Genomic DNA, 55504 nt, shown 5'->3' with positions numbered 1-55504 from the left:
AATATATAAAGTAGAGAATAGGTACCTACTAATTCTGATAAAAAGTTCTTGAACAATTATAAAGCTGCGCACTAAGGAATTTAATTGAAATGTGAATTTTATATTATTCTTGTTCTAAGCAGGGATTGAACTTGCGAAACGTCGCGCAGTGGTGACCTACAACACTCGGCTATACGTCCAATCAACAACAATTCAATACATATTTTTTTTATTATTTCTATAATTACAACTTCAATACCTCGCTGTATACAACCTATACCTACGCTTTGGCTTATCAAACAATACTATAGTATATACAGACACATACTTACTAATATACCTCCTAATACCTAGAGCCTTGGACCCATAAATTTAAATTTCCTCACCCGTGTCGCTTGCCAACTAAGCTAATCCCAGTTGTAAACCACTGTTAATGTTACTATAAACTTAGTTCTTTCTCCCTCTAGTATATTAAGTAGGAAAGGGACGGGTTTACCCACAACTTCCACCAAAAAACTAGTTTCAAAACTGTTTTATTTTCTCTAGTGTTTTTTTTTTATTGTGAGATAAATTCATGCGTGTAATTTACTCACAGCCTGTTTTTGAGCGACCTATTTTATAGACTGGATTCAGATAATTTGCACACTGAAAAGCACATTGATTTTAAAGACATATTGTAACATTAAAAAACAGTGTCGTGACTCCCAATTGTGAGCCCCAACTTTCACTTTTAGTATTTAATTTTGTTGTAATAGCTGCGGCAGAAATGCACGAAAAACTAATGGTTTCTTAGATTTACGCGAATGTTAGACATTGAAATGAAACTACTTTAACGGATTTTATCGCGGTTTAATTTAACTAAAATCTTAAATTAAACCGCGATAAAATCCGTAAAAGTAGTTTCATTTCAATGCACGAAAAACTTTCTAGATATAGTAGTTTTAAGATAGAGCCTGGTGACGGACGGTAAGACGGAATACTGTACCTCAGTACCGGGCTTCCGTACGGATATGTTTCCTAAAAAAACCTTTTGCACAGCTACCTTAGAACTGTGACAGAAATTATAAGTAAATATATGATCAAATGATGTAACGGTTTACTCACGCGTATTTATCGGGGTAGCCCGACTAGTTTCGGACCCAACCGGAGTCCTTAATCATGAGCAGACGCGGCGGGATCGCGAGTCGAACTGTTCCGTCAGTTCCGTCCAGGGTCCGAAACTAGTCGGGCTACCCCGATACATACGCGTGAGTAAACCGTTACATCATTTAATAATGAATCAGTCTCACGATAGTTATTATAAAAATATAGTAAATATATGTTCTCAAGAAAGCGATAATTTGCCTACGATTATTTATTAGTCAATTAACTGTTATGTATCATTATAATTGTTTTGAAGCAAGTTATTCCGTCCTATACACATGAACGATATGGAAAGTTACATGCCGGTGTCTTGCGCACGCCTTTTTCAATCCACCCTTTAGTTAATAAAGGATTTTGCTTGTCAAGGATTATTCTTAAGTCCGAACAATAAGTCGAAATACGAGTTTATACCCTCGCTTACACAAATTATTAAGATCGGGATACACTAGAGCGTGCCCTTGTAATGTAACATTCGCGCCAATGGGGCCTTCCAAAGGTTTTAGCCCGGATATCGTTTACAGCTGCTAACACGTTACCCCCCTTTAGCCAAGTCGGATAGAATAGCCTACGTGTTACTCCAGGGTGTCTGCTACCTACATGCCAGTTTTCCTCAAAAACCGTTTAATTTCACCAGCGCTCCCTTCAGCATTAACGTGCTTCTCTAGGAAAGTGTCATTTTTACAAACTATTCTATACTTCTATACTAATATATAAAGCTGAATAGTTTGTTTGTTTGAACGCGCTAATCTCAGGAACTACTGGTTCAAATTGAAAATATCTTTTTGTGTTGAATAGACCATTCATCGAGGAAGGTTTTAGGCTATAAACCATCACGCTGCGACTAATAGGAGCGAAGATACAATGGAAAATGTGGAAAAAACAGGGCAGATATAAATCACAACTTATATCTACTAACCACGCAGACGAAGTCGCGGGCAACAGCTAGTGTCATTATAAAATACTTTAAAGTACTTAAATAGCAGTTCAAAGTGACGTGACACGTGTTACGACACTCGTTACTTATTGTTAAAGATTGTATTAATATCAATTTGCAAACAGAACAGCGCTGAAATCATAAAATGTAACAGAAATATGATCGTTGATTCGTAAAATTAGGCTTGGTTCATAAAAGGGTGCTTGGTACTCTAAAGTATTTAAGAGAGCGGTTCGTTGTTATGTTACAAGTAAACACTCTAGTGTTACATCACCTTTACGCGACATGGAAAGCGCTATTTTTAATTTTATGGCAAAGTTAACCTTTGTTGAAGGTTGTAATGCTGCATGTTCGGCGGCATTTATGTTTCAAGTTCACTGGCTTCCAGTTAAAATCGTGGTTAATATGTTAACTCGTGTTAAGTTTTTAATCGTAAAGTTTTTAGTTAAAGGGTGTGTGGTTTTTTTAATTGGTAGATATGAATAAGATTTGTGTCGCTGATTTAAGTTTTTTTTAGATTTTAATTTTATTATCGGGGCATTGCTCTATCAAAAAACAATTGAGACTGTCAATGTAATGTGAGGTGTGTTAATTATTTTTTTGTAGAGCCTGTACTGCTCACAGCTGGGCAAAAGTCACCTTTTTTCTCTTCCAAACCTCTACCACAATACGCGATTTCTGGCCACATGTGCCTCGCATATCTAACAAGATCATAACACCACCGATGTCCTTTCTCTGGCGTCCAGTGAGTGACGATCTTTGCTCATCGCTCAGGCTGTATTCGAGTTACATTGGCGTTAAAAAAAGTTGAATACATTATATATAATCTTTTCAAAAACTACGTAAATTCATCAGATACCAATTTAAACCACCAACTAACAAACCAAAAATGAATCTGTTTGTTTGTCTTCACCTCTTACTCATAAATTTATCTGAAACAATGTTTTCAAGTCGTTACACTATTTATTAAGCTAATATCATAATTGAAGTGCACTCAAACTTAAGTTAACGTTATTGAAGTTGCGCCTTAACTGAATAGTTTTGTACTTATTTGTTTTAAAGGCAGTAACAAGTTTAATTTCACATAAATGATTTATCGACGCTCAAAAGCTAGAGTTTAGTAATATTTTATAGTTCATCGCTCATTATTTTTTAATAGGTATTGGGTTCAAGAGCCGGCAAGGAGATAAATACGAAATGTTTTAACCTTTAATGTAAAAAACTTGATACAAGTTTGACCCGTTTTGTCTTTTGCGAAATGGAGTTTTATTTAGGTGTATTTCTAACAGTGCTCTTAGACGTGTTTATGTTTTTTTGTTTTAGTGATTTCAGGTTTCAACTACTTACATGTACATATTATATTGTTAGCTATTGTGGAGTTGTGTTAGAGTTGACAATTAGCATAATATCTGAGACATTTAATAAGTTTTTATTGTTCGAAGGCTGATTAGGTAAAGTTAGATTTTAACTAAAATCCGTCTCGATTGAATCTTATTTTTTTTTTATCATAAATGTGTCCCTACTGTCTGAAATATTTGTAACTTAAAGAGTACAAAAGATTTCTATTACTAAGTCACCGAGACGCTGTCAAAAATTAAAATCGCGGTTAAGCAAATTCATCACATTTTTCATAAGTTTGAAGAAAGTACCAATTGGACACCCATAATAGGTACTTTCTGACGTTTTCACGCAATTGATATTCTGGGTAACACTTGCCCGGTTTTTAATGTAATTTTCTTTTGTTTCAGGTAAAAACCTTCATAGTACGCCAAAGACAATGTAGTGAGTTATGTCAAAATGACAGTTCACTATTAAAATCAAGATGGCTGGTGATTTCGGCGGGAAAATGGCGGTGGCGTGCGCTGCTGTTTGCAGTGCTGTTAGATAATGTAATCTGTCAAGTGGGCTGGACAGAAACGAATGAAGATTTAGGTAAGTTTCTTTTGAAACATTATTAAATGTTTTATTTGCAAAATGTTTACAGTGACTTCCATAAGGATTGCCTTGATTCAAATTTAAATCATGAAACTGTTTACTCAGGGCGTATTTATCTCCAGTTGTCGTCTGAAACTAGTCGGGTGATCCCGATAAATATGCGTAAGTAAGCAGTTGCGTCATTTTAATACGTTTTTTGCTCAGCACAATTGGACATGCCATCCCACGGCTTGTGTTAAGTAATGTGACGTAGGCTGGTACTATATTCATGGAAAAACTATTTGCTTGCAAAATATTATAGTTCAAATCTTATCAAGAATTATCTAAATAGAGAATAATAACAAAATAGTAAACGAAATAAGCTCGACATTCTAACATCCAAGTTTAACCAAATTAAGTTAGAAACGTGTTATCTAATTAATTTTAATGAAACCCAGCCTAAGACAAGTGTTGTAACTCACAATATTTATTAACTAAAGGTCACTTTTATTAATATTTAGTGTATTTAATCCTTGCCTGACCTTCATTGTAGCTGCTTTTGAATAAAAGGGCTATTGTGTGAGCATTAAGCTTTTGAATATATTATATATTTATGTTAAAGTATGGGATATAGGCCATGGAATTATATTGTTACTAGCTTTTCGCCCGCGGCTTCGCCCGCGTCGAGGTCGGTTGTATCGCGTTTCCAAGAGAACTTTTCAAAAGTCCGTGATAAAAACTATCCTATGTTCTTTCTTAAGGTCAACTCTATCTATGTACCAAATTTCATTAAAATCCGTTCAGTGGTTTCGACGTGAAAGCGTAACAGACAGACAGATAGACAGAGTTACTTTCGCATTTATAATATTAGTAGGGATGTTTACAATAAAGTATGGGCTGGGATAAAGTTCATTGGAAGTTCAAATATAATTGCGAAAATTAAGAGTTTTTAGTTTAGTTGAGGTTAGCTTTTTAAACCCAGTCGCGATTCCCACTCGCGTTAGACAAGTTGTTTGTTAATAGAATATAGCTTCTTTGACTCTCATATTTAGTCCTACAATTAAATAATGTTATGTTTCAATTTGACCACAGATTTCCGTCCCAATTTCAATATAAAGTATAGCAAAATAATTTACTAACCATACTCTCGTTTGCGACCGACCACAGCTAATAGGGCTCAATTGTAAATCATTTATCATTTACAAGTCCGCAAATTTATTATTTTATATCGTAAATTTTGTTATTTCCAAATCATGATTAAATTATATTATTGAACATAGTTTGTTAATGGGATCCGATGGAAATACTAATTTATTGATGCTGGCTATGTAACGGCCGCCATATTGGGTATTGCCCGATTGTAATTAACAAAACTTGTGAATTTCATTTTCAACGTGTGAAGTCACTTTAGTAATATTTAATGGAATACTCATATTATTTGGCGCGAGTGTTAGTGGTATTGTTTTGTAAATAGATTTAATTTAATTGGTGGTTAATTAGTATTGTACTAGTGTAGTGCAAATATTTGAAGTAAGGATTGAAAAGCGAGTTCAGTAGAAATATGGTGAAGTTCCTCATTTATACTATTATGTATTACTAGCTGTTGCCCGCGACTTCGTCCACGTGGTTAGAATTTTTCCCCGTTTTTTCTACATTTTCCATTGTATCTTCGCTCCTATTAGTCGCAGCGTGATGTTATATAGCCTATAGCCTTCCGTGATAAATAGTCGATTCAACACAAAAATAATTTTTCAAATCGAACCAGTAGTTCCTGAGATTAGCGCGTTCAAACAAACCAAACTCTTCAGCTTTATATATTAGTATAGATAAAGAGGTAAGCTTTGTGACTTTTTTTGAAGGGTAGGTACATCTCTATGAGGTATCTCTGTATTTTCTAATTTTCGAAAAGCTATTATCAATAGTTAGTCATGGTATTGGGGCAGTCCGGAGCCAATAATTTTTAATTAAGGACTCCTGCACTTAGGTTTCGTAAAGAGAAAAAAAGCTTATCATCAAATCCCCACCTTTTGAGCAAAAGTCTTTTCCTTTATAAATTGAAACAGCTAAAGAAGAAAATTCTGCATAAATGCAACATAGCTATTTAAGCAAGTAACAATTCTCCTAAATATTGCTATTACTATCCTAAATGTTCTACAATTTACGAAGAATACTCGTGTTATCCTTAATAGTTTAATTAATATGCTAATCTGCAGAAACAGTTACCTGACACTGTTAGTATAATTAAAACATCATCCGATTATATTGATAACTGGAAATTGCAAAATAGTTACGGAAATTCACTTTTATGCATGCTATCAAGATACCGGCAAAAACATAACATTTACTTCGAATGTAAATGTTATTCACGAATCCAATCAAATGATGACTTAGGACTCCCGTTGGGTCCGAAACTAGTCGGAAAATCCCAATGAATACTCGTGAGTAAACCGTTGCATTGGTTTATTATAAATACAACCTTTTACGACTAGATGCAGCTTCCAATGATGCTTGTGATTACATAAAAAAATTGTCATTAACAAAAGTAAATTGATCGTGGTAAAATTTTAATAAAGATCCCTGACAGGAGCTGTCTGAATATGCTACAATTATCAACGCAAACGTTTGGCACAGCTTATAAACATCCTCATCACAAGAAAAGTAAACCCAAGACAAAAAAAACCTTCCATACAGATAAAAACAAAACAAATCATAGTGAAACAACTGTTGTTACCATAAAGCAGGATGGAACGCTCTCGAGATAAAGGTCCGAAGACTTTGTTTATTCACACATAAGGCGAGATTGAACGTGTTCCGTCATACGGCCGCCCGTAGGGTTCTGATCGACGATTGCAGATTGTGACGCCTAACCAAGGGTTCCGTAGATAAATCTTTAATAAATTCTTGTAATATAGTATTGAACTCCTCCGAAACGGTTTGACCGGTTCTCATGAAATTTGCTGCTACATCTATTTTTCATAACCCATTTGTAATTTATTCGCTAGAACTCATTATAACGCACATAAAAAAACTTTTCATACATATGTTATCCTGGCCTGGTAACTTCAACTCAACTCTTTAAATGACAGTTGAAGATCTCTAATTATAAAAAAAACGAGGTCTTGTACACAAAGAGATACATTTTCTCCTCTATTTTTCAACAAGTTTTACAAAATGAACAGCATATTATCTCATTTCCTGCAACTCCATTATTTGTCTAAGCAACAGCCTTACATTTAATTAAACTACAAACTGATCCTTTATTAAAATTAAAATATTACAGAGGTATTCTTGCTATTGAAAAGTGAGCTTAACGTACCAGCTTTAGGGTTGAGAATGTCAGGTTTGGTTTCGAGTTTCTCCGAAGGGTAAGCGATTAGGAACCTCCTTCCTTGAGCGTCTACTTGCACTACGCTTTGCGATGGCCGTTTACTGGTCGAAGTTGTTTCAGATCGCCTGTGGGAACAAAAACTTAGGTTATTCTTGAGCATCCTAATTTAAAACTTAACTTTAATCGCATAAAGTACAATTTTGAATGTATTTAGGAAAATGTTGAATTTTATTAAATACCCGGTGTTTTAAATGCCCCTTCTGTACCTATTAGAAAAAAAAATCAATAATTAACAAAATATGCATAAAAATGGTGGGACGACTTGTAGCCGTGCCAGTGTGATTGATGTACTCAAAGTCTTAAGTCTAACTAGCACTTGACAACTTTCATAACCGACTTACTAAAGCTATATTTTCAACAAAATTAAATTTTCTTCTCACACATTACCTACTCATACCGCATTTTTACATCAACCTAAGTGACGGTAAAATATCTACGAAATATATTAATTTCACTTTGTTAATTACCAAAAAGCGATTAACAATTAGTTACTCAGAAAACAGAGAGGTTACTACCGCCAATTCTTAAAGTCATATTTTAACGGCTGCGAAAGCGAGATAGAGCAATACACGGCATAGACCGGTATCTCTTTCACACATCCCCAATGACGTTATGGTACAACAAGATTCAAAACAAATAGGATTTAATTCAATTAATAAACAACGCAATTGTAAATCATTGATGTTTGGTTTATCAACGGAATGTATAATTAGTATTCATGTAAGGAAGCCATACAATGTATGAGAACCATACAAATGATCTGGAAACAAACAATAACAATATCTAATAGTGCGTACTACTGTGTTTTGTTTCCCGTTTAGATTTACAATTAACTAGCTGTTGCCCGCGACTTCGTCCCCGTGGGCAGAAGATATAAGTTATGATTTATACCTGCCCTGTTTTTTTCACATTTTCCATTGTACACATAAAATTTCACATTGTATCTTCGCTCCTATTAGTCGCGGCGTGATGGTTTATAGCCTAAAGCCTGTCTCCATGAATGGTCTATTCAACACAAAAAAAAAATCAATTTGGACCAGTAGTTCCCGAGATTAGCGCGTTCAAACAAACAAATTCTTCAGCTTTATATATTAGTATAGATATAAGTATAATTTATAATATTTAAAAACGACGTATAATCTGGCTGTTGCCCGTGACTCCGTCCGAGTGGACTTCTGTTTACAACGCGCGATTGTGCCCATTTCTGTTTAAATGCCGGGATAAAATTAAGAATTGACCCCTGTCCCCCTAAAAGCTTTGACTCCCATTACACTCCTTACGACCCTTTTTTCAGTTAAAAAAGAAGCTTATGTCCGTTCTTTGGCTACAGACTATTAACCGCATCATATTTGTACCTATCAATGACAGGACAGACAAAAGATGGCAGAGACTGGCATGAATACGCCTACGGGATGCTATAATATAGTATTCCACAACTTTCATACAAAGCAAGCTCTCAAACTAAGCAAAGCTTGAATTATGATAATCTTACTTATACATTTCTAAATACCTACATACATTAAGCTGTTAAACTAACGGTCGCCCGCGGCTAGACCCGCGTGGAATATCGCAGTAAAGCATAATATGTTTTATCTATATACTAATATATATACTAATATATATATATAAAGGTGAAGAGTTTGTTTGTTTGTTTGAACGCGCTAATCTCATTAACTACTGGTCCAAATTGAAAAAATCTTTTTGTGATGAATAGACCATTCATCGAGGAAGGCTTTAGTCTTTAAACCATCACGCTGTGACTAATAGGAACGAAGATGTGAAAAAAACAGGGCAGGTATAAATCATAACTTATATCTTTTACCCACGGGGACGAAGTCGCGGGCAACAGCTAGTGTTGAATAAAACAACAATAATTATGTTACTTTTAATCCCTCATAGATCATGCGTGCAAAGTGACATGACGATCGCTTAAGCATTTTTCACGTGAGCAAACATACATACATCGTCGACTCCAGCGTACTCAAAAAAGACATGTAAAAGTGAGGATATATCCTATTTGCAGTAAAAATAATTTAATTTCACATTTACATTTATAATAGTAGTGGGGATTACAAAAATATACAGCACAAATGATTTTGCTCACCAGACGAACTTTTCTCTATCTAAACCACGACCTCCGGTATAGCAGTCAGGGCCACTATCCACTAGACCAACAGAAAATATAGTTCGGAAACCATCACATATAAGATTTTCCAAGGATGTGTTAAGTCACGTCAACAGCCATGAGGTGATTAAAAGAAAGCAAGGAGAAAAGCAATTTAATTAAACTAACAAATATGTGCGATTCGTCTACATCATCGTCATCAGCCTCGAATACTGCTGGGCATATACTTCCCTTCGTTAATGCCATTCTCTTGCCTATTATATCTATTCTAACGTAGTATTATAATAGTAATTCCTTCTCAACGCCTACAAATCTCCTTAATAAATTACACCAAGAAACCACATTGCCTTAACATTTTACTAAATACTGATTAAGAGAATAGGTTCTGACTACAATGAGTCTAGACCACCGAGTTGCTGAAACTTAGTGCTGGCGGGATGCCAACAGGCATTAATCGAGGCTTTATCTTAAATAACAATTGAGTACGTAATAATAATACGGTCTCAACATATCTTGGGTGGGTCAGGTAATTGCTTAAAGGAAATTTATTAGGTGCCTTGACTGTAGATGCCTCTATAAACCTATATTTGTTGTACGTGATTGAACAGACCCAGTACTGGGCACATTGTGTTTTCGCCAAACCGTATGAGTGCGATTTGTCGTGGGTCCGATGTACACGAGGGACACGAGTATTAAATTCCTTAATATGGGAGTCGTTTAAAAAATAATCTATAAGAAAATACGGTCTCTGTTTTTGCTGATCAATTTGGATGGGTGATTTTTGATGTGGAATAGGCTGTGATTATTTAATGAAAAAAATACTACAGCATTAGTTTTTCAACAGAACTTGACTTTGCTAGCACCATAATCGTGATGTATTTTAAAATCTCAGAGTATATAGCAAAGCGCCTGGTATTTTACGTATAGCAATTACCCTTTAATCAAATTTAAATGTGTTGCTCTAACTTTTTCTTGAAAGGCAAGCAGTATTATTAACGAAATTTCTTGCACGAGAATGAGCTATATTGTACATTTATGGTAGTTATTTTATTTAATAACCTGAAATAATATTCTGGTAATGGATTCTGCAATTCAATACGTTCTAGGCAAAAAACAAAGTATCAGAGATGAAAGGGATATAAAATATCTTATAAAATCTTACCTAATAAATATCTAGCCAAATTCCAAGAAACAGGTTATACATACTTACCTACATTGCTAAATATTTTCCTAAGAAAAGAGCTTAAGTTCTGTTTAAATCATTGCATTCGAAGATTTACTGAGGTTTTCATCTTGTACTTAGAGTAACAAGTTTTTATTATTTATTCTTAAACGGCAACAAAAATACATCATAATACACTGTGATTTTTTAGTCGTCTTAAAAAAGCAGCCCCGTTCGTGTATCCAATGACTAGAACACGTTCATGATAAAAAAATAGGTATTTATGAGATTTGAATAAATTTAAAATGCAATTTTTATTCAATATTATGATGCAATTCGTAGTTTTTTAGAACCACAGCTCTGCTGCTAGCGCGGTCCAATGTTGTAACAATGGTGAGGGGCTTGGGCGGCGGCGTTTTGATCATTTTTAAGAGTATTTTCAAATTTCTCTTGTTTAATTTTTTTTCATACTTATTGTCTTCGTTGATGATAAAAAATAATAATCGCGCCTAGGGGTATTTTACGTAGGATACATGAACTGGGCTCCTTTTGTAAGACGACTAAAAAATCACCGTGTATATGTAAAAAAAAATATTTACGTGTCAAAGTTCATGAGTTTTGGTCTGGATACAGACGACGGACAGACGAAAAGATAGCGAAACCTTAATAATACAGTTCCGTTTATACATTTTGGGTACTGAACCCCAGAAAAACACCTCCGAAACGCTAAAACAATCCAGCCTTTATCCAGAAGCTGTGTGGTTTGCAGCTATTATCTACTTTCATGTCTTTTTCCCTTTCATGAATCATGAGCTGAGACCTAATTAGTGAGCTGCATCAATAGACTAAGCTTTCTAATCACTCGCTCCATTGTTCCCGACTAACACATGTCTACCTTTCTATAAATCTTTTGTGCAAAAGATTAATTTCAATGTATTGTCTGTTCGAGGCGAAAGAACTCTTTTATAATTTCATGTTGGAGATTCTTCTGGTGTTTTATTTAGGTACTACGGTGTGGATTCGTTGCTTAGGGATGTTTGTAGGCTAGTCTTTAAGTATCCGTGGAATTTAGGTACATACGTTGTAACAAAATAAGCTATTGATGATGTAATAAAGACTAACTTACTTACTGGTTTATAGCTTGGGAAATAGCACAGAAATGAAAAAAAATATATGGAAAAATGCAGAAATAATTGTTTGGAAAAACAATTAAAATAATACTACACAACTTATTCTTCTTAAATTTCACACAACGAGTGTTCTAGTCTCAAAATACGAGAAGTTTGTATTGTTACTAAGTTAGACAGATAATTTGCACCCAGATACAGAATAAAATAATGATCGTGAGCATCACACAAGCATTTGTTCTGGTGAAAATTAACCCACGACCTTCGGAAGATACAGCAGTCAGGGCCATTAACCACCAGACCAACAGGCTGGTCAATAAAAGTATGCCAGAAAAAAACTACTTAGTTAAAAAAATGTTAACTGTTTTGTTCTATTTAATTAACATTCTCTAATTTTGCAATTCCTAAACATTTTACTGCAACACTTCCTACTTTCACGATAATTTATAAACAGATTTTTTGCTGTAGCTTTTTTGCAGGCGTTTTTGTATACTTACTTGCGCACAGCTAACACGACGATGGCGCCTGCCGCTGTGAGAATAGCAGCGAGTGCCGCCAGCGCGGCGGCTGCAGGAAACTTGGTCTCCGCTCGAGTTGTACTCTCTGTTACAAAGAAAACTAACATAAGTACAAAAATATATAAAAAATATATTGTAAAAAAAATGGATCGAAGACTTTTTTCTTGGTTTAGAAGAGAAATTCTCATCGACGCTCACTTTGTCTGCAGTCTAGACACTATTATTACTAGCCTGGAATCTCCCACAGCTGGACAAAGGCCTCCCTACTCTTCGTAAACTTGTCTCACTCATGAGCTGCGAGTGACCTGTTCGGTAAGAACCAAGTCATCCCGCCATCTCCGTCTGTGTCTGCTTCGCTGACGTCGGTTTTGTGTCATTAACTATTGGGTGGTAATTTTTGCCCATTGGCTAATTGGTATAAGACAAACGTGTCCAATTCCACTTCAACGTAGTCCAGACACTGAACTTTTACATACATGTTCAAACCCCAATCATGTATAATTAGTATCAAGTGCTTATTAGCCCTATAGATCATTAGGTGTACTATTACGTACAGGGTTACGTATTCACAGCTCTGCGACGTCCGAATTCGTCCCGGGTAATAAGGGCCGACCCTTCCCTCTTACTGGTTAGTATTTCACTTTCCCGGATGTTATTTGATTATAATTATTTAGGGGAAATAGTTTCAAGGGAATGTGTAAAAGAAAGCTAGTGATCAAGGCATACAGATGTCAAAAGGAAAAGTTTTTTTTTTAATTTTTGACATTTGAGTGTTCTTAGAAACACTCGAACATAATTCAACTTCAATAAAAACAAACTAAAGTAAAATCGCTCAACCTGTTCGGAAGCTATGATGCCACACACAAACACACTCACAGATAGACGGACAGGCTCGCTAAACTTATAACACCTCTTTGGTCGTTGGTTAAGAAGTGGCTTTATTTAGCTTACAAAAATCGACTAAAACAAGAAGAATACACAAGCAGGGGATAAATATACTTTCCAAACACTATTCAAAACTAGTAGAAATGTAGAGACGTTTCTGTCAAAAACTTTAACAATCAGACATACGAACTGTCAACTGCCCAACGTTCTGGTAAATGAAGATATACCTGCGTCTAACGAAGGAAAAAGAAATTGCCCTAATTGGTTGTCAACTGTACAATGTCAGTTGTGTCCAACACTTGTATTTCTCAGTTTCCCGGTCCTTTTATTAGACGGAAAGACGTGAGTTGTATACGTATGAACGATGCGATTGTATAAGTTTTGTATTGTCTCACCTAATGCTAATAACAATCTACTCGAATAATGGAAGCAGTCACTTTTACTGATCTTGATGAAATATTTTCAATGAGTTCATAAAACTGGCTTTTGTTCATAAAACCAGCATTATAAAAATAATCAGGAATAGACCGGAATTCAAAAACAAAGAGCTTGTCACAAGTTGGTACTAAAAAAACCACTACTTACTCTCGATAAAGAATATAAAATGGATGCATCTACTTAGCAAAAACATTATTTTTCTGCGAAATAACAATAGTGGTATCGCAAGGATTCCCGAAACAAAAGGTCAGCCAAAAGGCAGTAAGTAAGACTTTCAGAAGCTAAGATAATTTTTTTTTTTATATTTTTGTCTGTTTTCTTATCATCGAATGTCAGGAGCTACAGTAGTTCACCAAGTCAGCTAGTATAAACATAAATTACGCGTCACGTTTTGGACAGCTCATAAACTACAAAACAGATTTTGATCAAATTTGCACAGCATGAGCAAGTGTAGTTTCAAAAAAAGACAGGTTTCACAAACATCCATGTCACATGCACAAAGACACTCACACTCAAAGCAAGCCTCTGGATGACACAAATGCTTGTCTTGGGGATCGAACCCGCGACCTACGTGGTGCGCAGTGGGTTTTGTATAGTGACCTCAACCACTCGGCTTTCCGTGAAGTCGAAACAACTTGAACGATAGGATGGTTTGATATACTTCAATCTTGTATTTTTGTCTGTATTGTTATCATCAATTCCTATAACTTGTTGTTGGTACGAAGATCTGATAATCAGCTAGTAATCCAGTACATTTAAAGCAAATTCCAACTATGCTATCTCACCTGCTCTTTTCTCAGCATCTCTGAAGACGAGGTCCCTCAGCAGCACGGGATCCGAAGCGCCCTTACTGTTGCGAGCCGTCACTGCTAAGTCTTCATCGTCTTCCAAAGACTCCACAGCTGACCAGCTTATGTTGAACCATACCACTAGGTCTGGGAAAGGAAGGTTGGTTTTAGCATGGAGGTCTTGCTAAATAGGGTGGCATATTTTTTACGATGAGAGGTAACATGCGCCTTTGAACATGACATGGATAGTTTTTTGGGACTACAAAATTTTATATTTTCCCGTGCTTATCGGGATTGCCCGACTAGTTTAGGACTCCACCGGAATCCCTTTGAGCGTTTGGAAGTCGTTTCGACTCGTGACTCTACTAGTCAGCTACCCAAAACTAGTAGGGCCATCTCGCGAAACACGAAATCGACATCCGACACCTATTTAAGACAACATCTTAATATATATAAATCTCGTGTCACAATGTTTGTCCTCAATGGACTCTTAAACCACTTAACCGATTATAATAAAATTGGCACACCATGTGCAGTTCGATCCAACTTGAGAGACAGGATAGTTTAAATCTCCGCTATTCGTCGCAATTTCCTCTAACCACGCGGGCGAAGTCGCGGGCAACAGCTAGTATATTATATATCTGTACAGATCAAATTAGTGATGTTTACACAAATCCATCGAAAATTTCCGTTGAATGCAACTCGAGTTTCAAATAACGCACAGCCAAAATTAATTAATTTCCTCATCAGTGTCTACAACCTAGGACATGCATCATACGGACATGTTTCATTAAGTCTTATTATGTAAAAGTACAGACTGACAGTTATGATACCCGTATTGAATGAAACCAATTACTGTGCGCTCACCACGAACTCAACAATAGCTACTGTTGGTAATGTGGAAGCGAGATAGAACTATACTCTGTATATCTTCGTCTCGCTTTGGCAATGATGGCGGCGTGTTTTAAGAGATCATGGTACGAGGGTTGGACATTCGGTCGTTTTAAATATTAATGCTACATTGGTTTTGTGTGAATATGATATTAATGATATTTGTTATTGGATTTGGAGTTCACAAAAGTGGTACCTCGATGTCTGTATTATTGGGATGATTGTATGAAATAAATGAAGTTTAATTGAGGGCATTATTTGCAAGCTTCTTTTACAGCATGAGGCGCGGTTGACATCTTGTCATAAATAGCATTATTTGTCTTTATTAAAACTTGAGGGTCTCATATAATATTTATTGAATGACCCAAATCTGCCAGAAATACTCACATTGCCACGATACACAATGATAAACAATGGAGATTAACTTAAGTTCGGTGTGTTCCAAAAAATAATTAACCTTTGAGAAACCGACAACTAATAGTCAAGAGAATAAGTAAGAAAGCAGTTGCCATGGTAACTTACCAACAAAGTTCGCAGTGGTATTAGCCAGGACCCTCCCGTTTTCCCCGAGGATGTCCAGGGTAAAGTGCTGGTTCAGTCCTCCGTCGTACCCTGCGACACATCTGACGGACAGGTGGGGCTCGTTGTTTCGGAGCAGGCGCTTGGCTGTGCAGTTCCGCGGTGATGAGGGTCGAGCTGGTGGTAAAATGGCTAGTTAGCTGCTTTGTAGGGTATATTTGACTTATTATAATATTGTGTGGATTGAAAAAATGATTTTTGAACTTCAATTCGGAATCTTGTTTTAAAAAAAGGAAGAGGTTCTCAATTCGAAGAGGAAGAGCGTAAAAAAGCTCCCGTGCGTATCAGGCCCCTCCGCACTTTAATTGGGTGAACCGTTTTTATTTATTTAAATATAATAGGTAGTTAGATTATTTTGAATATTTGCAAACGAATTGGAACTAACTTCTCATGAGTAGTTTTATCCTTAAAAAGGTATAAGGTATTTAATGAATCTTATCAACATCCAACAGGTAACATATTTTCTACTGTCACATATCAAATAAAATAAACCATTTCATTCCACACCAATACAAAACAGGAAAAGTATAAACCTCTCAATTATTTTCTATAAACACTTCACCAGTCGAAAGTTGCTCCTTTACCAGCTATAAACTTCCAAACTCTGTACACACTTAGGCAGTTCGTGAACTAGCTTACTAATGTACTCCAACTAAAACGAACGGGAAAAACGTATCGTACGTTCAAACCATTCGTTCAAATGAGAATTTGCAGTGCAAGTTCGGTCGTAAGCCTGTAAATAGGTCCCAAGTCGCGATTGCAAAAGTTCGGCCGTATTTTAAAACCGACTGCGAACCGAGGTCACCGATCACTTCGGGGAAACCCGGGAATGTTTTAATTAACTTGGTAAATTATTAATTTACACACCAGTTTCTAGGAGTCGAATTATCTCTACCGAAGGCTGTGTGATCAAGTTTGATTAATTGGTTCCCGAAGAGATTTCTATTAATTTTCAAAATGAAAATGATTGAGCGGTTGAGTTGGGCTTAGTTTTATTATAGCGTTCCGATATCGATCTGATGGAAGATAAATATTAGTTGCGAAGTAGGATGATTAGTTATTGTGACTTTGATTTTGTTTATGTTATCGAGTTTCAATTTTGAAAAGGTAAACATAAATTCTAATTATATTATTAATTCTGGTTTTAGTATCGGCAGTTGACGTATCTCATCGTAACTGACTCGCGTTAATTACAAAGACGATAAAAAATAAAAATAATGTTATCATATCTTCCCTACTTAGGGTTCCATTTTTATTCTTTGGGGACAGAATCTTAATACCTTCGCCAAATAACAACATGACTGCCAACATTAAATCCCCAGTCTAGCAAATACTTTTTTAAATGTTGCGTCCTTTTTAGAGATAAATATCACAGATTCCGTATTTAAAACGACAAATGTTAAAATATGTTTGCGCCTGAAGTCTCTCCAGTCATATCGTGTTGCTGAATTTTAGGGACCCGTAGAATTGTTAAAGAAAAATTTACCTTTACATAAAAAAACATGATAAGCTAACATTTCTTTTTACAAAAAGGACATAACTCTTTTGGAAAATTGGTTTAGTGCCCTAAAGCGACATTTAAATATGGCTGAAGATCTATTTAAACTAGTGCTATATATAAAGATGTGAAAATAAACAATCATACGGAACGATTGAACTCAAATGGTAATGTAAGAAAAACAGTTCTGTTTTCTCATCCATTCAATTGGAGTAAGTTTATTGACATATTCGTAAACGTTTACATTGATAACACTAGAGATATTAAATATTCTAGGTTATAAAGAAATTTAATGTTTTTTTAGATACCGTTAAAAGACTATTTTAGTAGAATAAAAGGGAAAACATTGTTATGATGAAATACAGGCTGTAATTGTAGGTATATGAATAAGTGGAAAAAGTTAATTAAAACTATTTTGTTTGTATTCCATATTATAGATATTATTATGGTAGATGGTATTTGTCACCTACCAACAAGTATATGACCGTAAAAACCGTTGCCTAAACTCGATCATTATTTATTTGTTCTTATAGAGGTAGCAGAAGTACCGAATGTGAGATTTCTACCGAAATTCAAATCAGGGTTCACTAGAACTCAGCCTGGTAGTGGTATCCATAAAATGGCACTAAATGCAAAGTTCGTTGATTAAAATATTTATATTCTTACAATAAATGCGACCGGGGTATATAGGTATACTAGCTTTTCGACCGCGGCTTCGCCCGATTGGAGGTCGGTTATATCGCGTTTCCAAGAGAACTCTTCAAAAGTCCGGGATAAAAACCTATGTTCTTTCTCAAGGTCAACTCTACCTCTGTACCAAATTTCATTAAAATCGGTTCAGTGGTTTACACGTGAAAGCGTAACAGACAGACCGTCGGATAGAGTTACTTTCGAATTTATAATATTAGTAAGGATGGTACTCTGACAAGGTGTTATCATATTTTTAACACCGTAGAATAAAAGTTTATGAGAAAACCAACAAAAAATTACCTAAGCCTCGCCGAAACCCTACAAAATATATTCTATTTAATTATTTGTCAAATAATATTTCTATCCCATTTTCAAAGATACGGAAGAATATCTAACAACTTTTCTGTACATAAATAGTCAATGAACAATAAAATCAATATCGTACTACCCTCAGTCGGATTAAATTCTTCAAGTTTATGACTTACTACGTGAGAATGCTCTGACAATAAAAATACCTTCCCGTGCAGACCTTCAAGAAATTACTGCATTTTTTAACGGAATAATTTTCTAGAATTGTAGCAATTTGCCGCCAAGGACAGGACATTAAACTAAGTGCATTCGTGCTTCTTCATTCTTGTAATTATTATCTGTGGTTCATTTTTGCTTTAGAGTCTTTTTAGAGATTTTATTCAATTATTAAGATACTATTTAATGAGGGATTTGCTGCAGGGATTTGCTGACTTTGCTAGATTGAAATCTATACTTCTATACTAGTATATAAAGCTGAAGAGTTTGTTTGTTTGTTTGAACGCGCTAATCTCAGGAAATATTGGTTAAAATTGAAAAAATATTTTTGTGTTGAACAGACACTTCATCGAGGAAGGTTTTAGGCTATATACTATAACTGCGACCAATAGGAGCGAAGATACAATGGAAAATGTGGAAAAAACAGGGCAAGTATAAATCATAACTTATATCTTCTTTTAAAAAAAATAAAAGGAAGGCATATTATAGAAAACGAGTTATTTTTAAATGGCTTATTTTGATTTTTGGAATGGATTTGATGTAACAGAATTAAATGATTGATGATAATTCAAGAAATTGGAAACTTAAATATTTCGTATGATTTTGTTAATGACACAAAAACATGTAAGTAAACAAAAGCTGAAATACCGAAATATTCGAGGGAAACACGAAAAGCTTACTCTGCATATTTATCTATGGTCAGTTTACGAAAGAAACATTGCAGATAAAAAAAACAAAGCAAATGCAATATGGTTGAATGTACAAATAAAGCATTTCTACACTTAATTTAAAATTCCTAGATTGTCGTGTTCCAGAGATCAGCTTATTAACAAGAACAACCGGTTCTCGCCAATTAAAAGGCAGTTTTCATACACCATTTAGAAGGTTGTTTTTTAATTAACTCAGACGTGGCAGCGGAGCCTTCTGCTCGATATATTGTTTTAGGATAATTCCTTTTTCCGACAAAAAACAAGGTTCTATTAACGTTCTTCTTAGAAACTGAAAAGGTTTAGAGGAATTCTGAAAGTGTAAGCGAAGTCGGGATTTTGTATTAGAGATTTTTTAAACTTGTATATTTTGATCCTAGCTTTAGTTTTGTGATGTCCTGGAAAGAAGATTTGTTACTTGTATGTTAGGTTCTATTTTATATTCTTGTTTGTTGTGTTGTGTCTTCTGGTATGAAGCAAATACATTGGATCTGCTATCCGCATGAAAATGCACCTCTAAGCTAAATTCTTCCACTCTATTTTATTTTCTCTAACTTATACTTAAAAAAGACCATTGATTGAAATCGAGTGGACATTTACACTCAATTTCCATTTTTCTTTGAACAATGCGGAATAAGTGTGAGAAGTCTCACTACATACCTGCTGGAACGATCTGGAAGACACACGGTCTCTTCTGCCGCCCGACCGCGTTTGTCGCGCGGCATAGCAACGCGCCGTAGTCCCGCTCACTCGCCGCTCGATATCGCAGCTCACTGGATGTCCCGCCCGTTGACACTGGGCGGAAATAAATCAGTGTTTTATATTTAAGCCATGTTGGATGGTCCAATTGAGCTTGGTTGTGTGTAAAATATTCTCGTAGAATTAAGCTTTTTGATGTAAATACAATATTGGAAGGAATATTATAGAAAATATACCCAGCTTTGACCTACCCAAATAGGGTAGGTTTAAAAGGGTTTAATTTAAAAAAATATTGACATAAGGACTTAAGTACTGATAAAGTCAACTATTAAAAACAAACGCAATATTTAACACTGTGCGCCAAAGCTACGAACAACAGTTCAAAAAAACATTTCTACAATATGACTTTCTCGATAATGGTAAAAAACATAAAACCATAATCAATCAGTTAGTAAATGCAAAAAAAAAAATACTTTTTTGACCGAAAAACGGACAAGGTCGGATTTCATAAGGGAACTCTGTTGTCCTTAGACATAACCCTAAACCTTACCATATCGAGCCGGTGACACCTGAAAACTTTCCCCGCTGTTATTGAACTGCCAGTAGAAGGTGACCTCCGCGGGGTCCGCGTTGACGGTGCAGCGCACGCGCAGCGGCTCGTCCAACCGCGCACCAATTAGGAGTGGGGATGGTTGCGCGCAGACTGGGGCAACTGTGGGAATGGGTACTTGTGGTATTTTGTCTAAAGTGATAAAGTTTGTGGATGATGTAGTAAAAATCTATATTTTATTCAAAATATTATTAAAGTAAAAAGTGGGATCTAAAAACTACTTCTGTAAGATCTTTTCTCCGGTGTTTTCAAGATTTAATTGTGTTTCTTATTTACTTAACAGGATAAAAAAATGTAGTAACGGAAAATATAGGATTATGGAAGTTATAAAATGAGGGCTTAGAAAACTACTTCTTTTACATTACTGATTAAAGTGAAAACTATTTTCGGAGCGCTCTATATTCAAAATTATTTTATTAAAACATTACCGGAACACTGTAAACCTATGCTTACAATCTAATTTAAAATTTAATCCAAACTACACTCCTGAAACTCAAAAGCGTTTTATGAGGGGAAACAGACAACAAATTCTTTTTCTGGTTACTCTATCTTTAAGGCTGGACTTACATTGCACCCTCAGATACACAGCTTGACTGCTAGACTCTCCCATCTGGTTGGCAGCCCTGCAGGTGTACAGACCCCCATCCCTCTTCGTCACCCGCTGAAGAACAAGGGACTTGGTGCTGATGAATACCCCCGATGACATGTTCTGACTGACTTGCTGGTCCTAGAAAGGGGTATATATTTTATTTGCTGAATAAAATTGAAATAACCTTTCATCCTGGAAATAGGTTCTATCGGAATATGTTATCCTTTTTCCTGTTTATAGCGAAAAAAGGATTCTTAAAATATACTAAAGCATAAAAAAATTACTGGAACCACCTATTTTTGTTTTAAAAATTAATTTCCGAAAACATAATCAGTACTATAATTCTAGTTAAATTTGTGGGTAAATATTTTCCGGAACACACAAACGCCCAAAAGAGTGAAGATTCCGACGTTCTGATAATAATAAAAGTTAACAGTACACTAACTCCTGACAGAATCAAGGTTTTTTTCAATACAATTAAAATGTAACATGTCCTCTGGCAACCAGTACTAGCGCCAATTCGTTATATTGGCATGAGGTCGAATTACGCTCAGTCAACATCTAACAATGATGATAACACTGGTTGGTTTGATAGTCCAAATTACGGGAACTGAATCAAAACAAAAAACAACCAAATCAGATTCGAAAGTTAGCGTGGAGGTCATTTCACGAGGCCATAAGCTTTTAGTTCCCCAAATATAATCAGCCAAAGATCAAACATCCCCTAAATAATATACCAACAGGTATGAATGAAACGCTACCTAAGCATTAGGCTCCGAAGCCTCTTAACTTTGACCAACGCACTCCACTCTGCTTGAGGGGGCTCTACCTTGAGAATTACCTTAATCGAGCCCCTCGACAATCCAAAGAACCTCCACTTTTGAAAATGAGTATATTTTGTATTTTATTTACGAAATTGAAATTTGGAATGCATGATTCAGGGTAAATAATATCATAGGGCCAGATCGCGTAGTCAAAGAGTCGATGGAGTAAGACATAAGTTTTTCCGGAAACTATGAAAGATCCTTGTATCGCGGGGGTTTCACAAAAATCTAAGTCACATGCACAAAGACACCCAGAATAAGCATTCGTAGATCAGACGTATGCTTGTCTTATGTGATCAAACTGTCGATGTCGTTACGACACTCATAGACGATTTGGCATGGTGACCAATACTTGTCTATCCGTGCCGTCAATTCCTAAACACATCTATTTAAAATATGGTAACAATTTTCAGAAAATTTAAATTTCAGTTTCATAATTTTGTTTGTCTCAAAACATAGTGTTCACGACTCACTCACGTTATGATACCAAGAGATGCGATGCTCCTTGGGGTTGGCTTTGATGTTGCACTCGAAGTAAACATCATCACCCTCTTTTATATCGTTGGGGTTAAGCGTGCTGCCCAGCGACATCGTCAGGACCGGTTTATCTGTTGGAGAAATAAAGAGATTTATTGGATCTTAAATCTATTGGGATAGAGTTGAAGATTTTGATACAAAAAAAAACCTTTGAATTCAAATCGACAGGATTTATTTGCTTGAAGAAATGAAACGGGATTGTTAAATTCATTTGAATTAAATTGTTTCACTAGCATGATGTTATGTTTTTTCAGGAATATTTTACGAGAAAAACCTCGTAAAAAATAATCCTGAAAAAAGAGTGACACCTTACAGTTACAAATCAGAGAAAAATTAGCCAAGTATGATATTAACAATAACACTATAGTTACAAACAATCTAAAGAAAATATTCATGAAAAAAAAGCACCCATCAATCGTTACCCAACCGCAATTTTTTCATCATTTATTGTTACACCGCGAAAAACCCCCTAAAATCATTTCAATTCCCCTATAATCCTCAGAAAATCACTCTAACAACATTAGAAGCATCCGTCTACCTGTGGCAACCAATCCCGGTAAACCCGAGCACAGGCACCACGTATCGCACCGTATTGTAAATGGAACACGGGTTACGTATTAGGTAACAAAAGCCGCAAGCTGTAATTAGGCCGACGCTGCTATTAGCAGATGTCAAACAGTCTCTAGAATAAAAGGTTCTGTCGGTCAGTGCTGTGTAAACAGGCATTCATGATAAAAATAGAAATTGATTTTCGCTATTCCAGTTTTATCAAGATTAACGGAATGATTTGTTTCCAATTAATAGTTGTTTTGCGAAGTGTTGGATGCCCGGTGGACCGATGACCTAATATAGGTTCGTTCAGACTGGATTTAGAAGATAGGCCGTGATTTGATTAAGTTTTTATTTGTGTTTAAAGGGTTGGATTTTTAAAACGTGTTGTTTTGATTTCAGAAAACATTGTAAGGGAACGAATCTATAATATTATTTTGTTTAACAGTTTTAACGCGTGACGTTCCTCATTTGGATGTTGTCACGTTTAAACACAAAAACTGAACCTTCTATACTTTCATTGGAACACTAAAATGCTTATAAATAGCTTTCAGTTCCTAATGAAATTTAACTTAAATAAGCAGACTGACATCTATTTTGGAACTCCAGTTAAGAGTTACAAAATAACAATGTTATCGATTAACCCAACTCATTGGTTATACTTCCAAATGACTAGGCATGTCTATTACCTAGGTCAAACTTTCTAGCCTATTTTGAATATGTTAAACATCTATATCTGTTAAAACGGGACATGGTTTTTGATGTGGCTGTTTCATGAAATATCCATTTTGCTCACAGAATTAACATTGTCATGGGCACTAGTTCCAAATAAGGAGCAAATAAACTTTTTTTTTAATGGTCACCTATAAAATTTATGCCTGTAGCAACCGTTGCTTAACCTCAAAATTTGTTATAATTTGTGAAAAAAGTATTTATTTATTTAAACTTTTACATAAAATTGCGGACTTACCAATCAACCAATGGATCTAATTCCATTGGAAACAAAGAACTAGTAATAATCCCCATGGTTGCCAATTTGCGGATTCGCAATTTGAAATTCAACCTCGGAATCAGGTTTCTCACAATTTCCCTTTACATATGTATGGTCAACCTAATCCGCTGAACCCACAGACCTCGTATTTCACACTTGCTATGTAAGTAAGTAAACCACTAATTCACCATGACATAAAAAAGTCAAGTGCGAGTTAAACTCAACATGCTAAGTGCCCCGTACACATAGCCTCAGTGAGTGTGTCAGTGCCTATGTGTTTAAAGAAAAAAATAATTGTGAAAGACGCCATCCATCACCATCATCCATTCGCGACCTTAATAACGTTGCTTAACCTCGTTATATCAATTCATGAGACACAGCCTGGTTACAGACATCAGGAATTAAGTACCAAATACGGTTAAGATTTTTGCCGTTTGTAAACGGTATCTAAAAAAAGCTTTTTCCTTGATATTTAGGTTAGTGCTAGACACAATATTATTCGAATGACATGAATAGTTTTTTGTGGATAGCTTCTCATTTGGAGCGACGGAATTATGCCGTCACAAATTAGAAGGGTCCCGTCCTTTCGTAATTAGGGGTAATTGGTTTTGGGGAAACTTTGTACGTTACATTATACTATTACTGATTGCCTTGTTAGCTTATAGTTAGCTGTTAAGTCATAGAGGTTGGAACGTCGTAAATCAAAATGTGACGTTACTGATTTTGATATTTTAATTTAGTTTATTTTTTAATACGCAAAAAGTGATGCGTAAATAATATATTATAAAAACAAACCTCAGGCAAGACTCGAAAATGTATATGCATCAGTCGTTTTAACATCCTTTTACACCCTATATCTATGATTCAAACAGTGTAAACAAACGAAACGTAATCAACGAAATAAAAACTGAAAGGAAAATAACTTTTTAAGAGCAAAGAAATTGAATTCTACAATCTAATTAACAAAATGCAATCTCGCTAACTACGAGGTTCTTAAGGCGAACACGGTCCAATATTAAGTAAGAGGTGAGTGCACTTTTTGCGACCCCCGATAAAGATTTCTTCGATGGCTGCTAAATGGCGCTAGTAGCAATGGCTTACTGGCTATTGATTTTGACATAGGTAAATTGGCACGTTGGAAACTTCTTTTGTGGGGCAAGTAGGTGACTAAATAATAAAATACTTGTATTTTCCCATCATCCGAAATATAAATAGAAAATTCGTTATTTTTTCGGAGACGCTCGATCTCTAGACATAACATTTTCATAATATATGTATGTACATGTACAATAAGTCAATTGATCACCCACCTAATTTATGACCGTATCAAGCGTTGTTTACCCCCGACAGTTTTTATAGCGGTGTCAGAAATCAGTCATGTTTTTAAAAAAACTGGCTAACTCACACAGACAGACACACTTATTCAAAAACACACACACACACACAAACATACACTCTGTGCACGCGCCTATTCACACAATATTGCTCCTGTTATACGTCTTAGTTCTCTGAAATTGTAATTAACCATAACGGACGAATGGTTCGCCCCTATAACACAGGATTTTCCTAGCATCAGGGCCAATATTCATAATATCGAGTTGAAATAATGTATGCTTTTTCTAATGTAACTTCCTATGTATTTCTTTTTGATGAATAAATTATTATTATTATTTAACTCTTACAGTTTATGAGACCCAACCCCAAATAATAGGATAAGGGTAGGACAAAGAAGGTTGTTGCAAACGCTGACGCGAGATGACACATCGAGTATTGTAGAGCGGCAACTCTTTTCCACATTATTTTGTGTTAAAGAGCCCAATGATGAAAAAAAAATCTTTGTATGTTTAGGTGAAGGCCGATTAAAAATAACGCCAATAATACAGAACAAGTTTTACTTACAGACAACGCTCATCCTGAAAGCGTCTTCCAGCGCGACCCTCAGCACCGGGTTATCAGCTCTGCACCTGATCATGGCTCCATCATCCTCAGGCTGCGGCAGCATCGTCAGCCTATTGACTGTAGTCGTCTCATTCGTGAATTCACTGTGCTGTTGGACAATAAACTCTATTTTAAAGTTCCAAGGTTGAGTTTTGAGTGTGAATGTAAAGGGTAGCAATATTAATTAATATTTTAATGTTTGGTTCAGGTTTTTGTAATTAGTTTGACTAAACTCTTTAGGTGGGATCCCTCATCCTGTATCATTTGATATACTCGGTGAAGTTTATAGCAGGCATTTGTTTTGTTTGTGGCCTTGTTTAATAGGATCTGTTTGGTTAGTGATATTGTTTTGTTACTAGGCCTATTACGGAGAATCAAATTATGAGTATGTTGCTTGAAGAGGTATAGAAAGTTCTGTATATAAGCTTTAAGTAATTTCAGTTACCTAAAAGGGCGTAGTTGATATATTGGTAAGTACCTGACGATCCGGTATAATACTAGGCTATATACATCCCAATGTCGGACACAGATACCTTCCCATATAAGAAAGTTCCTGTTAGTTCACTGCGAATTGGCGACTTGAGTTTCCAATATGTTTTCCTTCACTGTTTGCCAGTGGTAATAAGCATATACATACAACTTTCAAAAAGTAGCATAGGTAATCGATATTTATTTTGTCCAAAGCGCGATAAATGAATTCATAACAATTTGCCATCAACCAAATACAAAAAACAATCATCGATGCATTAACTTAAACTTACTATATATTCTTGTCTAAATCCAAAATCTGCACAACATTAGTAAATAGTAATAATATCTTGTCTAAAAATATAAATGTAATAAAAATAATTGCCATTATTTTCCCCATTCTAATATTCCGTTTGGTTAATTTTAGTTCACCAAAAATAATAGCATAATAAAATACACAGTTAAAGTTATCTAAACACAGAGAGACAATATCTGTAGTCTAACTGTCTGTCTATCAATAACACTACAAAATTCAAACTGATCAATTTAACTAACGGTCAAAAGTGGAATATTTGAAAAGAGAATGAAAGAAAATCGTTGACAATTACTATTCAAATGTCAGTGGAACGCTATCACGTGTAACGGCTAAAGCAATTTCATGTTTATTTTTTCATTCGTTCTAGATTTGAATGTTGACGTTTTGCTAAGTGCATAGACTGCACTTGTAGGTTTTTTTTGTATAGGTATTAGTGTATTTGTCAATTTATTTTACTTAAGTGTACTACAATAAAAATATATTCCATACAAGATTCATTTAGTTTATCGGGATTGTCCGCCTAGTTTCGGACCCAACCGAAGTCTATAATTATGAGTTAACACGGGACGAGCTATTTACCGGTAATGTAAATTGTATATTTGATTTTGTTAATATCCATTGAACTTTTATATTGATTTTAAGTCCCGTTTCATTTATAAACTGTTTTTATAGACAAAAAAGAGTTCGTCAATCTTTTAAAGTGCTGTAACAAATTTCGTATAGAAATATAAATTAAACATTTAATAGTACCCTTAAGGTTGTAAATGAGTACGAAACTCAAGAACTCAGTTACTAAGTCTGTAGGACCAACTTGGGACTTACTTTGTACTAAATCTAGCGAGTCTAGTTTGTGGCCTGTTCAATCACCAGGATCATTAATTCTCGTTGTCTTTAAGATCTCACTAATTTTCAACCTAGACTTAGCGTTGTTCAATATTGGAGGTCTTAACTAAAGTTAGCGAACTATCATGTTAACTTAAGGTTAGATGACGACATTAAAAATTACTGAATTTTAAATTGTATAACGCCATCTAGTTTCAAACTAAGTAAAGCTTGTATTATCAGTGCTAGACGACTGGTAAAAATACTTATAATATATTTATAAATATGGATAAATAATATTACACAAGACACGGAAAGACACGGAATCAATCATCTGTCCTGGGTTAGACCTCAAATGCAACAGAAATGACTCCTTCTTTTTTTAGTAGTGGAATAGATTCTATACGTATTTATTATTATTATTTTGTCTCTCGCAACCAAAAAAGCGAATCATAGTGGATGGAACTTACGCATGACGTCACGCCTGCATATAAACTTCGACATCGTTACGTCATAAGACCGCTCTTTTGAACTTTACAGCAGAAGAGTATCTCAGTGTTTTTCCAGTAGTATTTAGATTAGGCAAGAATATTTCTAATATTGTTTAATAATTTACCAGACGGGCTAAAAAAATACCCAGTCATCATCCCTATTGGACCATGAATACATACGTGATACAAAAATATAAACTGTTTTGTCAGAACTTAAAATTCAACTCTACACTGTCGTTAACTTAATGTGATATGTCTACGGTAGTAAAAGTTTTTATGATAATTCTTTTTATTCAAAGACCTACATTTTGCGAGATGTTTTAAGGTACCTTTGGGTGCTCTTAAAGTATGATCCAGTTAAGATACTAAGAGGAGTTATAAAAGAAACTTCAAGTGATTTTGCTTTTTGGGGTTCCGTAGCCAAATGGTAAAAGCGGAACCCTGTTACTGAGGCTCCGCTGTTCGTCTGTCAGTCTATCTGTGAATCCGTCCGTCACGAGGCCGCATCTGAACCTGGTAGCTAGACTGTTGAAATTTTCACTGATGCTGACGTTAATCTAAACGATCAGGGTTAAGCATCATAAACTTGTTTGGAACCCACTCTCAAGTTTATTTGTCACCGAATCGATTAAGATTAAATAGCCTATTTGTAGAGAACTCCGTATCGCAAATCCGACTCACACTTGATCGGTTATTTAACCACTTCGCTATCATGCGAATAGACATAATATTTAAATAAGAGAAATGTTCACAAATGACTCATGGGACAGAAAAAATCTGACAAAGACTGAAACTATAATGGTATTTATCTCTCTAAGAAACAAGTATAATGTTGTAAGTTCTTTTGTCTGTTTCAACTTTCAAGATGTCAATTAAGAGAAGGCTTGGCATCAGTGTTTCAATGCAAAAACTAAGGCATTCGTTTGCACTTGATACTATCCAAAGCCTTAACTTTTTGCAAAGTTGAAAGTGCAAACGAGTTTGAGTTTTATTGAATTCAGCTGAACATCTGAAAGGTTTATTACCTGCTGGAGAAGCGAGATGGCATTTCACTGCCCATAGTGCTATCTCGCTTCTTCAACTACAAGAGTCCTGCCTTATGAGGTAGTAGACTCCTTGACCTCCACGACTCAGAACGATTGTAATTAAATTGTCTGATTTTTAAAAAGAGTAAGTACATGAATTGTTTTTATGAACTTAAATAATTGAGAGTACTTAAGAAGGGATCATTAATTTTAATGGCCTTCTTTGATTTAAATGAGCTTACAATTATTAGACATTAGCTGCCTCACTGCAATCTCTCTCCGGACTATTAAAAAGTATCTATAATGGCTTTATCTTGTAAAAGTCCGTCTACATACATTATTTGAGCTGATATTAGGTGGAATTAAAATAACGTAATAACTATAATAATATATGTACACACATTGTATCTATAAATTAATTCCGCCAATCCGCAGTGATTAAACGTGATGGAAATATAGGAACAACTGTTTGACCAAGACCTATTAGACAGGCTACATATTTAATTTCGGCTTCCAACCCATTGAATCAAATCCTTTTGTGTTATCTTTGCATAATAAGATCACAAATACTAAAGTACACAAACTTTCACATAATTATAGAGCATATTTAAAAATCCAGAAATCTATTTTTAATTGTCACATGTTCAGTCCATTCCAAACTTTGACATTCAGGGAAATCATAAAGTAAATATCATTGCAATTGCGGAAGCAGCAGACCACCACATTGTATAAAGCGGCATATACCTTTCACAACTGCTGACTAAAAGATATACCTCTCCGACTAAGAACGGGTAGTTAATCTAATCTCTGTAATCCCTTACCTTGCCCCTGGTATATCTCCTGTTCTCCCGGAACCAGGTGACCTGCGCTGCCGGCCTGCTGCCGTGGGATACGCAGACCAGCGTTATCTCGGAGTCAGCTGACATCTGGCCAGGTTTGTTGGTAATCATCACTGATGTAGGGCGCACTGCGGATAAAGGGAACTTGGAATAACGAAGCGCAAAAAAGAAATAGTTCTATCAGGCGTGAATTACAAGATATGACTGTATTATAGGCATTATTGTTACTATTTTAGGTGTTTGAGAGGATGAAACGACGACTTACGATTAACTCGCATCATCTACGTTGCAAATACGTGTGAAGATGTTAGTACGTGCGTAAAGTATGTTCCTCTCGAGGATTCTTTGAAGATGCAAATGTCGATTTTGTCGCCTGGTCAACTGTTAAATCCTTTTTGGCGTGGTGACCTCTACTACTTGACTATCCGTGCAGTTGAAATAATGATAGTAAATCTTTCACAACGTTAAAGCAATTAACTTTATACTCAGCCGTAACATGAGTCGTCAAAATGAAAGTAAACACCAGGGCGGAAAATGAACAAAAATAAAATCACGTAATTGTTGGTGTACATTTACATTTCCTTACTTCTTTCATTTGCTTAAAAAACGTAATATCAAGGATTTTATTTTCCTTAAACGCACAAAAACTCTTCTTATATTTACTTGACTGTTTTTTCCTTTCACAGTAATTCATCACGAGGAAACCTGTACGTTGAATTTAATAAAATTATTCTGAAGATCTTATCTTTTCGTAATTTGAGTACAAAAGATTCTGGCTACATGTAAAGGAAGCCACTCATTTGTTTAAGGAAACACAATTATGAATAGCCTTGGTTTGTCTATTTTGACAATACTTAAATATTGAGGACAATCGTGTTTCGTTCCGGTTTAAAATTCAGTTTACCGGGAAAACGTTTCGCGAAGAAAGAAAATTAATACTGCGCCGAGGTACGTGAATTTGTTTTCTATTTGACTGATTTACGACGGGAAGAAGATTTGGTACATTGTGTTTTAAATTCCTTCGTAATTTGCGACGATTGTGTTTTATTGTGAATCGTACAAAAGCCGTTTGAGTATATTGTATGTCATAAACATACTGTTGTTGATATTTGATGATGGAAAATTTATTCACGCTTGAAATGGGCGAATGCTCGCTGAAATTATTGAGATGAGCTATTGTTATATAGCTCAAATCGAGTTTAGACATTCAAAATATATACTTTATTCAACAAAATATCCACAATGGTGTTGTGAGATAGTTTTTCAAGCATGCATAAACCTCAAACTGCAATAAAGCAAATTACTTTTGTTCCTTATGTGCGTGCGCGTGACTTGTAGTCCAGTCAAAATAGACATTTGACTTAGCCAAAATTCGCATAGAGCTGAAAATTGGCAGAGACGTTAAATACATCATTATAAAGAAAATATCAAAAGTCCCCTTCGATCCCACTTCTGCAAAAAAAAATATTCAAGGTCAAACATGCAAAATTAAGGTTTTTTCCATTTTTCTCCAAAACGGTAAGTTTTATCGTAAAATAATACAGACAAAAGTTGTAGATCATACTATTCTCTACAAAAATGGTTCAGTTTTTCTCTTACGACTCACCATTCGTGAGATACCGCGGTTTTAATCATTACAAAATTCATATTTTACATAATATGCACTAAAATGCAGCCTGTATACGTCATCGGACGTTCAATATAAATGAAAATAAGAAATTATTGGTTTGTGTTACTTACACAATATAAAACTTGTATAAATTGAATGAATATTTTAAAATAAAAGACCATACTGTCGGTCCCTAATTCCCTTCGACGGTAACCTTGAGAAACATCTTCTAGCTACATCATTGTTTGAGTGTGGAGGGTCATATACCTGCCTATTTTTGAAGGAAGTAAGCGACATAACTCAGTATATACTGTTAGTTTTGAAAATTCCTTTTTGGTAATATTTTCAATTTTAATTTGTGCTGTTAAATAATTTTAACAAAATGTCAGAAGTTTGTTTCATTTGTGATAAACCTTTGGAAGAAAGTGAAGTTGTTGTTGTGGATCGTGGAATGAAGACTTTGATTGATGCAAGTGTTGAAAGAAATGATAAGTTTTTTGAATACTTGAAATTGAAATTGAATTGAAACTTGTCGTAAAATGTACACTCGAAAGAGTAGTATTGTTTCAGCTAAAAGACAAGAACAAGGTAGTACATGCACGATAAGTCCACCTCATGCACGAGTAAGTGAGCCAGATTTCAACTTTAAAAGATATTGGTTATTTTGCGGCGATGAAGCACATGAAGAAGCTGAAAAGAAGAAAGCGCAGGATGTTTGTCGTAAACTATATAATGTATCTATACTTGAATTTAAAGATTCCATTTTAAAGGTAGCTCGGACTTGTTCTGAAGACGTAGCAAAAGCTGTTATTGCCCGCATTGAGAATAAATTTTACTTAAATGCTGCTGAAGCTGAGTACCACAATAATTGTTATAATATCTTTCTGAGGCCTACTACAAAATGTCGTCCCGAAGATGATTCAGTAATTTTAGAAAATCGACGATTTAATTTGGAACATTTGAAATTAATATGTACAACTATCAGCCACTGTATAATTACTGCTGTTCGACCTAGGTCTTTCAAATCAAGATTGCAATTGGGTTTATCAGATTTTTTCATCGACGATTTGGATCAAAACGTCTTATACAGATTTTTTCGTCATCATTTATCATTTATTTCCACACTTGCATCAATCAAAGTCTTCATTCCACGATCCACAACAACAACTTCACTTTCTTCCAAAGGTTTATCACAAATGAAACAAACTTCTGACATTTTGTTAAAATTATTTAACAGCACAAATTAAAATTGAAAATATTACCAAAAAGGAATTTTCAAAACTAACAGTATATACTGAGTTATGTCGCTTACTTCCTTCAAAAATAGGCAGGTATATGACCCTCCACACTCAAACAATGATGTAGCTAGAAGATGTTTCTCAAGGTTACCGACGAAGGGAATTAGGGACTGACAGTATGGTCTTTTATTTTAAAATATTCATTCAATTTATACAAGTTTTATATTGTGTAAGTAGCACAAACCAATAATTTCTTATTTTCATTTATATTGAACGTCCGATGACGTATACAGGCTGCATTTTAGTGCATATTATGTAAAATATGAATTTTCTAATGATTAAAACCGCGATATCTCACGAATGGTGAGTCGTAAGAGAAAAAGTGACTGAACCATTTTTGTAGAGAATTGTATGATCTACAACTTTTGTCTGTATTATTTTACGATAAAACTTACCGTTTTGGAGAAAAATGAAAAAAACCTTAATTTTGCATGTTTGACCTTGAATATTTTTTTTGCAGAAGTGGGATCGAAGGGGACTTTTGATATTTTCTTTATAATGATGTATTTAACGTCTCTGCCAATTTTCAGCTCTATGCGAATTTTGGCTAAGTTATGACTTTTTTTTGTTTATTTTGACTGGACTATTGCGTGTGATTCAATGAAGTTAGTATCATAATTAAGTCACACGCAAACCACTGTTGACTGATAAAATGAACCTCTTATCCTATTACGAGTCTGATGGTAGAAGACGTCTTCAGCACGCTTATGCATCATATTGTTTTTTTATGTACACAACTAAAATAAATAATTAAAGTAGAGCTACTTACAATGCATCTCAACCCTCGCTGTCCTCTCATGAGGGCTCAGTAGAGCTGTATTCGTAGCCTGGCACCTGATGCTGGTGTTCAACCAGCTCCTCTCCGCTCCTCCAATGCTGATCCTGCTGACGATGACCTTGCCGTCGTTCTTAAGGATCGTGTGCTCATCAACCTCTTTGTTGTTGATCAGCCAGGTCAGGGTCGGTTGGGGTCGACCTGAAAGGAAATGGAAGTGAGTAAAATTGAATAAAATATGGATAAAACAATTTGCTATAGGGAAATGATTTATAATGTCCATTTTACTTTACTGTACTGTCACTAATGCAGAAAAGTATGTTGATTCTGATATGGGTGGATTTTAGAAACAGATTTCTCGAAATTTGTAGCCAAACATTATTTCAAGTAAAATACGAAAAATAGACAGGTTGATATAAATGTCATGAGGATAGTGAAAAACTCATGAATTTATTATCAGAACACTTATAAGTAGTTTATTTTCTTTTACACCGAAGAATTATGAGTAATAGACCCAAAAATAACTAAAATAAGCACAACCAAGTTATCTACATCCGAAAAGTCTTGCAAAACTATTATACAATTAGACTATAGCGCAAAACTTCAGAGCTTGTAAATTTAGCGAATTTCGCTGAGCTGCATAACTTTTAGCTGAGTTCGTAGCGTAAACAACCGGGTCGAAACCAACGAGGTTAGCTACACTCAAGCCCACAACATACTCCCAAATTTCAGCATCCCTATCATCTTTATTTCAATACAGTTAAAGTTCATTTTCGTTATTTTATTGTACTGCTGCTATTTGGTTGACTGTACCTTGAGTCTTTAGTGTTAGAATTGTCGAGGAACTATCTCTTATGACACAGTATTTTGACAGCGTCTGCTGGAATAAAGACGTTTGAAACTTCAGGTCAATTATAAGTTGTACATAAAGCATTGTACTGTCGCATAATGGTAGATGGTATAGAACTGGATGACTATTCAAAGAAGGTAGGATATGATGAAAATGGAATCGAGAAGAAATAGCTGACTAAGGGTAGGATTGCGCACAAAATACCTGCATCAGCTATTTGTAGATACAATTTGGATAAAAACAAGATGTTTTCCGAATTATTTTGTAACACGTTCATATTAATTTCTTGTTGGAAATTTATAATACATAAATTTCGTTAAACCTATACGGGTAGAAACCATTATTATATAACGGCGCATAAACAGCGTTGTCTTTTGATTACGTAAGCTCAGAAAATGTATTTATTTACAGCTTTAAAAGACAGTAGACTTGAAAATTCTAAAAATATTAGAGAAAAAGATGTTACATACAGGGACAACAAAGTGATCCTATAAGGGTACCGTTTTTTCCTTACGAGGTACTGAACCCTATAAACTACACAATTGAGCAATAAATTAACCCTTTGCATGAGTATTCAAACATCCGAGAGGGAAAATAACATTCGCAAAAACCTCAACAAATAAATGTTCATGTTTTTATTTATAGATCAAAAATCTTCCACCGAAATCTTCCTCCATAATCACTGCGGTATTTTATTTTTCTTTCTATTGTCAAGGGAACAGGAAAATACAGAGCCCAGAGCCCCGGGACAAATGATACCAGACTAGGGAAATTTTGTTTAAAATATTCAAACAAAATATTTGTGACCAAAAATGCTGCCACCCCAAAATAACTAAGCCCGATAGTGTTGAACTTTCAAAAAACAAAAATGGAGGAATATTAATTGAATTTCCATTTATTCTGGTGCTAGCAGTGTGAAAGCGTAAATACCGGAAATGGGAGATACCATAAAGTGACCAAAGAGTTTTTATTTATGGGATATGATCTCGAATGTTGTTAGCGGAATATTATCGATGGTCCATTTTTGTTTGCTACTGAATACGGATATCCGATAGTAGGGTGACAATAATAATGTAAATATGAAGGAATGCGAGTTTTCTTAGTATCGATCAAAGGCCTTTACACTTTTTAGGATGGATTGTTTAAATAAAAGCATAAATTTGCTTTATGTTCTGATAAAAACCATATAGGTATTACCTGTATTTTCCTTAATTTGTTTCAACATTCTTTCCTATACACATCATCATACAATATTATATCTCAACGAAAGACATCCATTCTGAACTTTATTCACATCTATTAATATTTTTTAATATTATAATAGTATACAATAACATAGAAACAGTAACTTTAAATTCCATTAAAGAAAAAAAATGAATACGAAATGAGAAACATCAGAAATAGAGTTACAACGCAATCAAAAGTTTTTATTTCAATAAAAATACGTAGTTTTAGTTGTTTTTTAGTAAGAATACGTAACTTTATCTGAACAAAGTTTGTTTGCTAACAAGTGTATGCGTCTGCATAATACATGCGATCTCATAGGTATTCGGTACACTGAAGTTGTAGTAGCAATTGCTGGCAAGTTATAAAGCGGTTTATATTGCGAGCGTAAGTAAGCTAGTAACTGTTGTTGGTTTAGAATGTAGTTATATATTAAATAGATTCTGTGTTTTTTTTTTGCCACTTAGAAACAATTTGGGTCATTTCGAACATTCACATGCGATATGAGAATGAGCTCTTTTGCAGGACAACGCATTTTATCAACTGATTTTAAGTCCAAACCAGATTAATTGACGGATTGCAAAATTTAGGTAAAAAAAGATAAAAGTTATTCTCATTATGTGTCATAAAGAAGAAAGAAAATGGCCCACCATTACCGATTAAAAGAGGATTTGCTTGACAAAACTCCTTGCTTTACGCTGTCTTTTAATAGTACGACGTTTCGCTTCCAAAATAACAAGTATTGCTTCTCGAGCTGGTTTTAGCGCTATTAATATCTGCCTATAAAAATCTAAGACTATCCCGCATAACCCACAAAACATTGTCATAATAGTCACCAGTCCACGCCTCGGCGTTCGAAAAAAGGCAACAGAGAAATTGTATAAATTTTAACGAGCAATAAATATCGACACATTGCCGTAATGCTAAACTAAATGGAACTAGGCCAAGAAAACTGGATCCTTATATAAACGATATACCTTCTTCGTTTGTTGTGATAAAAATCTTTGAACATTTTCGGGTGTTTTGTGATTTTTGGTAACAGTTTATTATGATTAAAGGAGATTGATGTCAAATTATCATAACTAAAATGAAGAACAGAAAAACTAAAGCAATAGATTCTGCATTTATTTTTTCGATTTAAGTTATACATCATTTTAAAGTCCCTTAGAAAGCTATAATAACCATTACTCTACGTGATTTCGAATTAACCAGATAAATCAATAAATAAACCTTCATTCCATAAAATTCACCATCAAAATTGGTTACAATTCAATAAATCCGCGCCACCGCTACTTTGATCACGTAACTCCCATAGCAACGCCAATCTAGTCAAATCTCTCACAGAAACAGCAGAATCACAGCCACATTTACATAACCCACCACCTGGCTAAAACGCAGCAAGCAATTAAAAACCACTCTTTCTTTTCAAAAAGCTTTCCATCAAAACGGCCGGAGTTTTTATCAAGTTTCAAAGTCGTTTGTTCAGATTAGTGGCACAAAAGCTGTGACGCCGACTTTAATGGTATAAAGTGATATACATTGTTCACCCGTTGGGCTCGCCCGCATATATATTCATTTGCACGGCCCGTTCTCGTCTCATCCGGCAATTTTTCAAGAAGATATTGTCGGGGTGGGGTCTCAGTGACAGCGTGGGGAAATGTCCGTTTCGTCGTGGAGTTTGGTGTGATTGGTTGGATATGAAATAGTTTTTGAGCTTGTTTTAAAAAGAAAAATATAAATGCAATTGATTATATTCAAATAAAGAATTAGAATTTTAGTCATTAGACAACAAAATATAGAAAGAATTTACCGTCTAAAATTCAGCAACTGCGAAGTATAATAATTTATTTCTCAAAAAAATATCATAAAAAAATTTGGCCGAAGTATTTTATCTATCTCCAAACGGATTTTAACATATCATTCAATTCGCCGTCACTAGCACTCAACCCGTAACAGAAACTTGCTTGTTTTTTGGTCAGAATTACTTATTTAATTTGCTAGCTCTATCCACGTAGCCTGTAATAAGTTATTGGATCGCCATTTTATAAATGTAAGCTTTAAATGTTCGTTGCAAATCAAATAAGGTATTTATTGGATTACCTCGCAATGAAAGCAAAACTGAATGAGTTTTACTTGATAATTAACATAAAAAACAGATATCTAGGTTTATATTTCAGCTTATTTCTTTTTCATGTTTAACAGACTGTGCCATTGGTAGTTTACTAAGTAATTGCCCTTTAATAATTAATCAAATAGACTAAAATTTCCGTTTCAGCAGGCTAGCCCTCTGCCCAGATGATTGGACCACTAGCATAAGAGGGTCAGCAGTGACTACATGCTTTAAAAGCGGGGCTTTGTAGCGTTTCTTCGAAAAGGCCCATGTTCAGTATACGGTAAGTATCTATGTGGTCTTAGATATATTAAAATATTTGAGGAATTGGAGGCTCTTAACGTTAAACCCCAGTCGTGACCTAACCCCTTCCTGGAGAAAATCAGAAGTCAAGCGTCGGTTGTCTATTTCAATAAAAATATCGAATAAATTCCGTCTAGTTCACATTCATATTTTTTTACTGTGTGTGTTGCGGTATGCTTTTGAAACTTTTAATTAATTTATTTAATTAGAAACGATGTATCCAATGTACATACTAATGGACAAATTCGTTTTTTAGGGAACTATCGCGTCTCTGCTGCAAATACTGTTCTCTCTCTTGATATTTACTAGCTCGTGATACCTATACAAAAAGTATTTTCCAAAACTAGATATTATATAGTGCATTTCCTTTCACCGTCTCAAAGATATTATTTTTAGAAACTAGGAAAGTCAACAACGTTACAAAAAGCACTATAATTAATTAAATTAATTGCTACGGTGACGATGTTGCATCGTTAGTAAAATAAACATCAGACGGTATCTATACAGAAAAGTCTTTTATACAGGAGGCGACCATCTCCGACATCCGACTTTAATAGCATAGTTTTTGTAAAAGGTGTTCCGTACCCTCAAATCAAAATAAACAGGTCCAATTGTGATTGATGATTTTTTTTTTATTTGAAATCAATAACGCCCTCAACGTGGCACCTATGCAGTGAGTCCAAGCACTGACTTTCTGTATTCCTCTTATGCCAGTAATTTTATTCATCAAAAAGTTATACAGTGTAAAGTGAACGCATAGAAAGCGAAGCGTAACTTCATATTAAATGCATAATTAAATGATCAACCATCGTCGTGAGGCATGAAAAATAACTTCACTTTTAACTTGGTCTCCGTAGAAAGAGCTAATTAATAAAATAGTAATGAGTGCAGGTATCAGCAATTTCCCTGATTTTCTTTTGTAATAAAGTGCTAAAGTAATATCGCTGTTACGCTACCCCGATAGGTTAGACCTCTTTGCTAATTCAAGAGCAAACCAGCCTTAGGCGGAGTTTCGATGAGATTTCTTCTAAGTACTGTAGTAGTTTTATTAGGTGTACTAATAGAAGTAGGTTTTTAGCCTTTTAGGTAATGAGGCGAGGAGTTTTACAAATATTTTTTTCTCTCGGTTGCGTTTGAAATCAGTTACAGGTGGTATTATTTATATGATTGCAAGTCAGTAATATGTAGCATTTTTGAACTACTTATAGATTTTCAATGAGTTTGTTACCAGCTTGAGAATATATATAAATTGATCCATAATATATTTTCAGCTTTCATACTTATTAAATCGACTTTGTATTGAAGTATATATCACAATAAAATGGACACGTGTATGCCACGGTAATTAAACAAATAAACTTAACTATTATCACTCAGAGGTGACACAGCATTCTTAGTACTAAACACAACAACGACGGTATCTTAATCCAAAAAAGTATTCGCTTACATAAAACCAATCTTTTGTAACTTTGCCAAATTCGTAAACAAATTTTAAGCAAAGATTTATTTTCCAGCGCAGGAACCTCCCTGAAATCTTAACCAAATAAAGTTTGAGATAAACGCGACACTGATACAAAATCTGGATGATACATTTTTCAGCAAGTCTTTGGAGGACAAGAGGATCCTACACCAAGAAAGTAAAGCAGAGAAGTTCCATTGAAGTAGCTAGGAACATTAATCTTACAGCTTCCTTGTACCCATGGGGTAAAAATGGAACCCTATACTAAGACTAAGCTGTTTGACACTAGGCTGTATTTTGATGCCGTTGAATAATACATAATTAAATTGGGAATAATAAATATGGGTCTTTCATAATTTTCTTGGTCACATTATGATAGTGGAATATTGTCATATAGTGTCAATTTTTTTAGTTTCCTTTGTTCTAGTTCCACTTAATCCTCAGTGCTCGAGTGTGTCTCTTGACCGATTGTTGGGACCGTCAAGAGCCGTAGACAAATTGCATTTCACCGAAAAGTACCGTTCGTCGAGCAGTCACATTTGTCAAATACTAATAGTATCATTTCCATTTATTAGTCTTTAAAGTTTTTGATTCTTGACTGCGCTACGCTTGATTCGCAGTTAGTTTTCTATTTAAGTATATGATGTGCAGCTCATTTCTATCGATATACTTGCACCTTGACGACCTCCGTGGTCGAGTGGCGTACGCACCGGTGTCAAGGTGTTTGCTATCTCTGAAGTCCCGGGTTCGATCCCCGGTCGGGCCAATGTAAAAATTCACATTTCTACATTGTCTCGGATCTGGGTGTTTGTGGTACCTTCGTTGTATCTGAATTCCATAACACAAGTGCTTAAGTAACTTACTTTGGGTTCAGAACAATGTATGTAATGTTGTCCGATTTTTTTTTACCTTATCTTAAGCTTTCTGAATATCTACAAAGCTCACGAAAATTAGAAATAAATCCCGGTAAATACCAATTAAAAATGTTCTATGTATCAAAATGTGTCCCAAGGATTCTTCTATTGACTTTGCAATAAGCGTTCAAAGGGAAAATCATATTTCTTTTATAGTAAGCTGATTAGAATGATTGACATGTTGGTGACAGCCAATTCGGTTTATTTTAACCTTCAACGGTTGCGTGTGTCGGCCTATATGTTTTATTTACTTTGGCAAATACAGGGATCTGAGACTTTGTACAAAAAGAAAACAAATGTTATGTATTTTACGTCTATGTATGTATTTTACGGTTCTCTTGTATAAAATGTTAAGTACAAGTAGTTTTGTATAGGATGTAATTATATTCAAAAGAAAAATTTAAGAGAACCTACTTACATGACTTAGAAAAAAATACATGTAAAAAGTTCTGGAAACAAAAATCAAAAGAATGGGAGAATTAACTCTGATAGCTGCATTATGAAAGGATTGTAAACTTAAATCCTATTTGTATTTAAGCATAATTATTACTTACTAGCTGTTGCCCGCGACTTCGTCCGCGTGGTTTGAAGATATAAGTTATAATTTATACCTGCCTTCTATCCATCTTGTAGGATTCAGTCAGCGTTTGCAATGTAAGCGCAAAAAATGTGTTCGTTTACGACCTCAAATTAGAAACCTCAAAAATTTTAGCCTATGTGTTATTCTGATGTATAAGCTATATTGTGGTAAAGTTTCATTCAAATCCATTCAGTAGTTTTTACGTGAAAGAGTAACAAACATCCATACATCCATACTTACAAACTTTCGCCTTTATAATAGTAGTAGGATTATTTTCCACACCCATGTAAAAAAATCTCGCAGGTCTGCATGAAGCGATGTCTTAAAGAAATCAGCAGTACCTTTGCAGTTATAATAAATAGCTGTTGTACCCGCGACTTCGTCCGCGTGGTTAGAAGATATAAGAAGATTGATTTATATCTGCCCTGTTATTTCCACATTTTCCATTGTATCTTCACTCCTATTAATCGCAGCGTGATGGTGTATAGCCTAAAACCTTCCTCAATGAATGGTCTATTATTCCTGAGATTAGCGCGTTCAAACAAACATACTCTCCAGCTTTATATATTAGTATAGATTCAAAGTATAAGCCTCATGAAGATAATGATGAAATATGTTTTGTAATTTACAAAATATATTTAAACTTATATACAAGTGGTACTACTGTCTTCATTTACGTTGTTCTGAAGTGTCTCCTGTTATCTTGTTTGGTCTTAAATTTGTAAAGAAACTTGTAAGATATGAACAATGAATACCAAAAGGGCTGAGTCCTTGACAAATAATACTTGTGTATTTGTTTGTTTCACATTTTGAATGAGATATTATGAGAAGGGGTTTTTTACAGTAAATTAGATATGTAATATAATCTTTCAAATCTTTCACAACGTCATCTAGTTTCAACCTAAGCAAAGCTTGTATTATGAGTAACAGACAACTTATAAACATACTTATACTTATACTACTTCGTAATACATACAGGTTGTAGATAAAATTACACCCAGACACAGAAAAGAAAGACCATGCTCATCAAAAAAACATTTGTCCTGGGTGGAAATCGAACCCAGGACCTCTGGTCAGGGTCACTAACCACTAGACCAACAGGCAAAATCTATATCCACAACGAAGTTACAGGGGGTCAAAAATGGTCTGAATTGCTTCGAGAAAAGGATGGTACGGCCGTGACGCTTGTTTGCTCGACTTGGTGGGGGCACGGCCGTGCCCCCAGATTTTAAATGTTTCTTCGAGAAATGCACGAATTTTAGAAACTTCTTAAAACGACTAATACTTTACTTGGCTAATTTTCATATTCATTTCAGGACCGAACCTTGATCTTGGCACCTATTTAGATCTCACTTCTTTCGTCTTTAAAGTTAAAAATCATGACATATAACATAACATATTGAACTTGGCTCATGTTTGACATTCACTCTATGTTTTTGATGGGATTTTTGTGACACTGTTACAATAAATATTAAAAACAGTATTTAGTAGTAATATTGTTCCAGTCGTTAAATATATTCCCTAAGTTAAAAAAATATTTTGTTAAAATACTTTTAATACCGTCCAGTCTATAAGGAAAGCGGCGAAAGAAAATAAATAAATTCCTTAATACTTTTAAGGGGATTTGCTGGGTCTTAAGCTAAATATACTTGTCAACATTTTACTGTTGAGTTAGATACAGGATATCGGGACCTAGGCTGGTCTTACCGTAATCTATAAAGTATCTCGAAGATTTAAAAGAAATAAGAAAACATTTTCTTTTACAAAAGAATAGAAACGGTTGTATTTCGACAAGGTTTCTTAGAATTTCGTAACGGGAAATGAATATATATTACTAAGGCGATGTCTGTTCGTCCGTTATTATTTGTCCGTTCGTCTGTTAACAGGCTGTATCATATGAATCGTGATAGCTGTTGAGTTAAATTTTCACTCGTTGCTGCTGTAAAGTGGTATTCGTGTAAAAAATTTGGTGGGTGACCGATTTTTTTTGCGATTTTGGGTTTTCTTTGTCTTGCTTATTAGGAAGTTTGGGCAACTTATGTCTGTATTTAAATAGTTCATACGGGGTGAGTTTGTTATTTTTGTCCCAAGGAAAACTGATGTGTGAAATCAACAGTTATGAAAGATAAAAAATGTACATTTCTAATCCAGAAACTTCATCTACAGAAAAACAAACAACTCAAAGCGTACGGAATCCCATAGAATCACTCATCCAACAAAACGTAACAAGCAAACAGTTTTTATCCGCAAACCAATCTCGCAGTCAAACCGATTTGAAAGGGGAAGATTGCAAAAAACTTACGTAGTTCTGAATTGCCCGGCAAAGTTGCGTCGACTCGCAAGAAAAATGCTCAGCCCGCTTTGTAACAGAGATGTAATTTGTAACACTAATAGTTCGTGTTTTCCGATCCCCTCGCCCCCACAACCCCCTCTTGTGGTTATTTCGCGCTAGAGTGTGTTCTTTGTTCGCGTGTCTCGTTGAGCGATGTCATAACTATTCCTCAGAATGTTTTGTTTGCTTGAATCGATTGGGATTGGCTGGGTTAATTCATGTTTTTAGTGCGTGTTTTATTTTTTTATAATCGTTCAAGTTATATTTTTTTGATAGAAAATAACCAGGTATCCTTTCAACCTTCAACAGGTACCAGGTAGCTTCAATAGGAGACTGACCGACAGACTGACACTAGTTTTTAATATTGTTCATATATAAATGGCGTTTGACGTTCAAAAGTGCCATATACTGGTCATAATTGAAATTGAAAGAAATAATTTGACTTTGACCTAATTGTGAAAAAAATACTCTCTACCTAAGCTATATTTCTATCAGAATTGATGCAAATCTTATACTAAGTTATACAAGTATGGCGAGGTCGATTTGTAATATAAAAGAGCGGTTCTCATCATCATTAATTGTATATTGTCAAAACTATTAAGATGTGCAGATGAGCAATAAGTTTCCTTTCTGCATTGTTTTTCGAGTTCTTCCTAAAACAAATTTATGATAGAGTCTTACTACAAAAAGAGCTGTAAGTAGGTTAAAATAATCCGTCACCGTCCCGTACATATTTCATGCAATAGGGTACAAAAGAGAGCACACAACTATTTGTTATTTGTTCTAGTACATTCAAATACATCATCAATCCACGTCGTTTACTGGTTAGCTTATTATCTCAATGCCAGCCGTGGTTGGCACAGAAAACATCTGCACTGCAGTCAATCCTGGTTGCATCAAATGTAGCAACAGAGCACATTAGAATTTATTATGGAAGCCTCCATTCTCTCCTTACTTCGAAAATATTTGCGAATGCTAAAGTATTGTTTGTATTTTTGGTTGAAAGTTTTTAGGGCTAAACTACTGAACTGATTTTGATGTTATTTGAATTTGATGGAGGAAGATCACGATAAAAGCTTTTGCGAAAAGTAATTACAATACGTAAACATTTTGATATTTCAGAAATGGATGAAAATGGAGTGTTTTTGTGACCGAAACAGACTATTCGACGTTTGAATAAATATGGTGTTTGTATATTCGACTAAAGGGTTATTCCTAGAAATTTGCATCAAACTAATTAATCAAATTACGCGTGTAAAGGCTCTGTTTTATCATAAGTGATTTAGAGCTGGTGGTTTCCGTGAACCGGATCCTTGTGTTCGGAATTACTGATATTTTTATCCTGAGTGTCGATTTTATTTAACGTAAACAAAATTCTTTGGTTGGGTCACGAAACCCATGGACACATATTCTAAAATCCTGTAACGGATTTCCCTGTATACTTCGAAACGAGCTAAAACCCAGCAACCTTTAATAACTAAGGTTTAATGCAGCAACGTCAACGCCTTGAGTTATAGTTGTATTTAAATAAATAAATAAAATAGTAAAGTTTTTCATATTCCAGCTTAGTACTGGACACTAAACTTAACGTTTAGGAAGACTGAATATGTTCGGTGTCGAAGTCTTGAAAACCCAAAATCTTCTTGGTCTTTCCAATTGTCAATTAATATAGGGTTCTTTGCTTACCTCCTCTCAATTCACAGAGTAGCGTGAAGTTTCCTCCCTCCTCTAGAGGTCCGACTACACCAGCTACGTCTCTGCCTGCTTCATCATACAGAAGCAACTGGTGGGGTGGCACTGTTAAAAACAAAATGGCGCTGATTACTTGTTTTTGGAACATAGTGATACAAGACGCTTTAGAATTAATACTACTTAATATGTGTTCTTGATAAGTTATGCACCATTCTTCGGAGACACTTTTTAAGATAACCAGGTGAGACAATATTTACAAATACTTTCTCTGTTATATCTTTATTTCCATTACAAATCATAATATAATAAACTCTGTATCTACACCTTAATAATTAAGAAGTAATCAAATAATCTCCTTACCAACAACATTCAACTTTATCTGAAAGTTTCTTGTTGGCGAGTTCTTGAAGTCGACTCTACATCTGTAGATGCCCTCATCATCGAGCTGCACAGCATCCACGGTGAGGGCTGAGGGTCGAGACATTGTCACGAAGTAGGCTCTGCGGCCGAAAGCCAGCGGATCCGACCAATGGAGCGCCTTGTTGAAACTGCGGCCTCTGACGTCGAAACTGTGTAAAAAATAAACTTTGTTTAAATTGTATTTAAAACATTTTTGTCTGGGTAAAGGTCTCCCCCAAATCCTTACAGGATTCTCTGTCCTGGGCCACATGGAACCAGCCACTTGGTGAGGGTGAAACACATCGCGCAAAATTTGAAATTACTGCTATGAAGAATCAATGCGTCTCGTGACTTCGTTTTTTACTATCATTGAATGCAACACACCTTAAAAACACACTTCATTTTTATAATACGTTATCTAAATAACTACCTCACATAGCCTTTATCAGCAGACATAAAAAACCACATTCCCATTATTCTTCATGAGAAAACTCTCACATGTAACCAAGGAATAATAATAACCGATCCTTCTATCTCCTCACCTTTGTACTTAAAAGCAATATAACACGAGCTCTTACAAAGGGGCCAATAAAGAAAGATTAACCTTCCACAATATGTCTACCCCTTAACGCTCACAATCGGTATCCCAATTAAAACACCCCTTAAACAGAGCAACCCTTTAACACCGCAGCATTTTTCATCATCGCATACAAAAGAAAACCTCTTTTTAAAATACCTTATCTAAACGCTATGTATTTATCAATGTACACAGTCTTTGATGCACTAATCCTGCTACATAAAACTATACATTACCAGCTCAAGAATAAGGTTTAATATTGAATGTAAGTTCAGACAATAGGTGTTGGGCCATTAAGTTGGTCGTTGAGCGGGCGTCGGCGATTCAGTTTGCGTTTTCCGTTTGTGTAGTCACGCCAAAGTTCCGGTAGAAGTGGATATTACTAGATATATTGTAATTGCAGTAAAACGGAACAATGAGGCTAGATTTATCGTAGTCTGTCAGTATGTGTTGTGGTCGGTACGAAAAAAAAGTAAAATAAAAACGTTTCTCTTTGTGTTAAATGTATTAAGTTGTCTCGAACGAGTTATGTGAGTGGAGTGGAGTGGTAGCGTTTACTCGGTATCTGTTTGTCTGTTTTTCGTATCAGTTTATCAGATAGTTTTTATGTTTTGTGTTCCTTATCGCTTTGTAACTAAATGATTTGCAGGAAGAAACTGTTTAATTACTCTATAAAGATTTTGAAATTGGTGTACAGAACGTTTTCTTGCGAATAGATTGTTTTGTCGATGAATTAATTTTGTGAGAACATTTACAATCATTATTGTTGCTATGACATCCAATGCGGTGTGTAGTATACTGCTTATCTTTGTCTATTTTACATATTTCACATAGTTCCTTAAAATTCTTGCTATTTTCTGTCTTCTACCTATTCCCCTAAGAACTATATTTCACTAATTCCTATTAGTTGATGAGTAAAAATTAAAGAGCCTATTCAGCAACTAGTCCCTGCCGACTAGTTTCAAAACACACCTATCTATTCGAATCACAACTAATCTATAATTCACACGCGTAGTGCGTGTCGAATCACCCAGAAATCAGGGTTCAACAGTAATAACGTATTTCTTGATTACGAAAAGAATCCAATAAATAGGAAATCAATTTATTTCGTAAATGAGATTTCTGAGTAACATGCGATTAAGTTATTTGTGTTATCAAGTAGTTGTGGACGAAAATAGATTTGAATCTGAAAGTTTCCACCCTTCAGTTTTCTTGGAAGGAATACCGAGTTGGAATGTACTAGTTTGGAAACTGAGTTGTTTAATGAAAATTGATAATTAATAGATAGTAAGTGAAACTGAGACGTCGGTGACACAATAATGAGGCTGAAGTGGACCTGGGCAGGCCACTTGGCCAGACGAAGTGACGGCAGGTGGACTAAGGCGGTGACAGAATGGTGGCCAAGACAAGGCAAAAGAAGCGTCGGTCGTCCGGGAGCAAGATGGGTCGATGACATAATAAAGGTCTCGGGTCGAGTCTGGATGAGGCTAGTACAGGACCGTAGAAAGTGGCACGAGAAAGGTCAGGTGGCCTATGCCCAGCAGTGGGAGGATAAAGGCTGTGGATGATGATGATGATGATGATGAAGTGAAACTGATCCGCTAATATACTGAGGAAAAACAAATTTGTAAAAGGAATTGCTTACCTATCAAATTTATCGCCAACCGTTTCATTTTTTATAACGATACAAGAATGAAAATCGACACTAAAAACTTAAAATGTAGGTTAAATGCAGGATAGACGGACAGACAGCAGAGCATTGGTAATAGGGTTCCATTTTTACCCCTTTGAGTACAGCTCCCTAAAATAAAAATAAAAAGAATATAATTCCATAAAATAGATTTATTGTTAAAACACTCATAGTTTAAATATTTTTTAAAGATATTAATTTTTGCTTGCAATCTATTTATTCCTAATCTTCTTGTGTTAGAGCTGTAATTATTTCCTATCGAGAAGGAGATATTTTGTTTCAACTTGTGAATAAAATTAATCTTAAAAAAATCTCGTAATACAGTCATACATTTTTAACATTGCCAATTTTTGTGACAAAAATGGAACGTAAATATCTGTGGCAAAGCAGAAACACTAGTGGCTTGTAATTACAAGTCTTTGTAGACATTTGCAAATTACAGAGAATCCACAATGAATGTCAAATCGATAGAGCTAACGAATATAAGGAAATTGAGGTTTATTTATGTGGCAGCCTTATAATTTGCGGGAGAAAGCTTTTTATTTAGGCCTTTTCCTATATAGTCTTTGTCTTGTCACATAGTCTTAAGTACATAATTATGTATGTTGGTACGTTCCTACATTCTTCGGGGTCGATGACGTCATTTAGAGGAATGTAAAGCCCAATGCGACTAAAATATGAGCTTAACAACAACGTACCAATTATGTAAGGGAGATATGATGGCAAGTTTTACTGCAAAATCCACTTTCTATTCCACAGATTAGGTACTGTATATTTATTGATTCATAGTGATTTGCTATTGACATAAAATACGAATAAAACAATTAAAATAATTGACAAATCGGACAGGATTCGAACTTGGCTCGACGGAACTCCTTGCTATGCGCTCCACATGACCAACTAAGCTACCGAGTTTAATGACCAAGTATCTCAGTTCGTTGAATAATATCGTGACGACGAAATTAAAACTAAATAAACCTTGACACAGTCATAAATTTGAAGGATGAGCATATATTTAACCAAATTTTTATACATTCACTTCTTGTTTGTCGTTCCGGTTAAATTTTCGTAACTTAATTTGAGGCACTTCCCGATAAGCTAGTAGACTGAAATTTTCAGGACAGCTTCAAACCCAATGACAATACACTTTGCAACTATCAAAACGACTGGACCGATTTTGATAAAATTTGAATGGAGTGACATTTAAAAAGTGGGTATTTAAGATTTTTTACATGTAATTATTATTTTCAATGCCTTTTTATAGGAAGCCCCCAAAATCCCTACTCTGACTCACACTTGACCAGCTCTCCATATTGGTCAAGGCCTGTAAGGTCTGTTTACTTACACTAGGTGTTACTCACAATTTATTGCCTCTTCACTGTTTAACTAGGTATTACTTCTATCTGTGCGCAGTTGAAATGTAACACGAACACCTTTGTAAGCGATACTTGTGTAATTTATGTTCAGTGCTAATTTATTTACTTTGTTTCATTTGAAAGCGAGTAAATAGGATTTTCACTATGTTGCTTCGTTTTATAGTTTCAGAATCTTTATTTTTTGTACGTCTTTTTATTTACGGTGCGATTACATAGGGAGAAACGCGGTCGTTTTTAAAGGTAGGAGTACAATAGCAGAGGCCTTGTTGAGAACTTTAATCTTAAATGTAATGGGGCATTTACTTGTATCAGAAGAACTTTGATTAATACGCGGGTGACTTAATTGTTTATATTTTGAAACTGTCGTTGTACTTATTTGCTTATTTATATACCTACTTTGAGCGCTGTTAATAGTCAAAAATTGCAACTTGTCTTGCAAATGACAATTTTTAGGGGTATTATTTGTTCTTGTTATATAAATTAAAATCTCTTTTAGTTTGTCTCCAATCATCCACGTATTTGAATTTGATTATGTCTGAAACACAAACAATCAGGACTACAGTAAAGTATGTCAATTTACTATGACAATTATGTCCATAATTCTTAAGCCAATAAATATTTGAGACGGAACCAAAACAGCATCTAATACTAGTATATGTAAAGTCCATTTTAAAGGAATCTAGAAGCTAGTAACTCTTTTGTTTTCGCGTCTTTTAAAGCCATTCCCTAAATAAGTTTTACGGTAGCTTGAGTGCACTGCTGGGTTCGTTAGCGGCCGTTCGCTACGTAGCACTGATCCGTACTCAGTGGCCTGATTCACGATAATCCTTAGGCGATAAATAACTGATTCGCTGTTAGACGATAATTAACGAAACGGGATGTAAAATGTAGTTGGATTTCTTGTTCGTAGTTGCTGCTTGGCTGGGAGATTAGAGGTGTTTGTACTTCTGTAAGACGTCATTTTTATGACCTATATATTTTTTAAATCGATTCCGCTATTAAATAACGTAAGTACTTAGTTATTGTATCTCTATGGATTTCAAAACCATTCAAGTCGCTAGCGGTATAATCAAAGCCTAAAAAACATGTTTCACTATACTCGAAGTGCGTGATTTAAAATTTGAGGCAACTAAAAAGAGATTAGACATTATGACAAATATTTACAAAATCTAAGCTACTGACAACAGCTTGTATTGCGACAAAGGCCTCCTCAAAAGATTTCTAACTCATCCTAGTTCTTGCTACCCGGGTTCATAGCGGACTTGCAATCTTGTTAATTTCTTCCTACTATCTTTTAAATACCTCTATTCTTTTGACGATGTCCTGGAAACCATTCAGGTATCCACTTCTAAATCCGTAACTATGGTCTACATAATACAGAAGAAAAGGATAATCAAAACATTAACAACTTTCTAAAACCCACTCAGTTTCTAAGAGAAAATTAGCCTAAAAATAATTAAATAATTTATAATGCTCAGATGGCGTTAAGATGCCAAAATAACCGGGCGAAATGTTGTTTATGAATACTAAATCGACTAGAAATTATGCATACTGCCTAACATTTAATATTTCATTGAATCGTAAATTTAAAATATTTTACCTTGCAATAAAATCCTGAAATTTAATTTACTGAGGAAGGAAACCATTATTTTTGGGCCAGAATAAACCTCGGACAGCATAATGTTTTTGGCTTTTATTCATGTATTTTTTTACTCTTGTAAGCAGGCCTAGTATTTATTATTATATTGTGTGGGCTATTAATGTAGAGTTCTCTAAATATTTTTGCACAAATTGCTCAAAAGTATGAAAAAAATATATTTTAATAACCGTATTTATGAATGCCGCATAGCATATGGTCGCCCTTACATGTCATGCTGCCTTCGTCATAATTCCGTAGATCATGGATATGTGGTCCATGGCGACTTTCCACGCAACACCATGTCTCCCAACGCGCTTTAATCGCACATGCAATACTTACCTTAAATTATCACGACTGTATCGAAGTGAATGCGTAGCAGTTTAGAACGACATCGGGAGAAGAATGAAGGGAGTATGGCACGTGAGTGGAAGTCGAGTGCATGTAGTAAAGAATCGCGTGCGTCATGATAGAAGGGCCACAGCATCGCAACTGAACAGTTGTTACGATGAGCAAGGACACTCAGCTAGCAACAACATAGCGACTGACTTATGCGAACGCGCGACTGCAACGCAGCAAAAGATCGAAATAGGTCTGGGCCCATGGAGAAAAGTACTACAACGACACTTAATTTTGTTAGATTTAACACTTCTATATGTTGCCATTAAAATACATAAAGAAACACGCACATAAAAACTCATGACATCGAGAGAAGTATAACAATGTCATTTAAAACAATAAAAACGCTATCAGTACTGAGTTATTCAGCGAGACACGCATTCAATTGATCACGTACACAGCACGGTTGGTTGGTTCATCGCCTAACGAACTGTCTTACAAGTCAAATGGGTGTTAAGACTGGCTGCTGGAAAATTGAGCAAAGACTGGTCTTACTTGATAAATGAGATAGAAGGACCTTGAAGCGGTAGAAAAAAGGTTAGATTGCATGTAACCACCACTTCACCGTTGTTGCACTCTATCTATGAGAGAATCCATTTCTAGGAGCCCGCAAAAAAGAGGTTTTGTAAATATTGAGGTTCTGACGATCTGACATTAAGACTGAAATGAACGGTCTGTCTTAAACGATAGGTGTCCTGTAAATAATAATTTGTTATTTTTTACCTAAGAAGCCAGCACTTTAATTTATAGGCTCTTATTACCATATACTTAGGTATATAATACTAAAATGTAACTTTATGAATTCGAAAGTATGGTACCTACTTCTTTACGCTTAAACGGCTGGACCGATTTCGATGACATTTTGTATGGACTTGTTGGATTACACACATAGGCTACTTTTATTCGACTTCGTTGAAAGCGAAAGCTATTAAGAGGGAAAGCGACGAGCAAGCAAGTTACTGTGTAGCACAAGATTTTTATCATTGTATAAAAAAAACATGAACCATATAAAAAATAACTTTATTTATATTAATAACAAATAAAACACTCTACCTTTAATGTTATCATTATTACAACTTATATTTTGTGTTAAACATTTTTCTAAGAGAAAACTAACAAATATATAAACGATGAACGATAAAGCGGTGACAAATAGAGTCATTACTATGATTTTATATCATTTTTATAGTCCCCAATTTAGTTGGGAGATATGTCTTAAACTGCGCCCGTTGCTATAACTCAAAGATAATAATGGATCTACACTTTATAGATATTTCGTTAAATATTTTTATGATGTCAAATAAGTTTATTGAGAAACTTGGTAAAATTGATTAAACTGGTGATACGTTAACCACTAAACATAAACATATTATTTGCGGTGCTACTTTTTTTATTTGCTTTTTTAAATTATAAGGCTTTCTTTCAATTCTGAGCTACGAACACAGAAGAGAACTTGGTACCTACAGTTTTTTGTCTAAATCCAAAGTATTTTATTATACCTTAGTATTTTTTGTTGGTAACAAAGAGCCTGAGTCCTGATATAAAATAAATTTTATTCCTCTTTTAAGAGGTTAGGAGTAGATTACCAAAAAGAAGTTGTACGTATTTTTGTTAGTCACAAAAGTCTGCGAAATTTTAGTTTTCTACCTTGAAAATTGCGAAATGCTCCATACAAGCTTCCAACTACGAGTTTAGGGAAGTTGGTCCAGAAAGAGACAAAAGTAGCCTAAGTCACGCTCTTCTTTAATTATTTCCACTTAAAAAAATACTTCAACTTGTCGCTCAATATTTAATATTAAAGTTGGGATTTGTTTCTCCGCAACTGTTTAAATCTCTATTAAGGTATGATTTTGGTATTTATTCACACGTTTATTATTACTTTATTAGTGTTTGATTGCTTAACATAACATTTTAAAATAATAAGTGATTTAGGTCACACTTTTTTATACTCGACACAAAACAAACTTCAATTAATATTTTCACCATCCCAAATTCAACTTCTAAAATGTTCAAAAGAAACATCTTCGCAATATTATAAATTCAGCTTTAAGAGATAGAGCAGAACAAGTACACGTAAGTTAACGTGAACCGTCTCGCGTTAGGCAAGCCCCTTAATCTTGGATCCCATTACGATTAATCTCTACCGATTTATCGCGCCTTGCAAATATAACTTTTGCTATCTTTAAACCTGATAAGTTATTGGCAAAGGTTGTATGTTTTGTTAGGTTTTGATGTTGAATAAAAAAGTGTTTGATATTTTGTTTAAACAAAATGTAGAGTTTGGTGTATTTACGTATAATGTGTTCACAGTTTTCAGTATAAGTACACATTTGTCAGAGAAAGACAGTGAAAAATGTTGTTTTCTTGTAATTTGTCTTGTGCCTGTACTATGTCTAGAGGCAAGTATATACTGTATGTAATGCATCTCGCTTCTACAATTGCACAATTGGAGGAGTTCGGAATTTAAAGGTTAAAGGTTATTTAGCTAAATACTTACAAAGATATAATGAAGATCTAAATATTGAGGCTAAAAGTTAAGATGTGATTTTGATATAGTTTTCTAAACTATAAATATGATATCTACATTTTTAACGGACTCCCGCACCAGTCCCTTGGGTCCTTATGTCGTGGGAGGTTACACAAACATTCAAGTCACATAGGTTCAGGACAAGCGTTCGTGGATCACACAAACGCCTGTTTTACGCAGTACATGGTTTTTGCTAGCTTGTATTTGTAATTCAATAAAATAAATGCTGGCTTTTTTTTAGAGTGTATATCACACAAATTTTATGGCATCTTGATGACAATTACAAACTGATACTGTTCCATACTTAACATTGTAATACATCCATTTACCATACCTATATAATACATCTCTCTTAACAAGCATGATTATAACTCCGAACACGCACAAAAGCCTCCCCCAGCCCTCAAATTACGAAAACGTTTGAAAAACGACAATTCCCCATAATTAATTTCGCAAGACAATAATTAAAATGTCCCAATCTTATACAAGGAATTATGTTATTAATAAAACGATTTATTGAACCGTAAGTTGTAATTAAATTGAGTTTTATCTAATCTAATTATCTTTAGGGCGGGCGGATGACAAGATAATTAAAATTATTTTAATTGTAGAGTCTGAGATTTGGTGTTGCTAGATGTTTTGATTATTTTTGTTTTATTCGACTTTAATAATTATATGATTTGTGTGTTATTTGGTAAGTTGTAGAGTATTTGTTATTTCAACTTAAATTAAATATCTTAGTGAGGCAACATTCTATTTAGTATACTAAATACTATACTTTTTATGCCTATAAAAACTTTGAGCGATCTGATAGGCTTTAGACTTACAATAAGACATAAAACTGTCATTAGACAATGCATTTTATATAATTGTTTATTTTTAGCTACGTCTCTTATTTTACTAATTCTGTAAGTTTATTGTTCAATTAACTAAAACAAACACAGTTTCATTAGTGATATGAAACATCTTCCGAAATCAACGCTAAATTTTAATCTGAACACTTGAAGATCGCAGCAATTACTGTACAACGACACTACGGCGTAGCGCTACGCCGCTACGTCGTAGCCAGGATTAATGAAGCGTTAAGCAAATAATATTCTGACGACCTCCGTGGTCGAGTGGCGTACGCACCGGTTTCAAGGTGTCGCTAGCTCTGAGGTCCCGGGTTCGATCCCCGGTCGGGTCAATGTAAAAATTCTTATTTCTACATTGTCTCGGGTCTGGGTGTTTGTGGTACCTTCGTTGTATCTGAATTCCATAACACAAGTGCTTTAGCAACTTACTTTGGGTTCAGAACAATGTATGTGATGTTGTCCGCATTTATAAAAAATAATACTTTAATTTCTTAGATGTTTACAGGATGTTCTTGTTTAATTTAAAGTGATATTAGATTGTTTAGAAATGTAAAAACACCTTGCTTAGGAGACCAAAAGGTCTTCTTCTTCTGACAGTACTATTTTCCGACATTGTCAGTCATCGTTAATGAAACAAAATAAAAACAATAATCAAACACGTTTTTTTGACTTTTAAAAATTGTCCTTTTACGACGTGATTGAGTAAGAAAACAGTACATCCATTTAAACTACCGCCATACAAAACGCAACAAAACAAACAAGCAAATATTATTACTACATAAATTTACATTTGTCAGTAAATAATTAACTTAAAACGCATAATTAATGTCGCGACAATGCAATATGTTAGTCGTAGTGACACGCATATTGGTCCGTTGTGTACCTAAACAGGTAAATACAGAATCCAATAT

At 34.9% G+C, this 55504-nt stretch overlaps 1 protein-coding gene across 1 annotated transcript; it reads right to left on the bottom strand.

The window, feature by feature from the left end:
- Window positions 1-7286: 7286 nt before the first annotated feature.
- Window positions 7287-46853, bottom strand: LOC113507337 (nephrin-like; the record flags this gene model as incomplete). Its single annotated transcript, XM_026890199.1, has 13 exons — window positions 45496-46853; window positions 45130-45240; window positions 33666-33872; window positions 29972-30117; window positions 25990-26137; window positions 22491-22621; window positions 21168-21327; window positions 20541-20702; window positions 19952-20086; window positions 15815-15988; window positions 14399-14548; window positions 12270-12375; window positions 7287-7423 (listed from the first exon to the last, which is right to left on the bottom strand). Coding segments are annotated over exons 1-13 (2077 nt in total), but the record flags the coding sequence as incomplete, so codon positions are not given.
- Window positions 46854-55504: the final 8651 nt, after the last annotated feature.

This window comes from Trichoplusia ni, unplaced genomic scaffold (assembly GCF_003590095.1).
Source record: "Trichoplusia ni isolate ovarian cell line Hi5 unplaced genomic scaffold, tn1 tig00001676, whole genome shotgun sequence".
Taxonomy (NCBI): domain Eukaryota; kingdom Metazoa; phylum Arthropoda; class Insecta; order Lepidoptera; family Noctuidae; genus Trichoplusia; species Trichoplusia ni.
The sequence above is the reverse complement of the archived record's forward strand: the minus strand, read 5'-3'. Positions and strand labels throughout refer to the sequence as shown.